This window comes from Zingiber officinale, chromosome 5B (genome assembly GCF_018446385.1).
Source record: "Zingiber officinale cultivar Zhangliang chromosome 5B, Zo_v1.1, whole genome shotgun sequence".
Classification (NCBI taxonomy): Eukaryota; Viridiplantae; Streptophyta; class Magnoliopsida; order Zingiberales; family Zingiberaceae; genus Zingiber; species Zingiber officinale.
In genome coordinates this window covers 84,861,899-84,922,846 of record NC_055995.1, presented here as the reverse complement: position 1 = coordinate 84,922,846, position 60,948 = coordinate 84,861,899, and the positions used below count along the sequence as shown (strand labels likewise).

The 60,948-nt window shown below is 39.4% G+C and overlaps 1 protein-coding gene and 2 long non-coding RNA genes across 3 annotated transcripts; all 3 read right to left on the bottom strand.

Annotated features, from left to right (window-relative positions):
* Nucleotides 1-13,664: 13,664 nt before the first annotated feature.
* On the bottom strand, nucleotides 13,665-14,743 carry LOC121987576. Its single transcript, XR_006113664.1, has 4 exons — nucleotides 14,695-14,743; nucleotides 14,572-14,622; nucleotides 14,414-14,483; nucleotides 13,665-13,685 (listed from the first exon to the last, which is right to left on the bottom strand). It is a non-coding gene; the product is annotated as an uncharacterized LOC121987576 (long non-coding RNA).
* A 6,063-nt stretch (nucleotides 14,744-20,806) lies between these two features.
* On the bottom strand, nucleotides 20,807-21,992 carry LOC121987574. Its single transcript, XR_006113663.1, has 4 exons — nucleotides 21,836-21,992; nucleotides 21,713-21,763; nucleotides 21,555-21,624; nucleotides 20,807-20,827 (listed from the first exon to the last, which is right to left on the bottom strand). It is a non-coding gene; the product is annotated as an uncharacterized LOC121987574 (long non-coding RNA).
* A 15,372-nt stretch (nucleotides 21,993-37,364) lies between these two features.
* On the bottom strand, nucleotides 37,365-41,021 carry LOC121986799 (disease resistance protein RPM1-like). Its single transcript, XM_042540738.1, has 3 exons — nucleotides 38,115-41,021; nucleotides 37,568-37,804; nucleotides 37,365-37,482 (listed from the first exon to the last, which is right to left on the bottom strand). Exons 1-3 carry the CDS (start codon nucleotides 40,887-40,889, stop codon nucleotides 37,459-37,461), a joined length of 3,036 nt encoding a protein of 1,011 aa, XP_042396672.1. The 5' UTR covers nucleotides 40,890-41,021; the 3' UTR covers nucleotides 37,365-37,458.
* Nucleotides 41,022-60,948: the final 19,927 nt, after the last annotated feature.

Genomic DNA, 60,948 nt, shown 5'->3' with positions numbered 1-60,948 from the left:
CTGGAAAAAGTTACCGTTGCTTAGAGGTGCCTCTAAGGGGATCTAGGACGCCTCCAAGAGGATAAACTTTTGTCCTCTTCTCAACGGTAGCCTAATGACTACTATTCATCGGAGGCACCTCTAAGCTCCTATGAGGATGCCTCCATCAAAGCATGAGGGTGCTTCCATAAAGACATGAGAGCGCCTCCATCAAAGCATGAGGGCGCCTCCATCCTCCAAGCTTCTTTAATTAGGGCATCTAGTTAACCTCTAATCGGTTAACTCTTTCTCGTGCTTCTTTGGGTGATGCTCCGATCTTCTGGAGTTGAGCACACCTAAAGTCAACTTCGACCTTCTCCTTAAGTATGTTTCCCCCCAGCTTCTCATCCCTCAAACGTCGCGCACATCCTTCTTGTTCGATGTACCCTTCCACAGCATCTTGTACGTCCCTTAGATGCACCAAACCCGTCAACTCGCTTCCCGTGCCATCCTTCTCTCTAGTCGCGTATTCCGCCCGACTTCTTGTGTTCCTAGGTTCCTGTACACTCAAACACAAGGTATCAAAACCGCAAAACCTAACTTAACCTGGTTGACCACATCAAAAATAATCCAGGATACTTATAATCTCCTCATTTTTGATGTGTATTAGCACAAGTTAAGTTAGGGTAATAAGAAATAAAATAATTTATGTTTTTAAATTTAGCAATAAGTATAAGAAATACTTAAGAAAAAATATATCAAAAATTGTGCAACTACCTCCCCTAAATTTAATCCATATTTTCTCCCCCTTTGATCATATAAAAAAATATTAGGGAAAATAGAAATTAGTTATAAAAAATAGTGAAACTTTTTTTAGGGGTTTAAGACGGAATTTCTAGTTATATATCTTTTTATCAAAAATAATTTCTAAAAGTAATAATTTTTATCAAATAAATCTTAGTTTTGAAAAAAAATAATTTTACGTTTTGAAAGATTCTAAATTTTTTTACAAATGACAAATACAAGTATTATAAACATTAAAAAAATTCACTAATAAAATATTATTATTAGAAACATAATAATTTTTTTTACAAAATTAGTTATTTTTTAATTTAATGTTTAAAAATAGTTTTTTAAATTAAAAAAATCTTTTTAATTTTTTTAACATTAAAAATATAACATTCCTTAGCTAAAAAAATTTAAAATTTTAAAATTTATCTCTAAAATAATTCTAAATTTAAAATTATATTTTTCAATAAAAAATTTATAAAAAAATCAGATAATTATCAAAAAAAATTCAAAAAAATTTATTCTAATAGATAATCTAACTCTTTATCAAAAAATATTTTAAAAATAAAATTTCAAATAATTTTAATTTTAAAAATCTAATTTTAGTTAGAAAATTCATAAAAAATAATATAAAGGTCAAAAAAATTTTATAATTTTTTCAGTTAGCAGATAATAATTTTATTTTTCATAAAATAAATTTGGGTAAAAATATGAATAGAAGATATACAAAACAATTAATTTTACCCAACATGTTAATAATTCAAGCAAAATAAATCTAAGTATATGAAATTAATTTTATCAGATTAAACATGATTTAGGAATCCAAAATAAATTTCAACCTACTGGATTTATCAAGTAATTTTTAGAATTATATTTTCATGTCACTTTTCTAATTTAACCCCTATAATTTCATAAATACCAACTAAATCCTTCATAGTTTCTAAAATTCTTTTGTTTGTTGAGCATATGAGTTTCAACATGCAGAATTTTTCTAATAATTCTATTTGAATTTTGAATTTTTTATTTTCCTTTTCCATATCATTAAATTCCTCTTTTAAACATGCATTTTTTTATTTCATTTTCCAACTCAATGTTGACCTTTTTCAATTCAATGTACTTGGTTCTTAGTTTTCATAAAGATCTACTTAACATCTTGATAGCATGATACATTTGTTCTATAGGTAGATTTTGTACCTCACTTATCATGTCAGACTCATCGTTCGATGCTCCCCTTCATTGATGCTCTCGATGCTCATCTCAGATAAAGTTTCATCATTTTCTTTATCTTGGTGACTTGCCATTAGCGCGAGTCCGACGTATTGTTCTGTCTTAGATTCGGAAGATGACGTCTCATCCCAAGTCATCTTGAGGTTATTGTGCTTTGATAGACATTGCCCTTTGTCCTTCTCTTTCTCCCTTTTCTTTAGCTTTAGGTAGTTGTCTTTTACGTGTCCTTCATCACAATTATAACACCTTATTTTCCTTTTTTCTCGAAGAAGTTTCTTGGTCTACAATTTGTTAAACATGTTTGACTTAAAAAACTTTAAAAATTTTCTTACCATATATGCTCTTTCATCTTCATCGAGGGATGTATCAGAATCTGATTCGTCCTTCTTATCTTTCAGGGCAATGTTGTTATTCGACTTTTCTATATCTTTAAGACCTGCACATCGAGACTCATGAAGTTCAAAAGTTGAAAACAAATTCTCTAGCGTACTTACCTCAAGGTCCATAGAAATATAGTAGGAGTCTACTATAGATCCATTTCTTGGAAATGTATTTAGGGCATACCTCAGAGAATCTCGATTTGTTACTATTTCTACGAGGTTGGTTAGTCCGGTGATCAACTCTTTAATCTTGGAATGCAGTTGAGCGACTAACTCCCATTTTCTAGTTGTAGATTGCTGAGTTTGTTGTGGAGTAGATCTCTTTTCGCCAACTTGGTTTCTGAGGTTTGTTCGTGCAACTCTAGGAATTTTTCCCAGAGCTCTTTCACTAAGTTGTAAGTGTTGATGCAATTTGCACTAATGGTCTAACTCAAGTTTTGATTAATGATAAGTGAGTTAAGTTAGGTATTATTGTAATTTAACCTTGTTATCAAGTGTGCAGGGTTGACTAAACCAGTCAGGATATTCGAATCCTAATTGGTCGAAGACCGGATTGTGATTCTGGTAAGTCGAGATGTTCGATTCTTGACAGGTTGAAGTCCAGATGTAGGATTCTAACAAGAGTCGGGATGTGCGATTCTCGATTGGAGAAGACCGGATGTGCGATTTCGGTAGGTCAGGATGTGCAATTCCTGATTGGAGAAGATCGGATGTGCGATTTTGATAGGTCGAGATATTTGATTCCCGAAGTCTGGATGTGTGATTCTGGAAGGTAACTCTACACCTGGTAAGTAGAGGTAAGTCACTGGAGGAGAGTGACTAAGTGAGGATGCATCTCCGTTCAAAGGGACAGTAGGCGTCAGTCCAATTTAGGTCAATTTCGGAAATCTAAATTGAGACCCTGACTAGATCCTGGTCTCAGGAAGACAGAATTAAATTACTACTTCTTATTATTATTGTGCTAACATTATCTGGTAGGTTATTAGATTAACACTTTTTGCAAGATAAAAGTGTTAGGATCGATGGTCGCGGCTAGAGAGGGGGGGTGTGAATAGCCGACCCCAAATCTTCGTTTCTTCCTACGATTAGGGTTAGCGCAGCGGAAATAACTAAATAGAAACGCAAAAAGGAAAGATCAAACCTCAAACTCGAACTCGACGATGTAACGAGGTTCGGAGATGAAACTCCTACTTCTCGGCGTGTCCGTAAGGTGGACGAAGCCTATCAATCTGTCGGTGGATGAGTCCCCGGAGAACCGGCTAATAAATACTCCTTGTGAGTGGAGAAACCTCGCCACAATGTTTTGCAAAAGCAATACAGGAGTAGAAAGCAGCAAGAAGCAAAATACAATACAAATGTATGAAACACCTTCGCTTACTTGCCTTCTCTTCGACTGGATGAAGCAGCAGCTTCACAAGACGCCTACAACAGCAGGAACCAGCTGATGAAGCTCACACGAAACTTCAAGCAGAAGCGAGCTCAGCAAAGCTCAAATCACAGCAGTGAAGAAGAAGCAGAAGCTTCGGAGAAGAAGAAGAATCAGCGAGCTCAGTTCCGAGGAGGAAGAAGAAGGAAGAAGTAGCTCTGTAGTGCCTCTCGATCCTTTTATAACCTCTGATATCCTGAGCCAACCTGTGAACCTGCAAGGCAAAAAGACCAGAACACAGAAGCCTGAAATAGCCTAGCCGTTGAGTCACAACGGCTAGGCCTGGACCGATCAGGCTCCACCCTGATCGGTCCAGGGTGCTGCTGATCGGTCATGGGGACCGATCAGAGCTTCCTCTGATCGGTCCAGGGACCGATCAACAGGCATGTCCCTTCCTTTTCTTGCCTTCTGATCGTTGTTTCCTGATCAGTCTGCAGACCGATCAGATAACACTCAGTAGGCTACTGTTTGGTTACTGATCGGTCACCAGACCGATCCAGATACCCAGTGTATCACTGGATCGATCCACTGATCGATCCAGAGCTTGGTTTTTGCCCGAACCAAGTCCCAAACCTTCCAAACCAACATCCGGTCAACCTTGACCTGTTGGTACATCATGCTTAGCATCCTGTCACTCCCTTGACCTGCTAAGACTCCCCACCATGTGTCCGGTCAATCCCTTTGACCCACTTGGACTTTTCTCTTCGTGTCAAGTATCCGGTCACTCCCTTGACCTACTTGACCTTCTCAACACCAGATGTCCGATCACCCTTGATCCATCCGGATTTTCCCTTGCCCGGCTTCACTCACCAGGACTTTCACCTAACTTCACTCACTAGGGTTTTCACCTGGCTTCACTCACCAGGATTTCCAATCTGCCCGGCTTCACTTACCAGGACTTTCCAATTGTCTGGCTTCACTCACCAGGACTTTTCCACTGCCTGGCTTCACTCACCAGGACTTTCCAACTGCCTGGCTTCACTCACCAGGACTTTCCCACTGCCTGGCTTCACTCACCAGGACTTATCCGTCTGCCTGGCTTCACTCACCAGGACTTTCCACATCTGGTCCAGAGAACGAGCTACCGAGCCCTCTCCGACTTCCATCCGGTCCAGAGAACGAGCTCCCGAGCCCTCTCTGACCACAGTCCGGAGAACGAGCTACCGAGCCCTCTCCGACTTCCCACGTGCCAAGCTTCCATACTTGGACTTCTCCGTGCCAAGTCTCCATACTTGGACTTTTCCCGTGCCAAGCTCCTTGCTTGGACTTTTCACCATGCCAAACTCCCTGCTTGGACTTTTCCCATGCCAAGCTCCCTGCTTGGACTTTTCCCGTGCCAAGCTCCCTGCTTGGACTTTTCCGAGTCAGGTCAACTCACCTCGGGTCAACCAGGTCAACCTTGACCACGGGTTGCACCCACAATCTCCCAAGCTTGTATCCTTGTCAAACATCAAGATACAACTTTTCTGTTCACGTCAAACATCGTCAAACATAACTCGTCAAACATCAAAACACAACTCGAGTCAAGTCAACTCGAGTCTGGTCAACCAGGTCAACCTTGACCTAAGGTTGCACCAACAATCTCCCCCTTTTTGATGTTTGACAAAACCCATAATCAAATCCATAATCAAGTTAGGTTAACCCGATAACCTAACTTAGGTTTTCCAATGTTCTTCCCTGAACATTCTCTATTCTCCTCAAACCTACACTCTCCCCCTTTTTGACACACATCAAAAAGAGTGAATCAAGGTCAAGAGTTTCTTTCTAATGAAAGTCCCATACCTTTCATTGAAACTCTTAATTTCCCCCTTGATACTAAGGTCCAACAATTAATTTAGTGATAATCCCATATCACTCAAGTCTTTAGGAGTAAAAACTCCCCCTAAAAGTCAACTCCCCTTGACTAATAGGTAAAATTCCCCCTAAAGGTCAACTCCCCCTTGACCATTGCACCAACAATGTCTTGGAGAGTTTCAAACCTTCAAAATACCAACTCCCGAGCTGAAATTTCAGACAACCAGTCGAATTTCAACAATTTGGCACGCCCTGATCGGTCACCGGACCGATCAGGTCTTCCCTGGATCGGTCACAATGACCGATCCACAGCTGCCTGGACCGATCAGACTCCCTTCTGATCGGTCCACAACCTCTGATATCAGTTTCTGAATTTTCTTCCGAAATTCAAAAACCTCTAGAAAATTACAGAAAATTCCAAAAATTGTGAAATTTTGAGGATACATTCCTCATAACATATACTATCATGGAAAAATAGTTTTCTATGAAAATAACTTCCATTTTCAAAACTTGATACAAAGTTCGAAAAACTTTGAAATAGTTCAAGTTTAACTCAACTTTGTATCAACTTGCTCAATGATGAATGCTATAACTAGAAAAGCTTCATCAAGGTTTTTCAAATCAATTTTGAAATGATTTTAAACCATTTAATTTAGGACCACAATCTTTGGGCTAAATGTACATGACTTGTACATAAGCTTTCCCTATGATCCCCAAATTCGAATTAGGCTCATCTAGGTACAAGAACTATGCACCTTGATCCTAACTCATGATCCTAATATCTCACGCACATCTAAGGTGTATCAAACACATCCAAGTCAATTTTGATGTGAGATATGGGTTTAGGTCATCTTAGGCTAAGGTCTCATGCATTTTCTAAACATCAATTTGATCTCCATATCAAATTGTGTTTTTAACCTTAAATCAATTTCATTGATTATAAATGCAAGAAATGATGACATGGCATAAAATGATATCATACATAATAACATGTGCCAATGTCATGATGTCATGACATAAAGTAAGAAACTTAAATAAATCATGACATTTAACTAACCTAAGCATTATCATGACATTTCAAATGATCATAAATTAAATATGATGTCATGACATGGCATATGGCAAACAATACATGGCAAATAGCATATAAAGGTATAGAAAATACCTAATTCTAGCCTTAGTTGTCAATTTTGATCATTTTGCCATAAATTCTATATTCCTAAGTGTAATAGACCTAAAATCATATCCTCAAGACTTTTAGATCACTATGTGCCAACTAGATTGACTCTAGAAAATTCCTCAAATGTGGTTGGCACATTCTAATCACCTTAGAAATAATTCTTAATTTCATTTTCAAGGCTTGATTATACCTTGAAAAATCCTAAAGTGCCACCTTTTGCCATGATTAGGTTAACTACCTATTCAAGTAAGGTTGGCACACCCTAACTCATCTAGCGTGATGAAATCACGCTCCTAGGAACCCAATACCTATTGGAGCTCATTGGGTTCACTAGATATTCACTAGGGATGACTTCCCTAGCAACCCTCCTAATGACCCTCCTAGGCTTTAAAGCCTTGGTCATTTGGGACTCATCAAGATCAACTCTAGGGGTGACTCCCCTTGTGACCTTGGTGATGGTCTTCCTAGCCCTAGATTTTGTTCCATAATCGAACGGAACATTGTGATAAGTGGGCTTGACAATTTGGGACTTAAGTTTGTGATCCAAACCTCTCTTGTCCTTTGTCTTTGGTTTTTGACCCTTAGACCCTATATTTGACTTTTCCAAATTTTTAAGGGTCTTTTCTAAAGTGTCAAGTCTTGACCTCAAGACTTGATTCTCCTTTTCTAATACCTCAAGTTTTAATTTGTCATTGTTCTTTGAGGTACTCCTAGGCATATGTCTAGTAGTTTTGGGATTCCTATCTAGGTTTCCCTTAACCTTAGATGAGTTAATCCTAGGGTTGACATTTCTAGAGTTGTCCTTATTCAAGCTAACATGTTTAGCACCTAAGCACATATATTGATTCCTATAATTAACATGCTTATCATTATTAGCAATTGCAATAAAACTACTAGCATGTGTGTTATTAGAATTGCAATGATGAGCCTTAGAGGTTACCTTAGGGTTTGCCTTAGCTCCCCCTATCGATGTGCTTGGTTTCTTGTCCTTGTGAGGTTGCCTCCCCCTCGGACATTGGCTCCGATAATGTCCCCTTCGCTTGCATTGGAAGTACACCACGTGCTCCTTGCCCTTGCGTGTTGGGACTCCGGCTTCCTTGACCTTTGGCGCCGGTGGAGTCTTTCTAACCCTCTTTGGACACTTACTCTTGTAATGTCTATACTCCCTACACTCAAAGCACATTATGTGTAATTTATTTGAAATTAAATGGCTTGAGTTACCTAGAGTTGAGGATGAGTGTGAGCTCTCTTCTTCATCCCTTCCGGAGATAGAAGCTTCTTCTTCTTGCTCCGATCTTGAAGAAGAACTCTCCTCCTCTTCTTCTTTAGATGTTGAGTGGCCCTCAACCTCTAAATCCATGCCTCCATGATGTGAGCTACTTGGCTCACTTGACTCCTCTTCATGGCTTGAAGTGGAGTTCCCCTCATGGAACTTAGCCAAGTTGTTCCACAACTCCTTGGTATTGTTGTATCCACCTATCTTACATAGAATGTCATTAGGTAATGAGAATTCAAATACTTTCATTACCTCATCGTTGATTGTGGAATGGTGGATTTGTTCCCTTGTCCACTTCTTCTTCTCGAGTGGTTTTTCTTCCTTATCCATTGGAGACTTGAAACCTAATTGAACACAACTCCAATTTTCAAGGTTAGTCATAAGAAAATACCTCATTCTTACCTTCCAATACGCAAAGTCGTCGCGGTCATAGAAAGGTGGAATGGTGATGTATTCTCCGAGTTGATCCATCTCTAGCTTGTGCTCCCTCGGGTGTTAATCCGGCGAAGAGCGACCTGGCTCTGATACCACTTGTTAGGATCGATGGTCGCGGCTAGAGAGGGGGGGTGTGAATAGCCGACCCCAAATCTTCGTTTCTTCCTACGATTAGGGTTAGCGCAGCGGAAATAACTAAATAGAAACGCAAAAAGGAAAGATCAAACCTCAAACTCGAACTCGACGATGTAACGAGGTTCGGAGATGAAACTCCTACTCCTCGGCGTGCCCGTAAGGTGGACGAAGCCTATCAATCCGTCGGTGGATGAGTCCCCAGAGAACCGGCTAATAAATACTCCTTGTGGGTGGAGAAACCTCGCCACAATGTTTTGCAAAAGCAATACAGGAGTAGAAAGCAGCAAGAAGCAAAATACAATACAAATGTATGAAACACCTTCGCTTACTTGCCTTCTCTTCGACTGGATGAAGCAGCAGCTTCACAAGACGCCTACAACAGCAGGAACCAGCCGATGAAGCTCACACGAAGCTTCAAGCAGAAGCGAGCTCAGCAAAGCTCAAATCACAGCAGTGAAGAAGAAGCAGAAGCTTCGGAGAAGAAGAAGAATCAGCAAGCTCAGTTCCGAGGAGGAAGAAGAAGGAAGAAGTAGCTCTGTAGTGCCTCTCGATCCTTTTATAACCTCTGATATCCTGAGTCAACCTGCTAACCTGCAAGGCAAAAAGACCAGAACACAGAAGCCCGAAATAGCCTAGCCTGGACCGATCAGGCTAGCCCCGATCGGTCCAGGAGTCCCTGATCGGTCCTGGGGACCGATCGAGCTTCCTCTGATCGGTCCAAGGACCGATCAGCAGCATGTCCCTTCCTTTTTCTGTTCTTGCCTTCGATCGTTGTTTCCTGATTGGTCTGCAGACTGATCGGTCACTAGACCGATCCAGATACCCAGTGTATCACTGGATCGATCCACTGATCGATCCAGAGCTTGGTTTTTGCCCAAACCAAGTCCTAAACCTTCCAAACCAACATCCGGTCAACCTTGACCTGTTGGTACATCATGCTTAGCATCCGATCACTCCCTTGACCTGCTAAGACTCTCCACCAAGTGTCCGGTCAATCCCTTTGACCCACTTGGACTTTTCTCTTCGTGTCAAGTATCCGGTCACTCCCTTGACCTACTTGACATTCTCAACACCAGATGTCCGATCACCCTTGATCCATCCGGATTTTCCCTTGCCCGGCTTCACTCACCAGGACTTTCACCTAGCTTCACTCACTAGGGTTTTCACCTGGCTTCACTCACCAGGATTTCCAATCTGCCCGGCTTCACTTACCAGGACTTTCCAACTGCCTGGCTTCACTCACCAGGACTTTCCCACTGCCTGGCTTCACTCACCAGGACTTTCCAACTGCCTGGCTTCACTCACCAGGACTTTCCCACTGCCTGGCTTCACTCACCAGGACTTATCCGTCTGCCTGGCTTCACTCACCAGGACTTTCCACATCTGGTCCAGAGAACGAGCTACCGAGCCCTCTCTGACCACAGTTCGGAGAACGAGCTACCGAGCCCTCTCCGACTTCCATCCGGTCCAGAGAACGAGCTCCCGAGCCCTCTCCGACTTCCCACGTGCTAAGCTTCCATATTTGGACTTCTCCGTGCCAAGTCTCCATACTTGGACTTTTCCCGTGCCAAGCTCCTTGGTTGGACTTTTCACCATGCCAAACTCCCTGCTTGGACTTTTCCCATGCCAAGCTCCCTGCTTGGACTTTTCCCGTGCCAAGCTCCCTGCTTGGACTTTTCCGAGTCAGGTCAACTCACCTCGGGTCAACCAGGTCAACCTTGACCACGGGTTGCACCCACAATCTCCCAAGCTTGTATCCTTGTCAAACATCAAGACACAACTTTTCTGTTCACGTCAAACATCGTCAAACATAACTCGTCAAACATCAAAACACAACTCGAGTCAAGTCAACTCGAGTCTGGTCAACCAGGTCAACCTTGACCTAAGGTTGCACCAACAAAAAGAAACACAAAAGGTCTCGGGTGAACAGTGCTCGAGGCGCCTTCCATGGTATGGAAGGTGCCTTCGCACTATTCATGGAAGGCACCTTCAGTGCCATGGATGCTTTCCACAGTATAAAATTCAGACTTCATCGCAGATAAGGAGTAAGAAGTTCAAGATCAAACTTCGCAGGTTGGAGGAGCCTTCAAGGCTATAGAAAGCGCCTTCCACACCCTTTATAAGGGTATCTCGACCAAGCCTCAAGCATCAACTTCCATACGAGCTTCTACGCATTCGATTGACTTTCCGACTGCTTTGGCTTACTGCTGCTACCCCACTGCGATTCTACTATGTCCGACTACTGCCCAAACATTGACCTTGAACCGGCCGACTACAAACAAGTGTTTGCTAAAAAATTAATTATTGTACTTACTTTCTGCAAACGGGAAGTGTAGCATGCTACACTTCTCTAACTTACTTTATATCTAACAAGTGGTATTAGAGCAGGTTCTGACCACCAATCATCTCGGGGAATGATTTTTTTTTTTTGGATTTCTGCTTTCTCGTATCTTATTTGAATTGATAAAATTTATCTTTTTCAGATAATTATTTCTTACTTGGGTTTACTCAAAATTAGTGCAACACCACTCGAGTTATCGACATATTTTTTTTTCAAACACTACTAATCCAAGACCAAGTCTTGGTACCATCTTCGAGTTTTCTCTTTCAACAAATTAAATGGCTCAACTTGAGAGATTCATCATCGTTCATCCTCCTTTCTTCAATAGAAATGACTTTCCATACTGGAAAAAAAAGATGGAAGTTTATTTGAAGATGGACATCGAGTAATGTTCACCATCTGACGAGGGTACCAGACGCCTATAGATGAACCAAATTACCACTCGATCTTGAAAGGTGGAATCTAGAAGATAAAAAAGAAAGCTCAGATCGACTCTAAAGCGTTGAATACAATCTTGTGTGGACTCATAAAAGAAGAACTCAACGGAGTCGGCCTGCACGAGAATGCAAAGGAGCTATGAGACAAGCACATTGAGCTACACGAAGGAACTCCCGATTCAAAGGTAACGAAACGCGACCTACTTCTTAATTCACTATTTAACATTAAAATGCAGGACGGTGAGACTGCGAATCAACTCCACGCTCGAATCAAGGACATCCTCAATGGCCTTCACCTAATCAGACACCGGATAAAAAACTGAGACATAATAATGTATTTGTCACGCCCCCAAAGGAGTCTCTACCAGACAAAAATCCGACAGCATCTCCCCTGTACCGATGACAATCTGAAGCATCAATACAAGCAAAATACATTAGCCACATGCGGCTGGAATATTTATATACACAACCACGCAGTTATAATAACAGCCCATACGGCTGGAATGAAACAATCACAACCACGTAGTTATATATAAAACAGCCCACACAGCTGTACCAAAAACCAACACAGCGGAAAAATGAAAACGGAAAGCCCAATACAACACAATCAACACACTGCTAGCCGGCTAGGCTTTATACAACAAATACAACACCAAAACCATAAGATAGCCACATGGCTATACACAAATACAATGCCAAAAATCAAAAAAAAATATACAAAAGAAAACAATCACGATCTTCGGATGTGACATAGGACCCGGCAGACAGAATACTCCGAGCGACACCAACCATCTACAGGCTACCTGAAAACATAAATGTATACATGCGGTGGTGAGTATAGGTAACTCAGCGGGTAATAAAAAAGATAGTGCATAGTCCATAAACAACATGGAGATCACAAGTATACAGCCTCAGTAGGGAATAAAGAACATAATCATACTATCATAATCAATGCATCTGAACATACCTGACATAATAACCTGTCATAAACTGTACAAACCACAACTAACATAATGACAGATACATACCCAATCTGGAATCGACACATGGTACAATGATCAGTAAACTCACCGGATCTGCAACAGATATACCCGTGCCACCTGTGTAATATAGATATGGCTGCATATACATGTAAAATAAATGACATGTATGTAGTATGGCAACCAAATGCAACAACCATATCTCAATCAAGTGCAACAACGACAATCACATGCAACTAGTATCTACTAGGCATGTATGCAAATGCAGATGCACCGCGCATCAAATGCAAGAATAATAACTGCGTATGCATGCTCCATGGTCCCCCCGCCACCTCTCCAGACACCACGACCCCTGTATGGCCGAGAGGCTTGGGTCTGTGACGACTGTACTACCCTCCAGCCCACTATATAGTGGTCGAGGCGGACAGTCCACTAGTAACTATCTAGCTACATAGTATCAGGGTCCCTGACTGCTCACAACGTCGGATCTCACTAAACCTCGTAATCGGGTGGCACGACAGGACGAGCGGCAACTGCTCCAGCTACCACTATCCATGAGTGGCCGAGTGTGCGGCACTAAACCAAACCGATGACTCTCTCAACCACAAGGGAGACAATAGTCATCAGATGCAATGAATGATGAACATGATATATATATATATATAATCATCATCCATGCAACCCACAAACCTCATAAATACCTCCAACAAGAGTATAATCGTCATGATACATCCACATATCCCACCAAATATATGTACACTCTACACATGTATAATCAACCAAAAATCTCCAATAATTCCACCAGACACATGTACACAAAAATATAAGTACAATCAACATGTATCCTCCAGTAAAAACACAACAGACAGGTGTATATACCCCAAACATACAATCAACACCACTCCTCCAAAAGTACATGACAAATACGTGTGTACATACAACATGCAAATGCACGGTCAACAAGATGACTCCTATAACACATACCCACCTATGTACAGTCAACATCATATACCCAATCAGCATGGTAATACCAACAACCCGACAATCCCTACAAGACATACTCTACACGTGTAATCACAACAGAGTAGCTATCAAAAGTGAAGATTGTATATGAATTACATAGATCATCACAAGGGTCAAGCATAAGTATCATGCAGGAAAAATAGCAACCGATCATGATATAAGATAAAGCAGCCTAAACCATCACATAATAGCCATGCACTAAGATCAAGAAAAACTACGTAGAGGCCAAGGAAGAAATACCTGCCTTAAAAGATAGATCATGTCAAGTAATCCTGCGTCGAGATGCCCGCCTCGAAATAGAGTCCTGCGATCACATGATATATTTAGCTAATTACATAGATAGCAGATAGCTAAATAAACTCCCCAATCTAATTAGGGAAAACCCTAATCGAAATTATTAACCTAATTCCTTAATCCAATAGGTTTAACTAAATCCATAATCCTTCACTTCAATCCTATTCATGGGCTAATCAATTTAATCATGGTCATCATCTAAAATCAATACACACTGATAAATCCAAACATCCATAACATCTCATTAATCAAATCCCCACATATATTCTAATCCAATAATAAATCTCTATCATAAATCTACAACAACCTAACATCATCATCAACAACTAACCAAACCACTACATCTGATAGCCCAACCAACAATCAATCCAATAATCCAAAGAATGATCATATAACAATCTATATTAACCAATCACCATATCCACAAATTTCAACCTAATACAAACCTCAATCAATCCAATACATACCAATAACGATCATGTTTAAATCCACCTAATGATCCAAATCCAATACGATAATAAATCCATTCTTAATCCAACTCCTTCTAAAACCAAACATGATCCACCACCATTAATTTCTACAATTCATCTCCACTAATCCAACCATCAAACCCTTACATAAATCTAACCTACAACAAATCCAATGATTCTAAGAATAAGCATGCAAGAACCCATTAAAACACCTAATATAGCACATACTAATGAAAATAATGGAAATACATCACTGGAAATCACCTACCATGAGGTTTTAACAGAAATTCAGTAGCTCCCAATCCAACAACCTCTGCTCGATAACTCCCAAGGTAGTCCTACACCAAATTCTTTCAAGAATCAGCCCATGAAGCAACTGTACATAAATGAATTCACTGGAACCCTAAGAAACAAAACCTTATTTACCTCAAATGGACCTTCACCACTTCACCAAGACTTCAACAGCTACAAGAACAACTAAGAATTCAATCTCTACGCCCCAAGTCAAAAATGGAGATTAGATCACTAGAAAACTAATACCAGCCTTACCTTACCCTAATTTCTGCATCGGCAGTCCGTCCACAACAAGGGTCAGCAGCTGATCAACATCGATGAGAAAGGGGAACTGGAATCCAGTGAAGTGGATCTCCCTGATCCAAGCTCCGACGATGAGGAGGCGCTGGATACCCACAAGAGGCAATTAGGGCTCGAATCTCGCCTCCCTCATCGTGCCCTAGCCGCGGAGCAGCGGCCGATCGTGAGCAAGAACCCACCGAGAAGACGACCTCTCAGGTGAAGATGGCAGGTGCTGTCGAGATCCGGCAACATACCGCAGGTGATGCGGAGGGAATGAGATCGCCGGGGAAAAACTCGCCTCCGTCGACGTCGGGTCACCTGCGTGAGAGAAGTCGAGAGAGAGGAAAATGAGAGGAGAGGAAGAAGAATTGGTGGCTTGCTTCCTCAAAGCTCTAGGGGTTTCTTTGCACCGGCGACGCCGAGAGGAGAAGAGGAAGATCGCCGGTCGCTATTGAGGGTCGGGAAGAAGAAGGCTCACGCGAAGGGAGAAGAAATCGGGAGAGAAATTCTGGAATTTAGGGATTATTAAACTTAGGTTAGTTTAATTGACCTTTAAGTTTATTCCTCAATCAACTCCTATTTAAGAGGTATTTCAAACAGGCTTTCACCGTACCCCGAATCCATCCCCTCAAAACGAGTCATACGGACTCCGTTTAATTCCCGAAAAATTTCTAAAAAATCCAGAAAAATCCAATACGATTTTTCGTCCAATAACATTTATTATTTAATTTTACGGTATCTTACATTCTCCCCCACTAATAAAAATTTGGTCCCCAAATTTACTAGTCAACTGAGGGACCCTCCTCCAAGGTAACTACCAACCAACATACTCATATGCCACTCATCCAAGTATCATAAACATATCTCCAAACATGATAATCCTCCTCCAAGTGACTAGCGACAACTCTGTGAGCTATGAACTCACCCTACTCCCGCTACTCCCACTCTGCAATCTAGCTAACTGTGGATAAATCAAACACCTCTAAAAATCCAAAATCCACTATCGATAAATCCTCCAACACCTGTATAGAACGCTCAAACTATCCGTCAGTCTGAGGGTCAAAATCTATACTAAAGTAAAGCTTCTAACCCAAAATCTGCTGTAATCACAGTCAAAACCATGATGTGAAATCACTGATCTCCATCCGATACAACACTCAGAGATATACCATAAGATCCAGTAATCTCTCTACAGTATAATCCTACTACTCGATCCAAAAAAATCTATCCTATAAATCAATAGTTAGGGAGCTAAGTTGTCACCCAACCATGATTATCCAAACCATCATATACTCTCCATGTCCTGGATAATCCCACAACAGAATCTGTCAAAACATGCTCCCAACTCCACCCTAATATCCAAATCCATGGAGGCAATCCTACTAATCTCTGATGTTCAACCTCCATTTGCTGACATAATAGGCATCAAGCTACAAAATCTGCGATGTCTTTCTTCATATCGTTCCACCAATAAGAGTGCTCTAATGTCTCCACACATCAGATGTCACTCGAATGTATCGCAAATCTAGATCAATATGTTTCCTGCAGTAACTCCTCCCGGATAAGAAGTGACTCGGAAACACACATAATCTCCCATGGCAATAAAAAAAATCTCATTCTCATTACACGAGAATTCTAACTAGTGGCACGTGACTACTCCACTTATACTACATCAGAACTGCACTAAACCTCGGTTATGATACATCTGTGTAGAGTACAAATCCGTCTACACTAGAAAGTAATACTAAGGCGGGTGCGATTATCAGCTTTTCGTTTCCACTCTTGAAACTGATCTCGTAAGCATCTATCCAGGAAAATTCCATACTCATCCTGAACAATCCAGTCAACGGCATAAATGCTGGAGAAAACCCTCAACTAATCTCTGATAATATCCAGCCAGACCACGAAAGGAACAGCGAACCTCCAGTATAAACTACGCCTACTCCCAACTGATAACAGCCTCTATCTCCTGTGGATCCACCGATATCCTCTACTAAACACAACGTGTCCCAAAAACTCGTAAAAGACAATCACAATACGTACTACTAATTTCACATATAGATGTTCCCGTCGAAACATCTCTAGAACTATGCAAAGATAGTGTACGTAATCCACCTCGTATCGAAAATAGATCATAACATCGTCAATGGAGACAATGAAAACTGATCTAAACACCCTAATAATACCAAATACATCGAGTCCATAAAAACATCTAGGGCACGGTATGCCTAAATGGTAATACCAAGGACTCATTATATCCATACAACAGACACTCTCAACCATAAGATCCCCAACAAATCTGTGATCGGATCACCAACTATAAATCACCAAATCCATAAATATCACATAAGTGATACTCCTCACGTCTATCAACATCAAATACTAAACAATAGATCATCAAATCAATTATCCACTAATAGATCATCAAAAGATAACATATCACCACACCAGATCTCACAATATCCACAAAACTCCAATCATCCTCAATATCAATCAGTCATACCAGATAGTCTCATAAACAAAGATAGAGTCAAAGGAAAGTATCCAACCTTCGACCCCCACTACCAACAAACTAAACGTATCCAAAAAGGTCTGCCAAATCTCATCATCTCATCCTTTCCGATAATCAAATATCCACAGTAAAAGAATGTCAATTCAAAGTCATAGGGTCACACAACCCGCTGACTAAGTGTCTACCTAACAAAGAGATATCTCCACCACCCTCATCATCATCCTATATATGTCCCTCAACAAATACCGATAAAAGGTCAAACCTTATAATATGAGATATAGACTACAAGATCTAGTACAATGATCACGTGGTCAAGGTCTTGAGCCACCTGATAGAGACAATGTTAGCTGAGTCGTCTAACCATTGTCTTGTACCCCATCAAACTGCGATTGCTCCATCCTGAGGCTCAGCAACCTCCCATATCGAGCAATGAACACAAAGATAGAGGAACGCTACAACTAAACAACTGATCAAAATATCTGTCAATCGACGCTCTACCCCTCGAAGATCATCATATCCGAATGTACTCTCCAAGTTATACCCTTGTAATGGTTGTATCTTAAAGTGTTAAGCACGTAGCTTTACACTTTTCCACACCGTGTGGTATCCTATCTGAATGTACCTTCTAAGCCCCCCAACCAGGTATAGACAATCCATAGTCAAAGTCCCCATAGAATAGGATACATCGATCCTCTATAGACTGACTAAGCCGATAATGGTATACGGCCAATTCAGTCCTTTCTACACCGGTACAAGTCAAAATATCTAACCAAGTATGAAACATCCCAAAGATAGGAATCTCTAAAAATAGAGTAAGTCAGTCCCCTACTGGTCGGACCAACAAAATAAATCGATCATCTCCTAACTGATCCAATAAGAGTAAATCAATCATCCACTGATGAAACTAACTAACGTAAATCGATATACCACTACCCAAGTCAACAAGGGTAAATCGATCCTCTACTGACCGAACTAATAGGATCACAAAACCAACTAAGATAAGTCAAACCCCAACTGTCCAAGTCAACAAGGGTAATAAGTCAAACCATAACTACACAAGTCAACCAAGTAAATCAATCCTCAACAGGAGTAAACCGGTACTTTCTAACTGAGTCAACATGGGTATACAGCTATCATCCACTACACAACTAATGATAACCGAGACTGGTATACGACTCTAACTCTCAACCAACTAGTACTAACAGACACTAAAACTACTAGTAGTATAATATGACAAATCCCTTGAGACTGTAATCCTTGATCTCCATTAGGTCAACCGTGATCAGTGATTGACCCAACACATGAAATGCATGATACAATCAACTAGGCAACTACTAACAAGAGAACACTAACACACATCATAACTCTAGGGGCAATAATACATACACCAACAGAAATGCATGATAACAATATGTAAACATACCTCCTATAGCCTGGAGAGGTCCTGCTGCTGCCTGGTCCCAAAACCTGAAAAGTCACATCAAGAAAATCGAATCACGAAATCCATAAACACGAATAACAGGCATCGAACCTGCTCTGATACCCCTATATTGGTATCAGATAAATCTCGAAAATTCAAAACAAAAACAAAACAGGCATCGTACCCGCTCTGATACCAAAAATTGTCACGCCCCAAAAGGAGTCTCTGCCAGACAAAAATCCGATAGCATCTCCCCTGTACCGATGACAATCTGAAGCATCAATACAAGCAAAATACATCAGCCACATGCGGCTGGAATATTTATATACACAACCACACAGTTATAATAACAGCCCATACGGCTGGAATAAAACAATCACAACCACGTAGTTATATATAAAACAGCCCACACGGCTGTACTAAAAACCAACACAGCGGAAAAATGAAAACGGAAAGCCCAATACAACACAATCAACACACTGCTAGCCGGCTAGGCTTTATACAACAAATACAACACCAAAACCATAAGATAGCCACATGGCTATACACAAATACAATGCCAAAAATAAGAAAAGAATATACAAAAGAAAACAATCACGATCTTCGGATGTGACGTAGGACCCGGCAGACAGAATACTCCGAGCGACACCAACCATCTACAGGCTACCTGAAAACATAAATGTATACATGTGGTGGTGAGTATAGGTAACTCAGCGGGTAATAGAAAAGATAGTGCATAGTCCATAAACAACATGGAGATCACAAGTATACAGCCTCAGTAGGGAATAAAGAACATGATCATACTATCATAATCAATGCATCTGAACATACCTGACATAATAACCTGTCATAAACTGTACAAACCACAACTAACATAATGACAGATACATACCCAATCTGGAATCGACACATGGTACAATGATCAGTAAACTCACCGGATCTGCAACAGATATACCCGTGACACCTGTGTAATATAGATACGACTGCATATACATGTAAAATAAATGACATGTATGCAGTATAACAACCAAATGCAACAACCATATCTCAATCAAGTGCAACAACGACAATCACATGCAACTAGTATATACTAGGCATGTATGCAAATGCAGATGCACCGCGCATCAAATGCAAGAATAATAACTGCGTATGCATGCTCCATGGTCACCCCCGCCACCTCTCCAGACACCACGACCCCTGTATGGCCGAGAGGCTTGGGTCTGTGACGACTGTACTACCCTCCAGCCCACTATATAGTGGTCGAGGCGGACAGTCCACTAGTAACTATCTAGCTACATAGTATAAGGGTCCCTGACTGCTCACAACGTCGGATCTCACTAAACCTCGTGACCGGGTGGCACGACAGGACGAGCGGCAACTGCTCCAGCTACCACTACCCATGAGTGGCCGAGTGTGCGGCACTAAACCAAACCGATGACTCTCTCAACCACAAGGGAGACAATAGTCATCAGATGCAATGAATGATGAACATGATATATATATATATATATAATCATCATCCATGCAACCCCCAAACCTCATAAATACCTCCAACAAGAGTATAATCGTCATGATACATCCACATATCCCACCAAACATATGTACACGCTACACATGTATAATCAACCAAAAATCTCCAATAATTCCACCAGACACATGTACACAAAAATATAAGTACAATCAACAAGTATCCTCCAGTAAAAACACAACAGACAGGTGTATATACCCCAAACATACAATCAACACCACTCCTCCAAAAGTACATGACAAATACGTGTGTACATACAACATGCAAATGCACGGTCAACAAGATGACTCCTATAACACATACCCACCTATGTACAGTCAACATCATATACCCAATCAGCATGGTAATACTAACAACCCGACAATCCCTACAAGACATACTCTACACGTGTAATCACAACAGAGTAGCTATCAAAAGTGAAGACTGTATATGAATTACATAGATCATCACAAGGGTCAAGCATAAGTATTATGCAGGAAAAATAGCAACCGATCATGATATAAGATAAAGCAGCCTAAACCATCACATAATAGCCATGCACTAAGATCAAGAAAAACTACGTAGAGGCCAAGGAAGAAATACCCGCCTTAAAAGATAGATCATGTCAAGTAATCCTACGTCGAGATGCCCGCCTCGAAATAGAGTCCTGCGATCACATGATATATTTAGCTAATTACATAGATAGCAGATAGCTAAATAAACTCCCCAATCTAATTAGGGAAAACCCTAATCGAAATTATTAACTTAATTCCTTAATCCAATTAGGGTTAACTAAATCCACAATCCTTCACTTCAATCCTATTCATGGGCAAATCAATTTAATCATGGTCATAATCTAAAATCAATACACACTGATCAAATCCAAACATCCATAACATCTCATTAATCAAATCCCCACATATATTCTAATCCAATAATAAATCTCTATCATAAATCTACAACAACCTAACATCATCATCAACAACTAACCAAACCACTACATCTGATAGCCCAACCAACAATCAATCCAATAATCCAAAGAATGATCATATAACAATCTATATTAACCAATCACCATATCCACAAATTTCAACCTAATACAAACCTCAATCAATCCAATACATACCAATAACGATCATGTTTAAATCCACCTAATGATCCAAATCCAATACGATAATAAATCCATTCTTAATCCAACTCCTAAAACCAAACATGATCCACCACCATTAATTTCTACAATTCATTTCCACTAATCCAACCATCAAACCCTTACATAAATCTAACCTACAACAAATCCAACGATTCTAAGAATAATCATGCAAGAACCCATTAAAACACCTAATCTAGCACATACTAATGAAAATAATGGAAATACATCACTGGAAATCACCTACCATGAGGTTTTAACAGAAATTCAGTAGCTCCCAATCCAACAACCTCTGCTCGATAACTCCCAAGGTAGTCCTACACCAAATTCTTTCAAGAATTAGCCCATGAAGCAACTGTACAGAAATGAATTCACTGGAACCCTAACAAAAAAAATCTTATTTACCTCAAATGGACCTTCACCACTTCACCAAGACTTCAACAGCTACAAGAACAACTAAGAATCCAATCTCTACGCCCCAAGTCAAAAATGGAGATTAGATCACTAGAAAACTAATACCAGCCTTACCTTACCCTAATTTCTGCATCGGCAGTCCGTCCACAACAAGGGTCAGCAGCCGATCAACGTCGATGAGAAAGGGGAACTGGAATCCAGTGAAGTGGATCTCCCTGATCCAAGCTCCGACGATGAGGAGGCGCTGGATACCCACAAGAGGCAATTAGGGCTCGAATCTGCCTCCCTCACCGTGCCCTAGCCGCGGAGCAGCGGTCGATCGTGAGCAAGAACCCACCGAGAAGACGATCTCTCAGGTGAAGATGGCAGGTGCTGTCGAGATCTGGCAACATACCGTAGGTGATGCAGAGGGAATGAGATCGCCGGGGAAAAACTCGCCTCCGTCGACGTCGGGTCACCTGCGTGAGAGAAGTCGAGAGAGAGGAAAATGAGAGGAGAGGAAGAAGAATTGGTGGCTTGCTTCCTCAAAGCTCTAGGGGTTTCTTTGCGCCGGCGACGCCGAGAGGAGAAGATGAAGATCGCCGGTCGTTATTGAGGGTCGGGAAGAAGAAGGCTCACGCGAAGGGAGAAGAAATCGGGAGAGAAATTTCGGAATTTAGGGATTATTAATTAACCTTTAAGTTTATTCCTCAATCAACTCCTATTTAAGAGGTATTTCAAACAGGCTTTCACCGTACCCCGAATCCATCCCCTCAAAACGAGTCATACAGACTCCGTTTAATTCCCGAAAAATTTCTAAAAAATCTAGAAAAATCCAATACGATTTTTCGTCCAATAACATTTATTATTTAATTTTACGGTATCTTACAGTATGCTCTTAACTCATTCTCCCGAACGCACTATGGACATCAATCATAGATGCCTATAAGGTTTCGAGGAACCTCTCTAAATTAAAATTAGATGAATTATTTTGTGAGTTAGAGGTGCACGACCCAAAGGTCGAGAAAGGAATTACTTTTCTTGTAGGTACATCAAAGAGAACTAAACCTGAAGCCGAGACTGAATTCGAATCAGAGTTAGACGAGGAAGAGCAATTAGTGAACATGGTAAGGAAGATGTTCACTCAACACAAGAAAAGCTTCACCAAACGTGACATGAAGAAGATGTCCAAGTCTATATCCAACAACACAAAAGCAAACGTCATATGCTACGGTTGCAACAAGAAAGGGAACTTCAAACACGAATGTCCGAATGAAGACTAAGTCAAGAAGACAAAGCAAAAGAAAGCACTAAAAGTGACTTGGGATGAGTCTTCGGACTGATTAGGAGAAGACAAACCAAAGCAAGCAAGCTACCTTGCACTGATGGCAGCTGCAGGTGATTTGGATAAAGAAGAAGAGTCTAAATATGAGTCAAGCCATGAATTTTCATTCAGGTCAGATCGACCTGAGGTAAACTCCTTTATCAGTATAAATTCATTTAAAGTAATTTCTTGCCTAAATAAAAGACTAAGTAAAACTAAGGAACACGCTAAACAACTCCTAAAGAAAAATAACATCCTTAAGGAACAACTGAACATGAACTCGGTGACTAGCCAAGTTATAACGCCCCGCCTCCTACTGACTAGGTTGTAAGGCCGGGGGTTACATTATGCTAACTATTCTGATGTGAAAAGAGAAATGACTGTACTAATTAAAAGTCCCTACTATTTATTAGGGACACTGGAGATTATTCCTAGAGTACACTACTTCTAAAGTGATACACATGCTAAAGAAGGGAGACTAACTTTCTTCTTGATCAAAAAGCTAAACTTAGGCATTTTCAATTGAATTCAGACATTCCAATCGATTGGCTGATCGATTGGAGCTGTTTGATCGATCCACTGATCGATTCAACAGGCTACTGTGCACGGGATTAATTCTGGATCGATCGACTGATAGATCCAGCCCGACCAATCGATCCGATGATCGATTCAGAGGCTCTCTGTTCATGGAAATTAAATTCCCGATCGATCGGCTGATCGATCCATGGCTGATCGATCAGTTGATCAACTCATCAGCTCTCTGTACGCGACAGCTCATGCTTCAATCGATCAGTTGATCGATCGAGGATTCCTCAATCGATCAGCTGATCGATTCAATAACATTCTATGCACGGGGAGTTTCTCCCAATCGATCGGCTGATCGATTGAGGATTCCTCAATCGATCGGCTGATCGATTGGGGTTCTGATTTCAGCAGAAACCCACCTGAACTCATTCAGAACTTTCAGAAATCACTAAACTATGAAGCAATACTACTAGACATGACTTTAGACATATTTTACTATCTATCAGCAAGATAACTAACAACCTACACATGGCATAATTCGTAGAATCACAGTTCATGATACTTAACATCCTAAGAGTGAAGAAAGTATCTAAAAATAGAAATACAAAGTCTTTTAATGGCTACTCCCCAAGGGTCTTTATTCCAGGTTCCTTGCACACACACACCTTCATCGCATTGCCTCCAGCCTCCGCTATTCCATCTTTCCTTTACCTTTATCTGCAGTATAAGGAAAATGCAACTGTAAGCTTGGGAGCTTAGTAAGAAACCATCTACCTTACAAAAACATGCATTTACAGAAATCATGCTTTTTAAAAGATGCTATGCTGACATGCAAGCAGAGGATCATACTAGAAATGCTAGAACATGGCACATGAGCATGTAAATCATGAAAATCAAGAACTAAACATAAAGTTGTCTGCTATATCAATAGAAAACTGAACTGAAGCTAAGCTGAATTAATTCACTCATCTGTTTTGTGAAGTTTGAAAACTATTTATATACATAGATAAAAATACTAAACATGCTACTGATGGGCCCGACAACTGTACTTGCTATGTGCGCATCCCTAACTAAACCCGAGGTAGCAAGTCTCGAATCTAGTAGGGTTACTAGGTTATCTAAACCTAGGGATGACTATGGGAGCCCAACCCAAGGACAACTGAAGTCCAGTACAGTGCCACTGAAAAGTAAAATACTAATTTTATAAACTGATTTATCTTTCCTTGCTTTTACTAGGTTATCTGAACCTAGAGCTAGGTTATTTGAACCTAGAGGCGACTATGGGAGCCTACCCATTGGACCGTAGTCCTATATCACTAAAGCAAGGCTATATTTGCTAATTCAAAAATGCATCTTGGGCATTTAACTGAACTATTAAAATGCTTGTTGTATCACTTAACTATACTAGGCATTTTATCGAGCACTTGGTGTGCTCTAATTCTGCATATAGCTAAACTAAGACCATAAAAGTGAACTAGAATCATAAAAGCATGCAAATAGCTACTTATACTGCAGGTGAGGGGTTATTCACATCCTGCGCTAGTTTTCTTACGAATCTGATCGCTAGTTTTCCAGAGAAGAAGATCTTCTCGATGATCTCTTACGTCTATACTTCCTTCTCGCGAAGGGAAGCGTCCTCGTGTCGGAACTGTCGCCGGAAGGTGCTCCTACGCTCCTAGGGATGAAACCCTAGGTCTCCTTGGCCTTGGGCGCCGAGAAGTGAGGGAGAGAGAGAGTTCGGCGGTGAGGGTTTGAGGAGAAAAGAAAATTGCCGATTGGAAAATAATAACTCCTCTCTTAATTCCCTATTTATATTAAGTGATTTATACCACCCAACTAAATCTTAAATAGAATTGTTCTCCTCTTTTTTCAGCACACCCCTGCTGGGGCCCCTTGGTTACTAGAATCACCCTATATGATATAGAGTCCATAGGTCTCGGGTTCGATTCCCGCTTAAGCTATCTTATGTTTTTATTTAATTTGCTACTTCGGCTATTATAAAAATTCCATAAAAATATTCTAAACTTCCAGAAAAATAATAGAATATTTCTAAAATTAATTTAAGAATTTTCGGGCGTTACAATCCCACATACCTTATAAAAAGTTCGTCCTCGAACTTAGAATAACTCTGGGTACTTCCGTCTCATACTATCTTCTGTCTCCCAAGTTGCCTCTTCTGTTGTGTGACTTTGCCAAATAACTTTTACTAATGGTACCTCCTTGTTCCGTAATTTCTTAACTGCTCGGTCTATTATCTGAATAGGCCGACTGCCATAGCTGAGGTCTTCGCGAACTTGTACCGACTGGGGCTCAATCACCTGGGTGGCATCTGGAATATGCTTCTTCAGCATAGAGACATGAAATACGTTATGAATAGCTGACATCTCCTGGGGTAGCTCTAGCTCATATGCTACCTTGCCAACTCTTCTGCTGATAAGGTATGGTCCTACATATCTGGGACTTAATTTGCCCTTCTTCCCAAAACACATTACTCCCTTCATGGGAGCTACTCTGAGGAACACTGTATCCCCAACTGAAAACTCTAAGGGTCGGCGCCGTGTATCAGCATAGCTTTTCTGGCGGCTCTGAGCTGTCTCTATCCTCTGGCGGATCTGCTGTATAGCTGCTGTGGTATCTGCCACTAGATCTGTCTGGAGTTGTAGTTCTTTCTGTTCACCACTTTCATACCAGTAGATTGGAGATCTACACCTCCGCCCGTAGAGAGCCTCGTAGGGTGCCATACCGATAGTGGCCTGGTAGTGGTTGTTGTATTCAAATTCTGCTAAACTCAGATATTTGTACCAACTTCCCTTGAAGTCTAGGGCACAGGCTCGGAGCATATCCTCGAGTACCTGATTTACTCACTCCGTCTGACCATCTGTCTGAGGATAGAAAGCTGTGCTAAATTTTAACCTGGTGCCCAATGCTGACTGTACACACTCCCAGAAGTGTGATGTGAATCTACTGTCTCTGTCTGAAATGATGGTCCGTGGGACTCCATGCAGTCTGACGATCTCCTTGAGATACAACTGAGCTAGCTGCTCCATGGAGTAGGATATCCTGATAGCTAAGAAGTGAGCTGACTTAGTCAATCTGTCGACTATTACCCAGATGACGTCAAAACCATTCGTGGTTCTAGATAGTCCCACTATAAAATCCATGGAAATATCCTCCCACTTCCATTCTAGAATCTGAATAGGCTGCAGAACTTCTCCTGGTCTCTGGTGTTCTGCCTTGACCCTCTGACAGGTCAGACAGGTACTGACATATCTAGCGATATCTCTTTTCATCCCAGGCCACCAAAAACGTTTCTTTAAGTCTTGATACATTTTGGTGGTACTAGGATGCATCGTATAAGGAGTCCTATGAGCCTCGTCTAGGATCTTCCTTCGTAGTCCCTCCTGATCTGGAACACATAATCTGTTACCAAAATACACTACCCTTCTATCGGACATTCTGAACTCTCCACTTCCTGATTCTGCTAACCCTTGCTTGATTTTCTGAATTTCAGGGTCCTGATCCTGAGCTGTCTGGATATCACCAAGTAGGGTAGATGCTAATGTCATAGTAGAGAGTTGCCCAACTATAAGTTCAAGACCGAAATCTGTAATATCTTTTTGTAGGGGCGGTGTCATGACTGCTAGGGATAGTAGTAAGGTGGCACTGGACTTCCTGCTAAGTGCGTCTGCCACCTTATTGGCCTTTCCTGGTGGTAGAGGATGTCTATGTCATAGTCCTTGACCAGCTCGAGCCATCTGCGCTGTCGCATATTCAGATCCTTCTGAGTGAAGAAGTACTTCAAACTCTGATGATCTGTATACACTCTACACTGAGCTCCATACAAGTAATGTCTCCAAATTTTGAGGGCGAAGACGACTGCTGCAAACTCAAGATCATGAGTAGGGTAGTTCCTCTCATAGTCCTTGAGTTGTCTGGAGGCATAAGCTATCACCTTACCATTTTGTATCAGTACCGCTCCTAGTCCCAATTTAGAGGCGTCACTGTAAATATCAAAGCTGTCTGTGTTTTCTGGTAGAGTCAGAATGGGAGCACTGATAAATCTTCTTTTTAGCTCAATGAAACTGTTCTCACAGTCCTCTGTCCACTGAAACTTTCTGTTCTTCCTGGTGAGAGCTGTCAGTGGGGAGGCTATTCTGGAGAAATCTTCTACAAATTTTCTGTAATATCCTGATAGTCCCAAAAAGCTTCTGATTTCACTGTCGTTCTTAGGTCTCTTCCAGTTACTCACAGCCTCTATCTTACTGGGGTCTACCATGATACCATCCTTGGAGATGATGTGACCCAGAAAGGATACTTGATCGAGCCAGAATTCGCATTTCGTGAACTTGGCGTATAGCTGGTTCTGCTGAAGGGTCTGCAGTACTATCTCCAGGTGTTCTGCGTGTTCTTCCTGAGTCCTGGAGTAGATAAGAATGTCGTCGATGAACACGATAACAAATTTATCTAAGTATTCTCTGAATACTCTGTTCATGAGGTCCATGAAACTACGAACTCATAATGTCCGTATCTGGCCCTGAAAGCCGTCTTGGGTATATCACCTTCTTTAACTTTCACCTGGTAATATCCCGATCTGAGATCTATTTTAGAGAACACTGCTGCTCCCTTTAGCTGATTAAACATGTCATCTATCCTGGGAAGAGGATATCTGTTCTTAATCGTGACTTGGTTTAGTGCCCGGTAGTCTATTGATAACCATGATTTTACTGCATTATTTTGATTCATATATGCATGGTTTGATGTTGATTTCATAGTTTAAATCATGGTTACATCACATTTTGTGCATAGTGTGTATTTTTGGAATTAATTACAAATTATATTATTTTTGGTGTTATTTGATGCTAATATTTGATTCTTATTTTGTAGGCATCAAAGGATCTTGGATTTGGATCTATTTGGACCGAAATTGGGCTCAAATCGGAGTTCAAACAAGAAGATCTAGCCATTGAGCATTATGGGCCGTTCATCAAGAATAGGACAGATTTGGACCATCCGTTGAAGATCTGGCCGATCCAACTTAATGGGGAGCAAATCTGAGCCATTGATGAAGATCCAGAAGTTTTGATGCAGATCTGAGTTCATCTAGCTATTGATCCAGCCCGACTTAATCTGGACCATTCAATGAAGACTGGGCCGATCTGGGACATCCAGTGATGATCTGATCGATCCGACCTACGGGAGGGTAGATGCTGACCCTAGATCAACATCAGTACCTTCGGATCAGATTTTGGATGACTTTTCACCGTTGATTTAGCCCGGAATCATCTCAACCGTCCATTCCAGATCCAGATCTGATTTAAATGAGAAGCTACAGTACCCAGCTTCTTCGTCGACTCCACAGCGCACAGCAGCTTCGTCCCACGGTGATTTTTTTGGATTTCGGCCCCTTTCTCTTCTCCAATCAATTTCCCGAGCTTCAACCTTCATTGTAGAGCTTCACGGCAGCACATCCCGATCATCTGGAGTCATCGGCGGGTGTTCTCTCCGGTGGAATTCCCATCTCGGCATCTCCCTGTTCACCTCAGATTTGGAGGTGTTCTTCCAAATCTGAGCTCCGATTCCCATCAGAAACGTTCGGCGGTGGTCCTCCGGTGTTGCTAAGCTTCATCCGACCACAATCCGCAATCCACAGCCTCGATCCAGATTCCGAGACCAGATTTCCATCATTTTCGGCATTTATGGGTTCCAAGATGTTCTTAGCTCGCCGGGGGTGGTCCGTCGGTGTTCTTGAGCATTCCTTGAACTGATACGCCACTGAGATACTCCACTGAGGTCCAAAGTTGGGTGGTCTCGACTTTGGCACTCTTGTGTGACGGCAAAAGTGTGAAGTTTGGTGAGATTGGTTGTGAGTTGGATCGGTTAGGGTTTATTTCATTTTGTTATTATTTTTTTACAGCTTAGAACAGATTTATTTTAATGGTTGTTATGTTTTAGCAAGTAGTTTAGCATTTTTTTACTTAATTGAAGCTTAGTTTAAGTCTTCTTTAAAACTTGTTTAATTGATAAGTTGTAGGTTTCAAATTAGAGTTTAAATCATGCTTTAGATTAGATTTATTTCTTCTGTCTTGTAATTTCATATGTAGTTTAAGTGTGGTGATGATTAAATTATAATGTAGGGTGACAATGCATTATGGTTTGATTGTTGGCACACAAGTAGATTTCACTATTGCTTTAGATTAATTTCTTATTCGCTATGCTTTACTTTTGTTAGATTTAGATTCAAAGCTTAAACCCCCCATTTATTTGCAAAACTCCCCAAATTCTATTTTTATATCAAAACCCCAAAAATAGGAATAAAAAGACAATCCTAGATTACATCATACTGTTGATTCCTCGAGAGCGATCCTGGGCTCGTTACTACAACGTTATTGTGAAATTAAGGGGTTCAGTGGAAATACATTTGTACAATTTGATTAGCGGATGTGACAGATTCGCTTATCATCTATACACAGGCGCATGCTCCCGTCCTTCTTCTTCACGAACAATACAGGTGCTCCCCATGGTTAGTGACTAGAGCGTATGAAGCCCTTGTCAAGCAGCTCCTGTAGTTGCTCCTGAAGTTCCTTTAGTTCTGCTAGAGCCATGCGGTAGGGTGCTTTGGAGATGAGGTTTGTACCGGGGATAAGTTCTATCTCAAATTCAATCTCCCTTTCTGGTGCTAGGCCTGGTAACTCCTCAGGGAAGACTGCTGGGTAGTCACATACAACTCGGACCTCTTCTAGCTTTTGGTCCTTGTCCTGACTGGTATTGACTACATGGGCTAAGAACCCCATACATCCTGAACCAAGTAGTTTCTATGCTTTCAGAGCTGAGAGAAACTTCTTAGCCTTTCTCTTTGGTTCTCCGGTGTACCCAAACTGTACTCCTGCTTCAGGTTGGAATATAACTCTCTGTTTACGGAACTCTATGGAGGCACCGTACTTGATCAGAAAGTCCATTCCCAAGATGACATCGTAATCAGCCATATCTAGCACTATTAGATCACCAAAAAGCTCTCTGTCTGCTATAATGACTGGCACTGCTCGAAGCCAGTGCGCGGATGCCATGATTTCTCCTGAAGGTAGTGTTGTCAAAAATTGACCACTAAGTGCATCTGGAGGTATTGCTAACTTTTCGACAAATGCCCTAGATATATAAGAATGGGTTGCCCCAGTATCGAATAAGACAGTTGCACTTTGCTGTAAAATATTAATCTGACATGTAACAACTGTCGAGGCATTCGCTACGTCCTCTCTAGTGAGTGAGTAGATCCTCGCGTTTGTTGTGGCTGCGGGGGCTTCTAGTCTGCCCTGATTGATGTGTGGTCCATCTATAGCAACATGCATCTGATGTAACTGCGCTAGGTTACCTCCGTACTGGATCGGTTGTGGTGGAGGGAGACTGGTCTTGTTCGGGCATTGCTTAGCCATATATCCTTCCTGGCCACATTCAAAGCATCCTCGTGTGCCCTTGCGACAAACTCCTGGGTGGAACTTCCCACAAGTAGAGCACTTGGGGTAGCTAGGCTGTTTACTAGCTGGTCCTCCTTTTGGGTAACTCCCTGGTTTATGTTTGTTACTAGAGTTCCCTTTCCAGTTGGAGCTGTGGCCCTGGTGTTTCTGAGTACCTGAGCCTCCTTGACCTTTCGACTCTGAGGTGGCTTGCTTCTGCTGCTTGATGCTGTTCTGGTAATGCTCGGTGGTCAGAGCACTGCTTACTAGTTCTTCTGTAGTTTGCGGCCTATGGACATCGCTGGTCACATTCATTGCTATTTCCGGCCTTAACATCTTAAGCATCAACCGGACTCGTTCTCTTTCAGTGCTAACCAGTTCAGGGCATAGACGAGCCAGTCTGTTGAATTTCCTCACGACCTCCTCAACTGAAAGGTTGCCCTGACGAAATTCTGTGAACTCGTCATAATGGCGGTTTGTGACCCGCATGTGGAAGAACTCCTCGAAGAATTCTCTTTCGAAGTCAGCCCATATCATCTGGTTCACTGGCCGCTTCACTTTAATTCTCTCCCACCACATACGTGCGTCTCCTGCCAAGCAGAAAGAGGCGCATTTCATCTTTTCATGTTCTGGCCAGTCCAGAAGATCTATTGTACTCTCCAGTGTTTTGAACCAGGCTTGGGCATCCCATGGTTCACTAGTGCCTGAAAAATTTTCTGGCTTGATCTTCTGCCACTGGATCAGATAGGCTTCCCCCTTTGCCCTTGCTGCTGGGGCCACTGGTGCTGCAGGTTGGACTGGTGGAACCTCTATCACTACTGGGGTTGCTAAGTTAGGTTCTGGAGTAACAGTGGGAGTGTTCTACTGATTATCCCTCAGGGTGGCTATTTCCTATTGCTGTTCAGCTAGTTTTTTCTGTAACTGAGCCACTACTGCTGCAAGGTCTGGAGGAGGCACTGAGCTGCCTGCCTCATGCTGGGGCTCAGTAGCTGGTGTCTTTCTAGCTGGGCGTCCTCGTACCATTTCTAAGGAAATAAAGGACATACATAACTAATACGATCATATTTACATAACTACTATTATCTGGTTAGATGCTATCATATATAAACTAAACATGTTTTAGTTATCTATAAACATGGAAGCAAATAACTTCAAATTGCTTTAAAATTCTTGCTTTAAAATTGTTTTGACTTTGAAATTTTCTTTGACTCCAAATAACTTCAAGTATTTTTGAGAATGTTTCTAAGTTAAAAATTCTTGCTTAAAGCATTTTTGAAAATGTTTCTAAATTCAAAACTCTTGCTTCATGTATTTTTGAAAATTTTTCTAAGTTAAAAACTCATGCTTGAAGTTTTTAAAAACATTTCTAAGTTCTTGTTTAAATTACTTTACAAAACTTTCAAGAGAATCTTTTGAAAAATCTTTCAAAATCTTAGAATTTTTTTATAGATCATTTTTCAAATTATTTTGAAAAGACTTTGCATATTTTGAAAAGTTAGTTTGAAAATATCTTGAAAGCTACTTTAAACCTTTAAACCTTGAAATTATTTTACAAAAGTTAGATTTCAAAACATGTTATAAATTTTGAAAACTTTTTAAAAATTAAGTGGAATTTTTTTTAACACTAAATTGCTCCCTACAATAAATGTGCAAGTTTTTATGCTGATACTCACTTATGTTTCAATACTTTGGTATATTTTCTTGCATATTATTTTGATGAATGTCAAAGGGGGAGGGTAAGGGTTGAGTTAAGTAATAAAAATAAAAAGTTGAAAATCCTTAACCCTAAAATGATCAAGAAAATAAAAACAACAATTAATCTTTCTCAATTAATTTATCTTAAATCAGTTATTATTATTGCATATCTTTTCCTAACTCTAACCTACATTGTCATTGCATCAAAAAGGGAGAGATTGTTGGTGTAATTTGTACTGACGGTATAACTTAGGTTTTGATGAATGACAAGTGAGTTAAGTTAGGTGTTGTTATAGTCTAACCTTATTATCAAGTGTGCAGAGTTGGCTAAACCCAGTCAGGATGTTTGATTTCTGATTGGTTGAAGACCGGATGTGTGATTCTAGCAAGTCGGGATGTTCGATTCCCGACAGGTTGAAGTCCAGATGTGGGGTTCTGGCAAGGGTTGGGATGTGCGATTCCCGATTGGAGAAGACCGGATGTGCGATTCCGATAGGTTGGGATATTTGATTTCTGAAGTCTGGATGTGTGATTCTGTAAGGTAAGTCGCACCTGGTAAGTAGAGGTAAGTCACTAGAGGGGAGTGACTAAGTAAGGATGTGCCCCCGTTCAAAGGGACAGTAGACGTCGGTCCAATTTAGGTCCATTTTGAAAACCTAAATTGAGACCCTGACTAGATCCTGGTTTCGGGGAGACAGGATCTAATTACTACTTCTTATTATTATTATGCTAACATTGTCTTGCAGGTTATTGGACTAATTAACACTTTTTGCAGGGTAAAAGAAGCACAAAAAATCTCAGGTGAATAGTGCCCAAGGCATCTTCCATGGTATGGATGGCGTCTTTGCACTGTTCATGGAAGGCGCCTTCAGTGCCATGGAAAGCGCCTTCCACACAGGATAAAATTTAGACTTCTTCACAGATAAGGAACAAGAAGTTCGAGATCAAACTTCGCAGGTTGGAGGTGCTTTCAAGGCTATGGAAGGTGCCTTCCACACCCTTTATAAGGGTATCTCGACCAAGCCTCAAGCATAAACTTCTATACGAGCTTCTACACATCTGATTGGCTTTTTGACTACTTCGGCTTGTTGCTGCGACTCTACTATGTCCGACTGTCACCGAGAAGCCACCCAAACACCGAGCTTGAGCCAACCAACTACAAACAAGTGTTTGGTAAAAAGTTAATTACTGTACTTTCTGTAAACGGGAAGTGTAGCGTGTTACACTTCTCAAACTTACTTTGTATTCGATTACTCTTCTGGTGATTCCGAAAGAGGATTTAGTGGATTACCTGTCGATAGGTTCGCAGGACCTGAGTCTTGGAGTAAGAGTCGCCGAAGGCTCTGAACCAAGTAAATAGTTGTGTTCGTGTCTTTTTCATTTATGTCTATTTCTTTTTCCGTTGCGTACTCTTGTTTTAAACTGAAAAAGATGAGTTTTTTAAAACCACGTGATTTTACCCCTTCTCACGTATATCTCGATCCAACAGTAAGTGCCAATTCGATTAACATCTTGAGGTGGTAGTATGCTTAGGAGGTAGAATTCAACCTTACCATTTGTCATGAATTCAGTTTGTTGCTTTTTATTCTAGTGATGCTTTTCCTTTTCTTCTCCATTCTCATCCATAGGCACTTCAAAATTATATTTCATAGTTAGTAAAATATTGAAATCAGTTTTAAAGTATACATCCAATTTTTTCTTCCATAGTATGAACTCTCCCTTGAAATTTGGTGGATAGATGCTAGATCTGGCCATCGTCTTCTTTCTTTGGCAGGTGGTTAGTCCTTCTGAAATGGTCCAGGCCCTGATACAAATTGTAGGTCTCGGTGCGGCCGACTAGAAAAGGGTGAATAACTCTAAAATTAAAAACACACTTTCTTTTGCTTTCTATTTAGCAAAGACAAACGCGTTAAATAGTTAGTAATAACAGCATAGAATAAAGAAGAGGCAAAAAAGATTTACTTAGTTACAACCTAAATAGTTGTTAATCCAAGACAGTTGAAAGCTCCAATAAGAAAAACCTCCTTTGTGCAGGCAGAATAGCCTCTTACAGACTTTGAATGCTAAAAAAACTAGGAAAGTTAATACAATGATTGTTCTCTAATTCCTACCTTTAGGGAGCTTTTATAGTCTCCTAAAAAAAAGTTACCGTTGCTTGGAGGAACCTCCAAGGGGATCTAGGGTGCCTCCAAGAGGATAAACTTTTATCCTCTTCTCAATGATAGCCTAACGATTACTATTCATCAGAGGCGCCTTCAAACTCCTTTGAGGGCGCCTCTATCAAAGCATGAGAGCGCCTCTATCCTCCAAGCTTCTTTAGGGCATCCAGTTAACCTCTAATCAGTTAACTATTCTTGCACTTCCTTGGGTGATGCTCCGGTCGTCCAGAGTTGAGCTTACCTAAACACAACTATAACCTTCTCCTCGAATAGACTTCCTCCCCAACTTCTCATCCCTCGAATGTAGTGTATGTTCTTCTTGTCCATCGATGTACTCTTCCGTAACACCTTGTCCCTTGGATGCATCGAACCCATCAACTCGCTTCCCGTGCCATCCTTCTTGCTAGCCACATCTTCCGCTTGACTTTTTGGATTCCTAAGTTCCTATACACTCAGACATAAGGCATCAAAATCACAGGACCTAACTTAATATGGTTAACCACATCAAAACTAACCCAGCGTACTTACACATTGTTGCTAAACTACAAGCCCAACAACTTCTGGGATGCACTAAAATAACCTCGCTCTAAGTGATAGTCCTTTAAAGAGGAAGGTGGGGTCAATTCTCACTGCCACCGAGTCATCCAAGATATGGGGCCCGGGGGTTTGGCAAAGAAAAACTTGGATTTATACCCCTTGTGTGATGAAGGAAGTTCCTTAATATGGTTAATCCCGACTCGGGATAGAAAGAAAAAGACCCCATCTTCTATCTTCTTCGGGTAAAATAAGAAATGAAAGATACAATGGGGAAAGTGGAATATGATACAAGCGGAAGAGGATCATTACCCCAGTTAAGATGCAGAAGGAATTGGGACCAAGTTGCGATAATGGAATACAAAAATATTGTGATACTTCAATTAAAAAAACTGGGATAGGGAGACACAACCCACTCAACATATTTCGGAAGAAGGTCACAAAACTCGAAAGAGGACGGTTTGGCTGGTCATTACCATTCGAAAGCCCTAATAGATGGCCTACTGGAATCCCATAAGTAGTTCTTAATCAGTCCAAGGACGCATTAGTAAAGCTTAACGTAGTGGATCTATATCAGAGGATAGAAGAAGATTCCCTGGCCAAGGAGTACATTTCTAGACTACTAAAGACTAGTGAAAAGAAGAATTTTAAGGATAAACTAAACAACTTACTAGGTTGGAAGGAGATCGAGCTCAGAAACGAAGAAGAGGAAGGACGACAAAAGTAGAATCAGCGATTATGCACAAGGACATTTTTATCTGATCTAATATAGTCCGACTCATTTAATAGAGACTGTTAGATCTCTGCTGTTATATGAGCGAAATAAATTTTCAACTATAAGATCAAGCGCATGGAATAAATTAAATCCAAGTAATGTAAAAGACACTTAGTCTTCTCTACTGTAGGTCACATCATATTAATATGATGCAACCTCGGAGACATACTGCTACATTCTGGACTCGATAATCAAGGTGGATGACACAGACGGTGTGTTTAAAAGGAGTGACTACATTTAAAAACATAATGACATAGGCACCTCTAACTCCTTAGCACCCCGACTTCTGGGGTGCCCCTAAATCCTTGGCACTTCATCTTTTTAGATACTAACCTCTTGATGCTTACACTAACTTCTTGATACTTACATAGAATTTTGGATTATTTTAGGAAAATGATAGCAACTATACAAATCTTGAATTATTTCAGGAATAAGATAACCATCACACAAATCTCAGGAATAGGATAATCATCACGTAAATCTAGGATTATTTCAGAAAAAGATAGCGGCGTGAATAAGTCTGGGATTATTTAAGGAATTAAATAATAATAACACAAAAATCAGAATATAATGAAAACATATGCTATCTTCTTATAAAAGGTAGCCCCTTCCGGCTTTTAAGTTACATGCACAGATATTCATCTAAATCTTAATATTGCTTTTCTTCTCCTTCGTTTTCTAACTTGAGTATCTGAGTGACTACACCAGGGAATCATTAGTCATCATTCTAACTCTTTTTTATTGTTGCCTATGTCCATGCTTACAGAATCATATTATCATCCTCGTTGTCATTTAGTGATTGGCGATCAAATTGACATCAAAGTCAGTTCACTGGTGATTCACTCGTCGACGTTTGCATGCAAGATCATATCTAATATTGTTTAATATTTTTGCAGCAAATTTAGCACATTCTCAACATATTGCTTAATATTTATGATAGATTACACGAGAGGCAGATTACACGATATCCTAGTTATAAATTGGTTCAACAATAAACACCTGACGATAAGTAAAATTTATTACACTTTTGAATGAGTAATCCATCATATATCACAAACTTACTTTAGAGAAACTCAAATGAAATGTTTTAAGAGAAGCGCAAACTTAGAACATTAATTTGTTGACAGATTACAATCCACATCCAGGATTTTTTTTTCTACAACAAAATTCCACAGATAACAAATTAAAAGTTTACAGTTTGGCAATCAAATATCTTAACAATGCATGACAAAGGATGGAATTCCAATTTTTTGAAAGTTCCTATGATGAGACATAGAATCAAGGTGAATCCTCCTCCCTCAAAGCTTTTGACGAATAGAAAGCTGCATACGCCAAAATATTTGATCAGATAAATGCTCAATAAGTATAGTTAAATGCAAAGATTGACTAAATCCAAAAAAAAATCACCAAAGAACAAGGCCAAGCAATCAATGATCCCTTAGCATGTCCTATAGTCTTGAGGCCACCATAAGGTCTGATTAAGTGCTCAGCGTTATCCATTGGAGTTCCTAGGCGTATTCCTGCCCAATTAGGACCAATCTCATATCCCCCCACTCTAGCATTTGAATCAAGGGTTTGAACAACTCCAGCTCCCACAATTTTATCTGCATCATTCACACTCTTCAGAGACACTTCAGCTCCAACCTGCACTTTCAGGAAAAAGAAGATCAGGATCGTGAAGCAATATATTTTCAGACATTAAAGTGAAATATACCTTGAGACATGAATTTTCGTCTTCAATTTGATATTGGAGAGGGTCACTGCTTCCCTCTTCCTTCATGGCATAAACAAGTAGCCATGAGAAAGATATTAAATTCTAGTTCTGGCATTTAGACAGTCGAAAATTTTCTAGTAAATGAAATCACTCACTCTCTCTTTTTCCCGTTATAGTAAATAAAGCCTAAATGCTACACTGTTTGATGCATCTAAATGACTATATATGGATTTGGAGTACCTTTGTGAGATTTTGTTGATCTGGTATTACGCCACTGGTCCTGGGGAAGATGTCCAATGTCCTTGATCCATGAATGCCATCGTCATAGCAGATATCAGGGATGTGCTCTACCTTGCTTCTCTGATCTCTATTAATCGCATTGAGGAAGGAGGGGTTGCACTCAGAAAAGTGCAGCTTCTGGAGGGACTTCAAGAATTCAATACCTGTTGGGATCGTCGTCAGTTGCAAGAGGCCTTCCATGATTAACAATTGCAAATTCCTCAGGGACCCTTGATATATTGTTATCTTTCGGAGGTTTGGCAAATGAAGCAAATGAAGTTCTTTGAGATTAGGGAACCAGGTGTTGCGAAAGATTAGCGTCACGGCGTCATATGCCTTCTGCAGATAGAGCACAGTCAAATTCTGAAGTTGATAAAGTGCAGGAAGAGGATCTCTTTGCAGTCGACTCCAGCTCAAACGCAACACCCGTAGATTGTCACTGAGAGAGATGAAAGTTTGGGACAGCTGCACGTAGTTATCCTTGAGTAATGATTGGGGAGCATCGATCAATTCTAATTCCACCAGCTTGCCTTGTAGATAGAACACACGAACATTCTTCATAAAGAGACCGAATTCCTTCAAATTGAGCTCCTCATTCTCGTCGCAGGCAGCAATGGACAACTTATACAGGAAAGGCATCTGCGATATCGAGAAGCGCAGTTCTGAGCAGTGGACTGATCTCACCTTGGATATGATGAGCACTCTGATGTTGGTCAGATTCTGAAGCTGCCGAACGGACTCATCATCAGCTTCGAGGTCAAATTGTTGCAGTCTTGTAAGATTCTGTAGGCCCTTGGGAACCTTCACATGTCTAATGGAATGGAATTCTCGACGGCTCGGATCTTCCAGCCCGCTAGCAAACAAGTGCAGCAGATTCTTCAATAGGGTTATTCCTTTAGGCAGCTTCACGATTCGAGTATAACGGGCATCAATCGTTTGCAGATTCTGAAGCTTCCTTATGGTCTCCGGAAGCTCTGTGACCCTGGTCCCCCTCAAGCCCAAATAGTGCAGGTTGAATAGCTCTGTCAGTCCATCAGGAACTCTGTCGATGTTTGCATTTTCCAGATCTATTACCCTCATATATTTTGCTTTTGTTGATATGGTGTGCAGTAAGTAATAGCAAGCAGAAAAATTGTGCTTGTATATAAGTAAAGACCTGGTGCGAGAGAAATCCATCTTAAACAACACGCTGTTTTTGGTGAAGTCATGCACTGACAATCTACGAGCTTCATCTCTCAATTTTAGTGCTTCTGATTCATTCCACACCATGCTAAATTTTTCTTTTCTGGCCGCTGAAAGACTTAATTTACGGAAAAGATTACTCATCCCACATCTCCTCACACTTCCATCGTTATTCTTCTCCACAACCCTCAGCAAGGAACGGTAGATGAGTTCGTTAAGGATATTTTCTGCAACTTCCTCTTTTGTTTGTTTATCCTCGTCTTGGACGAAGTTTTCGGCTACCCAAAGTCGAATTAACTTCTTCCTCTTTATGCCGGCATCCAACTGGAACATACTACAATACAAGAAGCAGTTTTTCAAATTGGTCGGCAGATATTCGTAGCAAAGACTCAAGACTTGGTTCACATCATCCGCATTGCTAGATTTGGGCTGCTGCTTGAGTTTACAGTGAATACGTTCTAATTCCTCAGTTTCTTTGTTTGTAAGTATCCATAGTCTGGCAACGGCCACAATAGCCAGAGGCAGGCCTTGACAATAATCTAAGATTTCCCTCAAATTCTCAGAAGCAGCAAGATCATGCATATCCGCCTCTCTCTTGAAAAGCTCAAATGATTCGTCCATATTCAGTTCGTCCAGCTTAATAGGCATAACGTCATTTACTTGAGCAGCCACCTCAACTTCAAGTAAGCATGTCGTAATAACTATCCTGCTTCCTCGAGTATTGTCAATAAGAAGTCTTTGAACATCCCAAATTAGTTGCAGATTCAGAACGTCATCAAGAATAAGCAAGTAAGTTGTCTCTTGCAGAAGGTTATTAACCTTGTATAGCAAATTAATCAGATCCAGTACATCATAATTCTCTTCTTCTTTTGCAGACAATTCTTTAAGAATTCTTGTCAGTAATTCTTTCATTCCACAAGACTTTGAAAGGGTAATCCAAATTTTGCAATCAAAACGAGAGGCAATTTCCTTACTTCTATAAATATCATCAACCATGGTGGTCTTGCCAACACCTCCACGTCCCAGAACTGTTATCAAGTAGCAATTAGATTCTCCATCTACTAACCACCCCCTCAGAATCTCTTTCTTTTGTCTGTGAATGGTCTTGTCATCCTTGAAATTCTCAAGCAAGTCTGATGGATCGATACGAAGTCTTCTAGTGTTTAGTCTAGGAGAACAACCACCATCTTCGGATAAGAATTTCTTAATATCATATCGTTCTTTCATTGCGTCGAGATGAAGTAGGTCGCCTTCTATTTCTTCCAAATTAGACGATATCCTCTGCAAGATCTTAGTCTTTCTGGTATGAATACCCCCGACATAGTAAGTGAAGACCTCAGATCTATTCAAGATTTGGGATTGTTTTTCCGCAGTAAGATACAAAAACTCATCGATGACATCTTCCAAATTGTTCTCGATCTCCCTTGCTCGTCGTAACCAAGATTCCATGACGGTATTATGTTTTTGCACATCGATATTACTCAAAAATGTGTGTATATGCTCAAACTCACTGCTAATACGTCTCATCCGACTCGCAACATCAGCAAACGGCATCAGTTGTCCATCTTCAGGAGCTGATATAATGACAGTTAGAGCTTCCCGTGTCAGAGCTAGAATAACCCTTCCGATCAGAACTTCCATATATATACTTGTTCTTTAGCTGTTCTTTATTAATTTGGAGAACTGGAACTCGATGTGCCTAATATTCAAACAGGGCAGGTTAGTTACAGACGAGGCTAATCAACAGATGAGATAATAAGTAAAACAATTAACCAAATACAATAACCAAATAGCAGGAGGTATATTGGTGGTATAAATGGGTTTAGATCTACAATGTAATTTAAACATGGATAGTCTTTTTTTTTTTTTTCTTGCATGACAAGATGTTCGTGAATTTTTATGGAACAAAATGATAGAAATACAAAGGAAAGACCTTGCGATGATCGAGTCTCTAAAAGGTGACTACGCTCACTTCTAGGGAAGATTAACGTTCCCGTCAATTCATTTCAGGGTCAACCACAGAGAAGATTAATCACATATGACTACTAGTCTTTGGAATAGTAACTAACGTATTAGGGAGGTATTTTACCTCGGCTTCACTAAGATTCAAATTCCAAATTTCATGCGTTAACCACCAAACCGTTCTGAAGAATGACCAAGCTATAATCAATGTGGCAAAAGACGATTCACTCGCCCCCAGCGCCGCCGCTACACTACAAGAAAAAGTAAAAGCGTTGTCTATGTACCTGAAAAAATATTGTTAAAAGTACTATTGTTAAAAGGTCACTCAACGACAATGCTTTAAAAACGTTGTCATTTGTAGCAAACACAACGGTTTTGCAATGTTTTAAAAGCGTTGTCATTTTTTTTTTGTAAAAATAATATTATTGCAACATTTTAAAAGCGTTGTTGTTTTTTTGCAAAAAACAACACTTTTGCAACACTTTAAAAGTGTTGTTTTAAAGCGTTGTTTTTTTGCAACACTTTAAAAGCGTTGTTTTTTTTTTTTTTGCCCCCAGGGCGTAGCGCAGACGGTGAGCGCATGGTATCTCTGGCGTAATAGCCAGGGGTCGATTCTCAGGAACTGATGACCTGGGGTTTACTCCGCCATGCGCCTATGGCCTGTGTACCTGCATGAACCTTCCTCCATATCCGTGGGGCCGGTACTAGGGGGGCCGCTAAGGTAGCGGATCTACCTTTTTTTAAAAGCGTTGTTTTTTTTAAATACAAAAAAAAAATCTATTTACAAAATTATTATTTTTGTATTTACAAAATTATTAATTTTCTTTTACTATGTTGATATTCGAATTTAACATATAATAGCAGAAAATCAGCTCGGTTAATGATTTCAAACTCATACCAAAATAATAGACTTCAACTATAAAATAGATATTAGTATTTATAGGAGAATTGAACTACAAAATAGAATTCAGCTAATGATTTCAAAAATTAAATAGTTCTGTTTCAAAATAGATAGTGATATTCAAATTTAAAATAAAAGAACACAAAATAATTAGCCGGTCTCGAAGATAATCTACTTTATTCTATTAGCTACACTCAAAATGGATTGTCTGCTTGAGATAGATAAAATACTTATCACTATGTATCTATCACATAAAATAATATCATCAATATTATGTAAAAAAAATTAGGGGGAGGGATAGATTTTTATATTTTTAATATGGCATGATACTGTAAAAAAAAAATCATATAAAACTAAACTAATCGAAGAAGTCAAAGCTCGAGTTATGGCTGGAATTGCAACAGAAAATGGCCAACCATGCAGCCCAAATATTTAATCAGGAATCCCAATTAGGTTAACTAGATAAATAAGAGTCCAAGGAAATGTAATGAACTTCAACGCCTTTCAGAGTTAAGTTGGATAAAGGGCAGAATATCCAAAGGGCAGAATGCAGCCCCTATAAATAGTGGTTGTTTTGGCCAGGTAGAGGCTAATTTTAGCTTCTATTAGTGAGGTTCTTATTTTGTTGGCTCTTGAATAGAACTTGAAACTTATCAAGCATTCCTTGTTACGTTCATCGGCTCATCAACCTCTTCCCCTTATTGATTGTGGCACCATCTATCCAATACCGACCGTTCCAACTTTCAAACTAGTTGTGAGTTGCTAATTCCTCGTTGTTTCTTTTGATTTTTAATCGGACGTGATCAAAATTCATTTTTTTTTATTTCTCTCTCTTATCTATATGTAACATTTTTCTCTCTTACATGTAAATAACTCTTTTCTCTCTCCTACATATAAGGTGGTATTAGTTTATACAAATCAGCACCAAGGGGATGCTAGTTTGTGACCAACATCAACAGTGGTTCTGGTCTTTAAAGATCAACACCATATTAGTGCTGGTTTCAAATCAACGTTGATGTTGGCCTTTAAAGACCAACACTACATCGGTTGGTTGGTGTTGGTTTCAAACCAATGTTGGTATTGGTCTTTAGAGACCAACACCATGTTGGTGCTAGTCTTTAAAAATCAACACCACGTTGATAATGGCTAGTGTTGGTTTCAAACCAGTGCTGGTGCTGGTTGGTATGGTGCTGGTTTCAAACCAGCACCACACTAGGGTTCTAGTTTCAAACCAGCACTAGCTGGTGCTGGTCTTTAAAGACCAGCACCACATTGGTGTTGATTTCAAACTAACTGGTGTGGTGCTAGTTTGAAACTAGCACCGGTGTTGGTATAATGCTGGGGTCTTCAAACCAGCATTGATGCTAGTTTGAAACCAGCACCACACCAATTATTGCTGGTCTTTAAAGACCAATATTAATGTGGTGCTGGTATTTAAAGACCAACAACATACCAACTAATATTGGTTTTTAAAGACCAGCATCAACGCTGGTGTTATTCCTTCAAACCAGCGTTGATGTTGGTCTTTCAAACCAACGCTGGAGTTGGTTTGAAACCAGCACCAGTCATAATCAACGTGGTGTTGATCTTTAAGGACTAGCACTAATTGTGGTACTAATTTATACAAATCAACATCACATTGTTAGTACAGTTGACACTAATAATTGAACTTTAGTTTTGATGAATAATAAATAGTTAAAGTTAAATTTTGTGTGATCTAATACCTTATCAATTGTGTAAGTGTTAGATATGATAATTAAATAATAATTAAATAATAAGTGTTATTTGAGAAATAATCTTACAAAACTTTCTAAAAATTTTTAGAATTTTTTTTGGAGATTACATAAAGTCCGCATAATATATTTAAGAGGATGAAACTATTAGACTTTAAAAAGTCTGTTTAGAATATCTATTAAATGGAAATTAATTAATTTAATTAACATAAGGTTTAATTTATTATTAAACCCTAAGTATATAAGTGGTGTTTGCTCTAAATTTCCAATTTTTCCTTTTCTTCTCCTCTCACCGCCGCACACCTCCTCTCTCGATCCAACCTCTTTTGGGACCTAGATTGTTGTCATCGACCCCGACGTTGTCGTGCCGCTCTTCGCCGATGCAGCCCCTAGCAGTAGCTAGCGTCGCAGCTACCAGGGGCCAGCCAGCCATCTCGTCTCATGCTGAGGCTCTTCACTGTCGTGGCCACCTCCCGATCCAGCCAGCCATCTCATCTCACGCCAAGGCTCCTCACTGCCGCTGCCATCTCCCGATCTAGCCAGCCATTGTTGCCCCCTTCGCATGAGGCTAGCGCTGTGATGTCGCAGCCTCCGCCTCCCCTTTTGTCTGGTCAACATGGTCAAACGTGATTACTATGGCCATTGCTGCCAACCCACAACCGCAACCAACTCCGAGACTACCAGGGCTAGCCTAGCAGTTCCTACTGTCAGCCACGATGCTGTTGTTTTGGCCCTGTCAGCTATTGCTCTGTTAAATGAGAGCCACCACTGTTGGCCCATAGTCGCTGCTGCATCCCATAACACTGCTGTTGTCGGGGAAGAAGAAGAAGGCAATAACAAATCAAGGACATTGATTCATGAGATTAATTAAAGTTGTTTGATTGATCTAATTGTGGCAAAAGGCGAAACCCTCGCCCTCAGGGCCCCCGCCGCACCCTGCCCAGGGTCATCACGAGGGAGGTAAATCACGGTAGCTCGGTGGCAAGTACGCAGTGGGCCGAGACTTTTTTGCACAGGGATAGGGAATAAATCCCCGTTGCCCTGCGGACTCGAACCCATGTTCTCAGTGACAAACTTCCACGCCTTTACCAGCCGAGATAACCCCGTGGGGCTTGATTGATCTAATTGTGATGGGTGCCTGGGTGGGTTTACTAATTCATTATTTAGGTTGATAATTGCTAATTAGATTATTAATTCAAGTTATTAGTCTAAATTGTGAATTAATGGAATTGTTAATTGGATTAGTGAATGATTAAGTTATTATGGAATCAAACTTAGAGCAAATAAGTTTAATTGATTTACTGGAGTTTACTGTAGATGATTAATGATTGACTAATTAGCTGATGAATTAAATGGCCACTTAATAATTAATCAATGGTTTTAAATTGAATTGGTATAAGTTGAGAAATTGGAATGATTAGTTATCGGATCAAATTAACACTTTGTTTAAATAGTTTGATTTAATTAATAGATTGATTAGGTAGTTATTTTACTAACTAATTAATTGTAGTGTTAATTGGTTGATTTAATTCATTGGTTAATTAGGTGATTGACTAATGACTAATGGAATTGGTAATTTACTAAGAGGGATTTAAAGGAGTAATATATGAATAAATCAATAGGTTGAAAAGTCGATTTGACTTTGTTGTTGGATTAAACTAGTTCTTGGTTTTACTTCATATCCTATAATTATAGGATTCAAGTTCGAGGCAGACTTGACAGGAAGACTGTTAGAATGATCTACAATAGAGGTGGGTAGTTCCTGCTTAACTTTTTAAAATTTTTTGACCTTAGTGCATGATTATGTTATTTGCATTGCTTGTGTAGAAGTTATTTTTTATCTTAATATCTACTCTATGTTACTTCTTAAGCTTGACCTTTATTGCTTGATCTTGTATTTTGATCTATTTTGATATCTATGCAGTCTAACTTGTTATTCCTGCTTGGGTTGATTATACATGTAGGATATTATCAAACCATAGTGTAGTTGTGATCATATGCTCTGGCATTTATACCGTACTACTATATGGTTATATGCTTAGGCTCGTGCCTATAAGCGTTAGATATTATACTATAGCAAGTAGTAGAGTATTCTACTATGTTATTTGTTTCGAACTGCCATCTGGGATTGCTTGATTATGACCTCGTTATTTTAGGGTATTGATGATGATATCATAGAGTTAGTTGAGATATTATAACTAGGTGATTAGGATTCTCTTGATTTAAATTGTTACTATTGTACTTAGATGCATGTTGTTAGACTTGCTACTTATTGCATTTTTATGTATTTGAATTGTACATTAGACCAAATAGTGGTATTGAGCTATCACATGTAAATAGTAGCTAGATATTGAGTATCCCACTATACTCTTGCTTGTTATTTAGGCTCAGACCTATACATTAGTAAGATCATACCGTAGTATAGGATATCGAGTATCCTATTGGACCTTGTTTGTTATTTAAACTCATGCATATATGCTAGTGAGGTTAGATCGAAGTATAATTATAGAGTGTTATATTGGATGTGATTATTCACTTTCTACTTATCATTATGTTGTTATATCCTATCGACCATTGTTTCCCATTCGTGATTGAGAGAGTCGTCAGTGACTGTTAGTATATCCTCTCAATCATTATCTCTCATTCGTGGTTAAGAGAGTCGTCAACGATCATGATACATAGACTGCTCATGAGACATTCGTGATAGCGAGTTCATGTGCAATCTGTAGCTAGATAGCTACGTATACACCCTGTCTGCCCACAAGATTTTACATGGTAATGGGTTTGCCCGTAGACAATGGCTATTTGCTTACCTTAGCCACCCATGAGACCATCTATGGTAAAGCGTTTCTCCCGTAGTCAGTACTTATTATATGTTTGCTATATAGCAATCATGTATTTGTTCATGCAGGTACTATATATACTTTTGATTTATTAGTTATACCTGGTTAAGTAGGTTAGTGGAGTGTTACATTGTTAGTCATGCTTTTGGTTAGCAGATGATTATTTTGGTGCTCTTACTTTTATAGTAAGTATTTTACCTGAGACTGGATCCTTTGATCTCCTTACATTATATTGATCATGCACTATTTGTCTTATACCTATTGAGTATTCTGTACTCACTACCCCTTACTTTCTCTTTATTTCTACGTTAGTAAGTAGAGGATATGTCATGTCACTCAGAGGTCCTAGCTGCCAATCCCACATCACACTCGAGATCGTAATTTCCACATTATGTTTTGTTTCTTTGTATTTAGATTTAGTTTTGTTTCTAGATTTTAGTCTTATGCTGTAATTATATTTGATTGTGATATTTGTTGTGTTAAGTTAGGCTAGCTCACAGTCTAGTCAGTTTATCTTGCGTGGTTGTATTTGTACCAGTCGTGTAGGCTATGTACTATTATTATCTTCCGCTGTGTTTATTTGTTTCCAACCGTGTGAGCTATAGTTATTATACTTGTATAGCCTTGTGGCAATATATTTAAGTTTCAAATGTTGTCATAAGGGGGAAGATGTTGTCCGTTTGTAGGGAAGACATACCTTCGGGGCATGACAGTAGGAATTAATGGGTCTAGAAGACCTAACACCTGGCTGAAGCTTAGTTAGGTCTAAGGAGTTGATAACTGGCACAAAGTCTAAATAGATCAAGGTGTGACTTGATATATAGCAAGAAGTCTAGATAGGTCTATGGGACTTGACACCTGGTTGAAGTATAGTTGGGTCTACGGACCTAACAACTGGCAGGAAGACCCGGTGGGTCAAGATACAAGTCAAGTGACTGTAAATAATAAGTAAAGGTAAGTCACTGGAGAAAAGTGATCCAGTGAGAACGAGTCTCATAGGGACTATAGGTGTTGGTCCAGCTTAGAGATATTTTGGAAGTCTAACCTGAGACCATTACTGTTGGATTGAGACTGCGCTAGAGGGGGGGTGAATAGCGCTCGTGGCTTTCACGCGTTTTAGATTCGTAAAATGATCGAGAATTAAGCACAGCGGAAATAATAAAAGAAACAATCACACAGAAGACAAAGGACACCAAGATTTACTTAGTTTGAAGCCTTGGGCGACTCCTACTCCAAGGCCCGCGATCATTGATCGCTTTCGGTGGGCAACAACTATAATATCGTTAAAGTGTTACAATTTAAAGTACAAGTAAATACAGTAATTACATATACCAACGATAAGAGAGATGGCAAATTCTGTGGTCCGGGTTGTTGGCGTCAAGTTGTAGCTTCGTCGGAACTTCTCGTTAGCAGCTGGTTGCAGAAAGATCGCTTGGAAGAAGATGTATCTAGCTGCTAGCCGAGATGTGCTTTTATTGGCCATTGAGGGCACCTCCAATGCCTCATGGAGGCACCTCAAATGCCAAAATCTATCCCTCTTACTGCGTTGAGATAAGCCTTCGCGTCGCTGCCTCTTATCTGCCTGGAGGCACCTCCATCAACCACTGAGGTGCCTTCAAGCTAGCATCCAGAGCGCCTTAGCTGTCCTCGAGGGCGCCTCCAAGCCCGCTGCGCAGCCAACCCACCTTTGCACCTGAGGCGCCTCCAAGCTCCATGAAGGGCGCCTCAGGTACTGTTCATTCGAGGCAAACTTTGTGTTTTAGTCCCTGTAAAATATGTTAGTCCCAAAAATACCCTGTAGCACAAAGTTAGTACATAATATACATAACAAAGTATTTGACAGTCACCGAACTGTCTGATTCTGACTTCGGATTTCCAACCGAAAACCCTAGGTCGAACCGACGCCTATTGTTCCCTCTTCCGGAGAACGCGTCCTCACCTACTCCAATCAGGAGAGTATACCTGATGCCAGTCCGGTCCTCCAGACCGACTTGACTTTCCGCCTAGGGTTACCACCCCCTAGGACCTAAGGTTACCACCCCCTAGGACCTAGGGTACCACCCCCTAGGGTTTTCCACCTACCTAACCGCAGTTAGGACTTTCCTGAAAAAGCTCATTCAAGCCCATTAGATAAAAATTAAACTTAATTTTGAATCCCTTTTGTCATTATCAAAACAAAGGTTTGATCATCGGATGCTTCCCGCACCAACAATTACTAGATCCTGATCTTGGTAAGATAGGATCTAATTATTGATGCAATTAGCACCAATGGCAAACTCATGTTTTGATGAATGACAAATGGATTAAAGTTAGATGTTACTATTTATCTAACTTATTTACCAAGTGTGCAGAAATTGATAGATCTAATGCACCTAACACTAGGCTGAATCTCAGATAGGTCTGAGGACTTGATAACTGACACAAAGTCTAGATAGGTCAAGGAGTGATCAGATATCTGATAGAAAGTCTAGTTGGGTCTACGGGACCTGACAAGTAGCCAAAGTCCAGTTATGTCTACAGACCTGACAACTGGTAGGATGACCAGGTGGGTCAAGAGGCAAGTCAAATGACTATAAATGGTAAATGAAGGTGAGATACTAGAGAAGAGCGATTCAGTGAGGACGAGTCCCAGTGGAACTATAGGCGCAGTCCAACATATATTCATTTTGGAAGTCTAATCTAAGAGCATGACTAGATCCTGGTTTTGATAAGACAAGATCTAAGTCATAAATTGATCGTATTTTAATGTGTTAACTCTATTTTGTAGGATAATTTTTATTGCTTGGATTAACGTATTTTGCAGGAAATCAAAGCTGTAAATTAGCTAGAAAAAGGATCTCCAAGCAGCCGGGAAGGGTCTAGGCGCCCGAACTAGGTCCAGGTGCCTGGATTGGCCTGAACCCTAACACCCATGCAGATAAGTTGGCGTACACTGATTGGTTAGCACACGTTATAGTCCAGGCGCTCGGACTAGTCCAAGCGCCTAGAGATGGATAAATTTTTAGAGATAGAGTTTCGCCGAGGTGTAGCCGCGTCAGCACTCTAAGCACCCGGGGGTGGTCCAAGCTCCCAAAGGTGGATAAGTCAGTGAAGTTCAGGCCTCGTTGGAGGTGGCCAAGGGTGGTCCGAGCGCCCAGAAAGGGCCTATAAAAAGGACTAAAATCAGAAGCTTCAAAACATCATTCGCTTCGACTTTCGTACTCATGCACTACTCCAAGAAGACTCCTATGACATCGAAAGACTGCTCCGACAACCAATGACCAAGCTCCTACTTCTTTTTGTTGTCGGTCTACTTTAATTTTCTTGCATTGTACTTAAATTTATGTAATTGTTTCAAGCTTATAGTGATTGCCCAACGAAAGCACTCAACAAGTGCAGGCCTTGGAGTAGGAGTCGTCGAAGACTTCGAAGCAAGTAAAACAAACTTGTGTTAGTACTTGATTTCCTTTTTCATCTCACTTCCTTTTTCACACTTAGTTACATTTCCACTATGCACTTGATTTCAAAAGAAAAGAAATATTTTAAAAATTATGTGATTCACCCTCGCCTCCCCTCTCTCTCTCTCTCTCTCTCTCTCTCACTCTCTCATGTGCTCATCAATCTAACACTAATTAATAATCATTCTATTTTATATTATGTTAACTTTGTTTTACAAGTTATACTTGGTTGTATTAATCTTATGATGTAGGAAATTGGATGGTTGAAAAAGGATTCCAAGCGCCCGAATACAGTCCAAGCGCCTGGAGGTCCGGACACCCGGAGTTGGTCAAGGCGCCCAGAAAGGGGTCAAACAGGCGACTAGCTGAGCTGAGGTGGCAGACTCTGATAAGTCGGCACACATCAGGGTCCAGGCACCTGGACTGATCCGAGCGCCTGAAGATGGATAAACTTTCAGAGATAGAGCTTCAACGAGGATAGACACATTAGTGGTCGGGCGCTCGGACCGGGTCTAGGCGTCTAAACATGGATAAGTTAGTGAAGTTCCAAGATCAGATAGGCCTCGTTGGAGGCGCCCAAGGATGGTCCGGGCACTGGAAAAGGTTATAAAAAGGACTTTGACCAAAAGCTTTAGATTATCATTCACTCCGACTTTCATACTCACGCGCTGCTCCGAGAAGACTCATACCACACCGGAAGACTGACACCAACACACAAACACACTCGGATCTCCATCTTTCATGTTGGTAACAAATTTATTATTGTTTACTTTATTATACTTGCTTAAAAGAAGTGTAGCGTGTTACACTATTATTTATTCTTCTTGTACTCAATTACTCTACCGGGAGTTTATCGGTAGAAAATTTAGTAGATTATCCATTGATAGGTCTGAGGGACCTGGATCTTGGAGTGTGAGTCATTGAACGCTCCGAACCAAGTAACCGAACGTGTGCTTTAGTTTTCTTACTTCATTTAATTTTAATTTTGTTGTGTACTTGATTTCAAAATTGTAAAGAAAAGTTTTAAATTCATGTGATTCACCCCCCTTTCACGTACATCGGTCCTATACACCTTGCATGCAAGAAAGAGAAAAGAGTTGCATGTATGTAAAAGAGAAAAAAAGTATTGCATGCAGATGAGAGAGAAGTAAAAAAAAAGTTTTGGTCTCATCAGATTATCTACATTGGATGTAAGATTTGAGTTTAGGGTTTAGGATTTATGGTTTAGGCTAAAAAAGTTTTTTTTAGGGAATAGTATTTAAGCTTTGAATTTATGATTTAAAGTTTAAGGTATAGTATTTAGGGTGTGTATTTTTTTTATTAGCCTAAAGCATTAAAACAAAATAGAGTTGATATGTTGCGCGTGCAAAGTCACACAACAATTTTAGCCTACACACCTCATGGTACACACTTTATGAGCACCATGTGTAAATATTTATTTATTTATTTTAAGAACTTAGGGTTTATATTTTATGGTTTATGTTATAATATTTAAACTAAATTAAAAAACAATTAGCTCGATGTTCACCATGTGTATATGTGTATGTGCTCTCTCTCATGCACTAATCACTACTCAGCCTAGTAGTCATTTATGATTTACCTTCTTTCATATAATATAGGGACGAACTATAAGGGACACTTGGAGCAAGCATTATCACATTTTGCCACCGTGTGTGCATACACACACACACACACACACTTTAATGCATTAACTATTGAATTGGTAAAGGAGTGAACATTTGGTTAATTCAGTTAATTTGATATTAATTTTGTATAAATTATTTTTATTCTTTTTTAAACAAATTTAGTTAATTCGGTGTTAACCAAAATAATCAAATTTTATTTTGATTCAGCTAATTCAGTTTTAGTAAAACTTTGATTTGATTTGGTTAGCCAATATTAAATCAGCTTTTGGTTAATTCAATTAATTTATGAACCAAATTAACCGAATGCTCACTTCTATAAAGTTGGATGGAATGGGTAAGTTACTCGAGTTGGACAAGTCTAAGAGGGCAAATGACCTATTAGGTTGGGCAATTTGGACAAGCAGGCAATTGGACAGCAAGCTAAGCAATTGGACAACCTGGTCAAACCAATATTATCAAACTAACATGTGTGGCTTAGTGGACAAACAAACCATTGCCTAGTTAGTGTTAGATTTTGAGAGATGTCATAAAGAAATCACCTTATGATTTTACTATTTATTTGATAAATATAGATTCATTATTTGAGTGCATATTATATGTTTGATGGTCTTAAATTTATTTACTGAATGTCCGCAATACAATTCATAGCATGAGAGAATTTGTGATTGGATCACAACTTATGATTATCTCTACATGTGTAATTATGAATGTATTAGATTTTCCTTAGTCGTCGAATTGATGCATTCGGACATCATCAATTCTATAAGACTAGCATGAGATATATTCCTTGGTTTGCCAAACAACTATTTTCTCACTGGCTAGAGACATTGGGATGTCAAGGGTTAAACGTGGATGCTAGTTATGTTAACTAGTTTATCATAGTGACTCTTTGTAAGACTTCATATGTTTATCTACATATATGGATATGTCTATGAAACTCTTATTGTAACTCGAGTGCACTTTTTCTTCAACTTGAGGTATACAAGTCATCTTAGTCATGACATCTCATTGAGGTATGGATTTGGGATGATTTGGTATAAGTTGAAGTGCCCGAAGGTATTTGAATAGCCTACAGAGGATATACCGCTCCTTGCAAGGAGACATATACCTTATGACCACTCGTTAGGATTATTACTCAAAGTCTTTGACCAAAGCATCACATGTTAATAATACGAGACTCTTATACATATGTACAAGTAATTTGAATCCACATAACGAGTAAGTATTACTTGAGCTAGGTGTGATGTAGTCAGCCTAGTAGGGACTGACACATAGATCATATCCTGAACCAAGTGGATATAAGATGAGTGAAAGGAATGAGACACGACTCACTGTAGCTGTTGAAGGATTCAGAATTAATTCTGAAATCAACTATGATTTTCTATCTAATTGGGGATCATGATATACTACTAGGTGTCACTCATTGTTATTCCATAATTAAGTAATTAATTATAGATAGTCAAGAAAAACTGGGAACCTATTCGGTCACATGTACTATGAGTCTCTAAAAGATGTAAAACAAATTAAAGAATATGATTCTTAGATCAAGAGATAAATATTTGGTTGGACCATACATAAGACAAATATGAAAAATTTTGTCAAATCGGAAGTGCGGATAGGACACATCTCTTATGGAAGAGTTAGACCCTATTTGGATTTGTTATGAACCAACTAGGTTTAGTTGTGAACTAAATTAAGGGGGTTAATGGATTAATTTTTGGTTAAGGGATAATGAGTTGGATTTGGATTTTTTAATCCAACTCATTAATGAAGGTTATATATTGATATGGTTATGAGAGAATACATACATCAATTCATTAGTTGGCTTGATAAGGGTTTTGTGAAATCCTTAACCCAACTCTCCTCTTCCCTCTCTTTCTCCCACTGCCAACAACAAGAGGGTGCTTCTTCTTGTTACCGTGACTAACACAAAGAAGAAGAGCCTCTTTCTTGTTTTGCTTTTTCTTTCTCTTGATTTCTCTTCTTCGCTCGTGGCTAGTAACTTCTGAAGGAGAGACCTGTACTCATGGAGTCGTCTTGAGGAGCTCGGCGTGGATACAAATAGAGGCGAGGTTCGATAACATCACTACGGTTGATACCCTTCTCATTATAGGTCATTCGTAAGGTATACCTAGAATAATGATTATTCGTTTCATTTTTATTTTATGATCATGTATGTGCGATTGTATCCTACATGTATGTGATATGTATGCTATAATAAATTAGATTTATTTATGTTAGACTTCCGCTGTGCATGTTTACAAAATGTGTTTTAGCACATAACGCATCGGGCATATCCTAACAGTTGTATCAGAGCCCAATCGTGCTTTGACATGATCATAAAATAGTTTACGAATATTTGTAGTTACAGTCTTATTTATTTTTTAGATGATTAGGGAAAATCATATTTGGAAATTGTTTCCAAATCAGAAAATTGGAAAACAGAACAGAACCTATTTCAATCGATCAACCGATCAATCAAGACTGTCTTGATCAATCAGCTGATTGATAAAGCTTGAAATCACGTCAAAATTTCCACTTGAATTGATCCACCATTCAATCCAGGAGGAAATTTTGTGAATAGAGAAGGGATGGATTGATCAGCGTATCCATTGAATAAGGTTGGATCGATCCGCTGATCAACTCAGAGACGGAGAAATTTTTCTCCGTCTCTGTTCGCTTTTGGATCGATCAGCCGATCGATCCAGACAGATTTTTGATTTATGAAATCAAATCTTTAAAAGATATATTTTATAAAAATCTGTAATTAATGGATCATGATTTATGAAATCAAATCTTTACACATATTTTATATATCTAAATAAAATAATAATAACTATAAAATTAGGTATGCATCTCATGTCATTTGTATGTCATATAATTGTATTTTTTCCATGCATGTGATGTGATTAGATTATATCATGCGTGTGATGTGTCATACTATGCCATGCGTGCGACATGCCATGTCATCATTTATGTCATGCGTGTAATGTCATGTCGATAGAGTTTTGCATGATGTAGATGAGACCTAAATTCCTTACTCAATATTAAAACCTACACCTTCAGTTAATATGGTAAGAACCAGAGTTTAAGTTCTTGTTTGAGTTGTTGGCCAAAGTCAAGCTCAACTTGAAATTAGATATGTTCAAACTGTTGGGATGCAATCTCATGTTTAACGGGTTGATTTTAAACTTGAAGGGTTGATTTGTTGTGCCAAAGTCATGATCAATGTGGATATAGGTGAAGTTGGGTGATATGCATTTGATGTATACTTGTTAATGTGTTAACAACCCGATGTTTATGTGAAAATCAATTAGTTGCTAGCATAATGTAATAGTTGCATATAAGTGATATGCAATCGGTAAACTTATTACCTACCACTATAGCTAAGAATGGCTTGTTGGCCAAAGTTAAGGTTGTTCTTATCTATGGTAGATATCAATCCACTTAGAGAAAACCTACCATCTTCCGAATTCAAAATAAGGATATTTAAATTTGATAAATAAGCAGACTTTTATTACATATAAATTGTTTACATAAATAAAATTATGTCTCTTATACATTCTCATTTTTGTATTTCTAGGTTAATCATTTAATTATGATTTCTGTTAATTTGTGTTCAATTTTAGACTTGAATAAACTAACTAGGCTAAACTTCTTGGACTGGTTTCGATATTTGAGAATTGTTCTCAAAGCTAAGAAGCTAGCTTATGTCCTTGAATAACCTCTTCCCACAAGTCTTGATGTCGATGCAACTGTGGACCAATTGTTGGCCCATCAGAAATATAAGGATGGTTCTGTACTTACTAGTTGCATCATGCTAGCTACTATGACTCCTGAATTATAAAAACAACATGAAAATTGGATGCTTATTACATTGTCTATCATCTTTGTGAGTTGTTTTATGAGCAAGCTAGATCTGAAAGGTTTGAAGTCTCCAAGCTTCTCTTTTGGCCAAATATGCAGGAGGGTTCGCTTGGAGTACAACATATATTAAGATGAAAGGTTACATAGAGCGTTTAGCATCACTCGATTTTATAATGGATCATGAGTTAAGTATTGACTTAATTCTACATAGTTTGCCAAAAAGTTATTCACAATTTGTGATGAGCTATCAGATGAACAATTTAGAATCGACCATCCCTGAGATAATAAATATTCTCAAGACTATGGAGCCTTCTGTTAAAGGTGAATAGAAAACTGTAATGTTAGCAGACTCGTCCAAGAAAGGTTCTAAGAGGAAGCCAAAATATCAAGCTAAGGGGAAGATCAAAAAGGCCAAGACAGTAGAACCTGCATAAAAGGGTCCATGCTATCATTGTGGCAAGATGGGATACTGGCGAAGAAACTGCAAGATTTATCTTGAGGCCGTGAAGAAGAATAAGGCATCTGATGCTCTATTCTCTTTAGGTATTTTCGTTATTGATTATCATGTTATTTTCTTAGATACTTGGATATTGGATAATAGGTGTGACACACATATATGTAATGATATACAAATGCTAAGGAATAGCAGAAGACTCGTTAAGGGAGAAACAAGTCTACGAGTTGGGAATGGAGCAAAGGTTGCGCAGTTGCCATTGGAACATACTTGTTAAAGCTTCCTAGTTGACTTGTCTTAGAATTGGATAATTGTTATTTTGTTCCCGTATTAATAAGGAACATTGTTTACATTTCTTGCTTAAATAGAAAAGGTTTTTATTTGACTTTTAGTAACAATTGTTGTTATATAACTTTGAATGATGTTCTTTATGACACTAGAACTTTATTCAATGACATCTACATGTTAGATATATCTAGTGACATACTCAATATCGAAACGAGAAATAAACACGCTCGAATAGATAATCAATTAACCTTATACTCATGGCATTGTCGCCTTGGCCATATAAGTAAGAAACGTATGTCCAAATTGCAAAAGATTATTATTCTCAAATTATTTGAATTAGATACATTTGATACATGTGATTCATGTTTAAAAGGCAAGATGCCAAAGTTAGCTTTTTCTGGAAAGGGTGAATGAGTTGATGAGTTACTTGGGCTCATACATACCGATGTATGTGGACCAATATCAACTCATTCACTTAGAGGTTATAACTACTTCATTTCTTTCATTGATGATTACTCTCGTTCTGGGTATGTGTATCTAATGAAACATAAGTCTAAAGCCTTTGAAACGTTTAGATAATTCAGAAATGAAGTAGAGAAATAACTTGGTAAAAGTATTAAGATACTTTGATATGATCGAGGTGGAGAGTATTTAAGCCAAGAGTTTCAAGATTATCTAAGAGAAAATGATATATTATCTCAATGGACTCTACCTTATACGCCACAACATAATGATGTATCGGAAAGACATAACCGAACCTTGTTAGGCATGGTTAGGACAATGATGGATCGTGCAAATCCCAAAACTTTTTGGGGTTATGCACTCATGACAGCTATTTACTTGTTAAACAGAGGTCCGGCGAAGGCAATCTCAACTACTCCATATGAGGTATGGGCTAGTAAGAAACTCCTCATATCTTATTTGAAGGTATGGGGATGTCCTGCTTATGTGAAGAGGACTATATCAGACAAGTTGGACGCTAAGTCTGATAAATGTTTATTTATTGGATACCCTAAGGAAACTAAGGTTACTAATTCTATCACCCTTTGGAACAAAAGGAGTGTGTTTCAAGGCATGGTACCTTCCCAGAGAAAGAATTTCTCTTACAAGAAGCAAGTGGGAGTATGGTTGAACTTGATGAAGTTCAAGAGACTCCAATAGACATTAATGAGATGCCTAGTCAAAAACCACAACCAATTATGATACAACCTCCTCATAGATCAGGTAGGACATAAATTATTCCTGAGAGATATAGATCTCTTGTAAGAGAACTGAATGACATGTTATTCATTGAGGGTGAAGAACCTACTACTTACGAAGAGGCTCTGAATAATTCAGAAAAGGACAAGTGGCTTACATACATGAAGTTGGAAATGGATTCCATGTATGAAAATTAAGTTTGGAATTTGGTGGACCCGCTTGAGGGCATTACACCTATAGGGTGTAAGTGGGTTTTCAAGAAGAAAATCGACATAGATGGTAATGTAATTACCTATAAGGCAAGGTTGGTCGCGAAAGGCTATTGTTAAAGGCAAGGCATTGACTATGACGAAACCTTCTCACCTATAGCTATGCTTAAATCCATTTGGATACTCCTGGCCATATTAGTCCATCATGATTATGAGATATGACAAATGGATGTGAAAACATCTTTCCTTAACGAAAATATGCTCGAGGACGTGTATATGACACAACCCGAAGGTTTCACATCTATTAACAAGAATAAAGTATACAAGCTTCAACGGTCCATTTATGGACTGAAGTAAGTATCCAAGAGTTGAAATATCATTTTTGATGAGGCCATCAAATAGTTTGATTTCTCACAAAATCCAGATAAAACTTGTGTGTATCAAAAAGTTAGTGGGAGTGTGGTCGTATTTCTAATATTATATATTGATGACATATTACTTATAGGAAATAATGTGTCAGTTCTACAATCAGTTAAAGTTTAGTTATCCACAACGTTCACCATGAAAGACATGGGATAAGCAACTTACATCATCGGGATGAAAATCTATAGAGATAGATTAAGAAGGTTGCTTGGTCTTTCATAATCGACATATATAGACAAAGTGCTAAAACGATTTAGCATGTCTGAATCCAAAAAAGGTTTTATACCTATAAGACATGGAATTCACCTTTCAAAGTCTATGTGCTCACGCACAGAAGATGAGAAGATTTGCATGGATAAGAAACCTTATGCGTCCGCAATAGGATCTATCATGTATGTTATGTTACGTACTAGGCTCAATATATCATATGCTCTGTGTGTTATGAGAAGCTACCAATCAGATCTAGGATTGGATCATTGAGTGACTGCCAAGATGATCCTTAAGTACATAAGAAGAACTAAGGATATGTTCTTAGTTTATGGAGATGGTGATATGATCATATGCGAATATACGGATGCAAGTTTCCAGACGGACAGGGCTGACTCTAAGTCCCAATTTAGATTCATATTCATATTAAATGGAGATACAGTTAGTTAGAAAAGTTCCAAGTAAGACACTATTGCAGATTCTACCTGTGAGGCAGAATACATTACAGCTTCGGAAGCGACAAAGGAAGTAGTTTGGATCAAGAAGTTCATTACAAAACTTGGAGTGGTTCCATCTATTGTTGAAGCATTACCTATTTACTGTAACAACACTGGATCCATTGCAGAAGCAAAGGAACCTAGGTCTCATCAGCGATCAAAACATGTGCTTCGCCGCTATCATCTGATCAGGGAAATCATTAGTAGGAAAGAGATACAGCTCGAGAAAATTTTCGCTAAAAGGAATCTAGCAGATCCTTTGACAAAGGATCTACCACAAAGTAAGTTTGAGAGTCACGTCTGTGCTTATGGTTTAGGACACTGTGGCGATTGACATTAAGCCAAGTGGGAGTGTTAGATTTTAAGGGATGTCCTAAGACAATTGCTTTATGGTTTTACTATTTATTTGATAAATATAGATTCACTATTTAAGTGCATATTATATATTTGATGGTCTTAAACTCATTTACTGATGCGCACAATACAATTCATAGTATGAGAGAATTTGTGATAGGATTACAACTTGTGATTATCTCTACATGTGCAATTATGAATGTATTAGATTTTCCCTAATCGTCTAATTGATGCATTTGAATATTATTAATTCTGTAAGACTAGAACAGGTTATACTCCTTAGTTCGTCAAGCAGCTATTTTCTCACTGATTGGAGACATTGAGATGTCGAGGATTAAACGCGGATGCTAGTTATGGTAACTACTTCATCATAGTGACTCACTGTAAGACTTCATATGATTATCTACATATATTGATATGTCTATGAAGCTCTTACTGCAGCTCAAGTGCAAGTTTCCTTCGACTTGAGGTATACAAGTCATCTTGGTCATAGAGACTTATACTTTGACATCTTAAACAAGTATCTCATTGAGGTGTGAACCTGAGATGATTGGGTATAAGTCAAAGTGCATGAAGGTGTTTGGATAGCCCACAGAGGATTCATCGCCCTTGCAAGGAGATGTATACCCTATGGTCACTCGTTAGGATTATTACTCAAAGTCTTTAGTCAAAACATCACATGTTAAGAGTATGAGACTCTTAGACACATGTACAAGTAATTTGAATTCGTAGAACAAGGAAGTATTACTTGGGCTAGGTGTGACATAGTCAGCCTAATGGGGACTGACACATAGACCATGTGGGTATAAGACGAGTGAAAGGAACAAGACATAACTCAATGTAGCTGCTCAAGGGTTCAGAATTAATTCTGAAATCGTTATGATTTTCCAACTAATTGGGGATCATGATGTACTACTAGGTGTCACTCATAGTCGTTCCATAATTAAATAGTTAATTATGGATGACGAAGATAAACTGAGAATCTATTGGATCACACACACTATGAGTCTCTAAAAGACGTAAAATAAGTTAAACAATAAGATTCTTAGATCAAGAGATAAATGTTTGGTTGGACCATATATAAGACAAATATGAAAATATCTATTAAATCGAAAGTGCGGATAGACAACATCTCTTATGGAAGAGTTAGACCCTATTTGGATTAGTCATGAACTAACTTGGTTTAGTTGTGAACCAAACCAAGGGATTAATATGCTAATATTTAGTTAAAGGATAATGGGTTGGATTTAGACTTTCTAATCCAACTCATTAATGAAGGCTATATATTGATATGGTTAAGAGAGAATACATACATCAATTCATTAGTTGGCTTGATAAGGGTTTTGTGAAATCCTTAACCCAACTATCTTCTCCCCTCTCTTTCTATTGCCGCCAACAACAAGAGGGTGCTCCCTCTTCTTGCTGTGACCAACACAAGGAAGAAGAACCTCTTCTTTGTTTTACTTCTTCTTCCTCTTGATTTCTCTTATTCGCTCGTAGCTAGTAACTTTTGAAGGGGAGACTTGTACTCACAGAGTTATCTTGAGGAGCTCGGCGTTGATATGAATAGAAGCGAGGTTCGACAACGTCGC

Coding starts and splice junctions, on each gene's coding strand:
- LOC121986799 (XM_042540738.1), bottom strand. CDS start 40,889: ATGCCGTTTGCTGATGTTGCGAGTCGGATGAGACGTATTAGCAGTGAG. Junction 37,805..38,114: donor ATCAACAAAATCTCACAAAG/GTACTCCAAATC, acceptor CTGAAAGTGCAG/GTTGGAGCTGAAGTGTCTCT. Junction 37,483..37,567: donor TTGCTTGGCCTTGTTCTTTG/GTGATTTTTTTT, acceptor TGGCGTATGCAG/CTTTCTATTCGTCAAAAGCT.